General features: G+C 64.8%; 4 protein-coding genes and 2 non-coding genes across 7 annotated transcripts; 3 read left to right on the top strand and 3 right to left on the bottom strand.

Moving 5' to 3' along the window:
* Positions 1-857: 857 nt before the first annotated feature.
* Positions 858-19,514, top strand: LOC148592868 (transportin-3-like; the record flags this gene model as incomplete). Its single annotated transcript, XM_088533350.1, has 15 exons — positions 858-1,004; positions 1,384-1,491; positions 2,490-2,581; positions 4,614-4,753; positions 6,812-7,003; positions 8,305-8,396; positions 8,867-8,943; positions 9,196-9,256; positions 9,755-9,895; positions 12,502-12,618; positions 14,615-14,709; positions 14,795-14,951; positions 15,037-15,204; positions 17,389-17,501; positions 19,454-19,514. Coding segments are annotated over 15 exons (1,761 nt in total), but the record flags the coding sequence as incomplete, so codon positions are not given.
* A 1,192-nt stretch (positions 19,515-20,706) lies between these two features.
* On the bottom strand, positions 20,707-27,946 carry LOC148592869 (interferon regulatory factor 5-like). Its single transcript, XM_088533348.1, has 9 exons — positions 27,773-27,946; positions 27,517-27,691; positions 26,725-26,777; positions 26,599-26,629; positions 26,406-26,527; positions 26,272-26,341; positions 24,156-24,545; positions 23,030-23,148; positions 20,707-20,940 (listed from the first exon to the last, which is right to left on the bottom strand). Exons 1-9 carry the CDS (start codon positions 27,944-27,946, stop codon positions 20,707-20,709), a joined length of 1,368 nt encoding a protein of 455 aa, XP_088389474.1.
* Positions 27,947-36,779: 8,833 nt separating this feature from the next.
* Positions 36,780-50,582, top strand: LOC148592870 (calumenin-like). Of its 2 annotated transcripts, none has more exons than XM_088533346.1 (6): positions 36,780-37,012; positions 40,686-40,879; positions 46,080-46,246; positions 47,781-47,841; positions 48,111-48,310; positions 50,478-50,582. In XM_088533346.1, exons 1-6 carry the CDS (start codon positions 36,780-36,782, stop codon positions 50,580-50,582), a joined length of 960 nt encoding a protein of 319 aa, XP_088389472.1. The 2 variants fall into 2 exon arrangements, with proteins under 2 accessions (XP_088389472.1, XP_088389471.1); XM_088533345.1 differs by lacking the exon at positions 40,686-40,879 and adding an exon at positions 40,949-41,142.
* Positions 50,583-54,600: 4,018 nt separating this feature from the next.
* On the bottom strand, positions 54,601-62,688 carry LOC104568961 (ultraviolet-sensitive opsin). Its single transcript, XM_088533347.1, has 5 exons — positions 62,343-62,688; positions 62,104-62,272; positions 58,202-58,379; positions 57,895-58,122; positions 54,601-54,730 (listed from the first exon to the last, which is right to left on the bottom strand). Exons 1-5 carry the CDS (start codon positions 62,686-62,688, stop codon positions 54,608-54,610), a joined length of 1,044 nt encoding a protein of 347 aa, XP_088389473.1. The 3' UTR covers positions 54,601-54,607.
* A 232-nt stretch (positions 62,689-62,920) lies between these two features.
* On the bottom strand, positions 62,921-62,992 carry TRNAP-AGG (transfer RNA proline (anticodon AGG)). Its single transcript has one exon. It is a non-coding gene; the product is annotated as a tRNA-Pro (tRNA).
* A 2,627-nt stretch (positions 62,993-65,619) lies between these two features.
* Positions 65,620-65,691, top strand: TRNAP-AGG (transfer RNA proline (anticodon AGG)). The gene has a single exon. It is a non-coding gene; the product is annotated as a tRNA-Pro (tRNA).
* Positions 65,692-68,076: the final 2,385 nt, after the last annotated feature.

Here is a 68,076-nt window from a genome sequence, read left to right on the forward strand (position 1 = left end):
TCTCCTCACAGGACAGATGTTCCTATGAACATCGGGCTCCGTGGGTGCGCGGAGGCGCCCGGAGCGGCGCAGGAAGCGGGAGGTGCCGCTGCGGGTTCCCGCTGCCGCTTCCCCTTTCTCGTCCCCGTCACGGGGACGGGCGCAGGCCCCGCGGTGGCGCCGGCTCCGCTCTGAGCTCGGGCCCCTCCAACCACAGCAAATCATAGAATCATAGAATTATAGAATGCTGAAGGTTGGAAGGGACCTCTAGGGATCACCCAGTCCAACCCCTCTGCACACGCAGGGTCACCTAGAGCACGTGGCACAGGGCTGCGTCCAAGCGGGTTTGAAGATCTCCAGAGAAGGAGACTCCACAACCTCTCTGGGCAGCCTGTTCCAGTGCTCTGGCACCTTCACTGTTAATAATTTTTTCCTTAAGTTCCTCTGGAACTTTTGGTGCTTCAGTTTGTGGTCATTACCTCTAGTTCTGTTGGTGGCCACCACTGAAAAGAGACCAGCACCATCCTCTGAAGCAGAGCAGGGTTTAGCCGAGCAGCGAAGGCTCCTCCGGGGCAGCCCCTCGGGGCTTGTTGGCCACCAAAATGGTGCAGACGAGCGCGGGGTTCGGGTCAGGCTTAGGGGACAACAGCTTGGCCATTTGATGTGGAATGAGGTGACGTTGGCTCTGAAGCAAAAGCTTCAGGGCTGCTTTTGCAGACAGGGCCCATGGCAGCTTTTCAAGCTTAATGCATTGAGTTTAAATCCTTCGATAGGTGATGGGGAGCAAAGGTGGGGGAACGGGTGCCCGAGGGTGCTGGTACCGGTGGGACGGAGGGCTCTGCTGCTCCCAGGGCGCTGATTCCTCTCCCTCCAAACAGGTGGTGGAAATTTCCTTCAACTTCTGGTACCGCCTGGGCGAGCACCTGTACAAGACGGACGACGCCGTCATCCACAGCATCTTCAAGGCCTACATCCAGCGGCTGCTGCACGCGCTGGCCCGGCACTGCCAGCTCGACGCCGACCACGTAAGGCCGGTTGGAACCCCGGGCAGCTCCGTGTCCACGTGAGGAAGGAATTCCTTGGTGTGAGGGTGCCAGAGCCCTGGCACAGGCTGCCCAGAGAGGCTGTGGAGGCTCCTTCTCTGGAGATGTCCAACCCACCTGGATGCCACCCTGTGCCCCGTGCTCTGGGTGTCCCTGCTGGAGCAGGGGCTGCACTGGGTGATCCCTGGAGGTCCCTGCCACCCTCAACCATTCCGGGATTCTGTTTGCTTCCTTCCTGTTCCTGGGAGGGAGGGCAGGAAGGATGGATCTCCCGGGAATCGGGGGTGTTTTTCCTGTGGGTAAATGGGAGCGTGGGGGGTTCCCTGCGGCGCCGTCGGCAGCTTCCCCTGTGCTGCTCCAGGAGGGTGTCCCGGAGGAGACCGATGACTTCGGGGAGTTCCGCATGCGGGTCTCGGACCTGGTCAAGGACCTCATCTTCCTGGTGGGCTCGGTGGAGTGCTTTGCTCAGGTGGGTGCGCGGGAGCGTCGCGCTGCCAGCGGGGTGGCCCCGGCCCTGCCACGTGTCCCCAAGAGGAAGCGCCCGGCCCTGCCCTGGCCCTGCCATGTGTCCCCAAGAGGAAGTGTCTGGCCCTGCCCTGTGTCCCCAAGGGGGAAGCTCATGCGAGGCTGGAGCCCGGGGCCTCCTGAGGAGGCCAGCGAGCGGGTGGCGCTGGCTTGGGGTGGAGCTGGTGCCTGCAGGCCGCGTTTGCAGCTTCCTTAGCCAGCGATTCCCTTCCTCACGGCCTCCTTAGCCAGCGATTCCCTTCCTTGCAGCTTCCTTAGCCAGCGATTCCCTTCCTTGCAGCTTCCTTATCCACGATTCTCTTCCTGGGGGCCACCTTAGCGAGTGATTCCCTTCCTGGCAGCCTCCATAGCGGGCTGGTCCCTTCCCAGTGGCCTCCTTAGTGATTCCCGTCCGGGTGGCCTCCTTAGCAATTCCCATCCCGGCGGCCTCCTTAGTGGTTCCCTTCCCGGTGGCCTCCTTAGTGATTCCCATCCCGGCGGCCTCCTTAGCCGTTCTCGTCCCGCGGCCTCCTTAGCGATCCCCTCCCCAGCGGCCTCCTTAGCAGTTCCCGTCCCGGCGGCCTCCTTAGAGATTCCCATCCCGGCGGCCTCCTTAGCAGTTCCCATCCTGGCGGCCTCCTTAGAGATTCCCATCCCGGCAGCCTCCTTAGCTGTTCCCGTCCCGGCGGCCTCCTTAGTGGTTCCCATCCCGGCGGCCTCCTTAGCAGTTCCCATCCTGGCGGCCTCCTTAGAGATTCCCATCCCGGCAGCCTCCTCAGCCGTTCCCGTCCCGGCGGCCTCCTTAGTGGTTCCCATCCCGGCAGCCTCCTTAGTGGTTCCCTTCCCGGTGGCCTCCTTAGTGATTCCCATCCCGGCGGCCTCCTCAGCCATTCCCTTCCCGGCAGCCTCCTTAGCCCTTCCCGTCCCGGCAGCCTCCGTAGCGGTTCCCGTCCCTCCTTGCAGCTCTACGCCACCCTGAAGGACGGGAACCCTCCCTGGGAGGTGACGGAGGCCGTCCTCTTCATCATGGCCTCCATCGCCAAGAGCGTGGACCAGTGAGTGCGCTGCGGCCCCGGGATTCTCCCGGGAAGCCGCCGCCGTGGGCGGAAAGCGGGATGCACCGGTGGGAAAGGGAGGTTCTGCTGCTGCCCGGCTCCGGTGCCGCCCGCGAGCGGAGCGGGATTCGCTGTGCGGAACCCACGGCTCCTGGTGGGAATGGGAGCGAGTCCCGCACTGGGAACGGGAATGGGAGCTGCTCCCTGCAGCGGGAACGGGAACGGGAGCTGCTCCCTGCAGTGGGAACGGGAACGGGAGCTGCTCCCTGCAGTGGGAATGGGAACGGGAGCTGCTCCCTGCAGTGGGAATGGGAATGGGGGCTGCTCCCTGCAGCGGGAATGGGAACGGGAGCTGCTCCCTGCAGCGGGAATGGGAACGGGAGCTGCTCCCTGCAGCGGGAATGGGAACGGGAGCTGCTCCCTGCAGCGGGAATGGGAACGGGGGCTGCTCCCTGCAGCGGGAACGGGAACGGGAGCTGCTCCCTGCAGCGGGAACGGGAACGGGAGCTGCTCCCTGCAGTGGGAATGGGAACGGGGGCTGCTCCCTGCAGCGGGAACGGGAACGGGAGCTGCTCCCTGCAGTGGGAATGGGAACGGGAGCTGCTCCCTGCAGTGGGAATGGGAACGGGAGCTGCTCCCTGCAGTGGGAATGGGAACGGGGGCTGCTCCCTGCAGTGGGAACGGGAACGGGAGCTGCTCCCTGCAGTGGGAATGGGAACGGGAGCTGCTCCCTGCAGCGGGAAACGGGAACGGGGGCTGCTCCCTGCAGTGGGAATGGGAATGGGAATGGGGGCTGCCTACCCCACTGGAAAACAGGAACAGGGGCTGCTTTCCACTCTGGGAATGGGAATGGGAGCTGCCCTCCACACTGGGAACAGGAATGGGAGCTGCCCCTGCCACTGGAAATAGGAATGGGGGCTGCCCCCAACACTGGGAACGAGAATGGGAGCTACCCCCACACTGGGATTGGGAATGGGAGCTGCCTCCTGCTCTGGGAATGGGAATGGGAGCTGCTCCCTGTGCCAGGAATGGGATCGGGAGCTGCCCTCTGCACTGGGAATGGGATTGGGAGCTGCCCCCTGTGCTGGGAATGGGATTGGGAGCTGCCCTCCGCACTGGGAATGGGATTGGGAACTGCTGCCTGTGCTGGGAATGGGATCAGGAGCTGCCCCCCGTGCTGGGAATGGGATCGGGAGCTGCCCCCCGTGCCAGGAATGGGATCGGGAGCTGCCCCCGGTGCTGGGAATGGGATTGGGAGCTGCCCTCCGCACTGGGAATGGGATTGGGAGCTGCCCTCCGCACTGGGAATGGGGTTGCGGGCTGCTGCCTGTGCTGGGAATGGGATCAGGAGCTGCCCCCCGTGCCAGGAATGGGATCGGGAGCTGCCCCCGGTGCTGGGAATGGGATCGGGAACTGCCCCCTGTGCTGGGAATGGGATCGGGAGCTGCCCCCGGTGCTGGGAATGGGATCGGGAGCTGCCCCCTGTGCTGGGAATGGGATCGGGAGCTGCCCCCGGTGCTGGGAATGGGATCGGGAACTGCCCCCGGTGCTGGGAATGGGATCGGGAGCTGCCCCCTGTGCTGGGAATGGGATCGGGAGCTGCCCCCCGTGCTGGGAATGGGATCGGGAGCTGCCCCCCGTGCTGGGAACGGGATCGGGAGCTGCCCCCTGTGCTGGGAACGGGATCGGGAGCTGCCCCCTGTGCTGGGAATGGGATCGGGAGCTGCCCTCCATGCTGGGAACGGGATCGGGAGCTGCCCCCTGTGCTGGGAACGGGCTCCCCCGCTGGCTGCAGCCGCGGGAGCCCCCGCCAGCCGGGCTTGCCCGTGTCCCGGTTCTGGTGCCGCTGGCGCTTCCGGAGGTGTCGGGATCCCTCCGGCCGCATCCCGGCTCGGAGGAGCCTCCCTCGGCCCGGCCCGTGCGGGCCGCGGGGCTGCCAACCCCAAAGGGCTCCGGCGGCCGCTCCGAGGCCCCGTTCCGGGGAGCCCTTCCCGGGAGCGCCGCGGGGCTGACGCGGGCGCCGTTCCCGCAGGGAGAACAACCCGACGCTGGTGGAGGTGCTGGAGGGGGTGGTGCGGCTGCCCGAGACGGTGCACACGGCGGTGCGCTACACCAGCATCGAGCTGGTGGGCGAGATGAGCGAGGTGGTGGACCGCAACCCGCGCTTCCTGGGTGAGCGCGCGGCGCCGCGGATCCGCCGGCATCCCGGAGCGCTCCCGCTGCATCCGTGTGTCCCGGAGCGCTCCCGCTCCATCCGCGTGTCCCGGTCCGCCCTGCATCCCTGCGTTGTGGCGCGCTCCGGATCCACCCGGCATCCCGGAGCGCTCCCGCTCCATCCATGTGTCCGCGCGGCGCCGCGCGGCGCTGCGGATCCGCCGGCATCCCGGCGCGCTCCCGCTGCATCCGTGTGTCCCGGTCCGCCTTGCATCCCTGCGTCGTGGCGCGCTCCGGATCCACCCGGCATCCTGGAGCGCTCCCGCTCCATCCCTGCATCCCGGCGCGCTCCCGCTGTGTCCGCGTGTCCTGCTCCGCCCTGCATCCCTGCATCCCGGCGCGCTGCGGATCCGCCGGCATCCCGGCGCGCTCCCGCTCCATCCGTGTGTCCCGGTCTGCCCTTCATCCCTGCGGCCCGGCGCGCTCCCGCTCCGCCCGGTGTCCTGGCGCGCTCCCGCTCCATCCGCGTGTCCCGGTCCGCCCTGCATCCCTGCGTCCCGGCGCGCTCCCGGTCCATCCGTGTGTCCCAGCGCACTCCCGGTCCATCCGCGTGTCCCGGTCTGCCCTGCATCCCTGCATCCCGGCGCGCTCCCGCGTTCCAGCACACTCCTGGTCCATCCGCATGTCCCACTCCATCCTGCGTCCCTGCGGCCCAGCGTGCTCCTGATCCGTCCCGGTCTGCCCCATGTCCCCGCGTCCCAGTGCGCTCCTGGTCCATCCGCGTGTCCCCACATCCCAGCATGCTCCTGATCCGCCCCGTGTCCCGACATGCTCCCAGTCCGCCCGCATCCTGGTCCGCCCCATGTCCCCGCGTCCCGGCGCGCTCCCAGTCTGTCCCCGCATCCCCGCGTGCTCCCGGTCCGCCCTGCATCCATGCCTCCCAGCACGCTCCCAGTCCACCCCATGTCCCCATGTCCCCACATGCTCCCGTGTCCCCATGTCCCGGCACGCTCCCGGTCCACCCTGTGTCCCCATGTCCCCACATGCTCCCGTGTCCCCATGTCCCGGCACGCTCCCGGTCCACCCCGTGCCCCCATGTCCCCACACGCTCCCGTGTCCCCACGTCCCCATGCACTCTTGGTCCACCCCGTGTCCCCATGTCCCCACACGCTCCTGTGTCCCCATGTCCCCACACACTCCTGTATCCCCGCATCCCGGTGTTCTCCCAGTCCACCCTGTGTCCCCATGTCCCCACACGCTCCCATATCCCCGCATCCTGGTGTGCTCCTGGTCCACCCTGTGTCCCCATGTCCCCACATGCTCCTGGTCCTCCCCATGTCCCCACACGCTCCCGTGTCCCCACATCCCGGTGTTCTCCTGGTCAACCCTGTGTCCCCATGTCCCCACACGCTCCCGTGTCCCCGTGTCCCCATGCACTCCTGGTCCACCCCGTGTCCCCATGTCCCCACATGCTCCCGTGTCCCCATGTCCCCACACGCTCCCGTATCCCCGCATCCCGGTGTTCTCCCGGTCCACCCCATGTCCCCACATGCTCCCGGTCCACCCCGTGTCCCCATGTCCCTGCACGCTCTCGTGTCCCCATGTCCCCACACGCTCCTGTATCCCTGCATCCCGGTGTTCTCCCAGTCCACCCTGTGTCCCCATGTCCCCACACGCTCCCGTGTCCCCTCATCCTGGCGCACTCCCCATTCACCCCGTGTCCCGGCACGCTCCCGGTCCACCCTATGTCCCCATGTCCCCACACGCTCCCAGTCCATCCTATGTCCCCACATGCTCCCGATCTACCCCGTGTCCCCATGTCCCCACATGCTCCCGTGTCCCTGCATCCTGGTGTGCTCCCGGTCCACCCTGTGTCCCCATGTCCCCACACGCTCCCGTATCCCCGCATCCTGGTGTGCTCCCGGTCCACCCTGTGTCCCCATGTCCCCACATGTTCCCGGTCCACCCCGTGTCCCCACGTCCCCACACGCTCCCGTGTCCCCGCATCCCGGCGCGCTCCCCATTCGCCCCGCGTCCCGGCGCGTCCCAGCGCCATCGCCCCGCGTGTCCCCGCAGACCCGGTGCTGGGCTACCTCATGAAGGGGCTGTGTGACCGGCGGCTGGCGTCGGCCGCGGCCAAGGCCATCCACAACATCTGCTCCGTGTGCCGGGACCACATGGCGCAGCACTTCCACGGGCTGCTCGACATCGCGCGCTCCCTCGACTCCTTCGCGCTGTCCCCGGAGGCGGCCGTGGGGCTGCTCAAAGGTGGGGCTGGGGGGGCCGCCTGGGGACCCCCGGGCACGGGGGGACCTGGCCCTGGGCATGAGGGGACACTCGGGCACATGGGGATCTGCCCTGGGTGCGTGGGGACACTTGGGCATGGGGGGACCTGCCCCTGGGTGCGTGGGGACACTTGGGAACGTGGGGACCTGGCCCTGGGCACGTGGGGATGCTTGGGAACGTGGGGACCTGTCCCTGGGCATGAGGGGACACTCGGGAATGTGGGGACCTGCCCCTGGGTGCATGGGGACACTTGGGCATGGGGGGACCTGCCCCTGGGCACATGGGGACCTTTGGGCACGGGGGGACCTGCCCCTGGGTGCATGGGGACCTGTCCGTGGGCACGGGGGGGACCTGCCCCTGGGTGCGTGGGGACACTCGGGAATGTGGGGACCTGCCCCTGGGTGCATGGGGACCTGTCCGTGGGCATGGGGGGACCCTCGGACATGTGGGGACCTGTCCCTGGGCACATGGGGACACTCGGGAATGTGGGGACCTGTCCCTGGGTGCATGGGGACCTGTCCGTGGGCATGGGGGGACCCTCGGACACGTGGGGACCTGTCCCTGGGCACATGGGGACACTCGGGAATGTGGGGACCTGCCCCTTGGCGCGTGGGGACACTCGGGAATGTGGGCACCTGTCCCTGGACACATGGGGACACTCAGGAATGTGGGGACCTGTCCCTGGGCACGCGGGGACCCTCGGGAATGTGGGGATCTGCCCTTGGGCACGTGGGGACACTCGGGCATGTGGGGACACTTGGGCACGGGGGGACCTGCCCCTGGGCATGAGGGGACCCTCGGGAATGTGGGGACCTGCCCCTGGGTGTGTGGGGACCCTCGGACACAGAGGGACCTGCCCCTGGGTGCGTGGGGACACTCAAGCATATGGGGTCCTGCTCCTGGGTGCATGGGGACATTTGGGCACGGGAGGACCTGCCCCTGGGCGTGTGGGGACACTTGGGCGCATGAGGACCTGCCCCTGGGTGCGTGGGGACACTCGGATGCACATGGGGTCCTGGCCCTGGGCGCAGGGGGTCCTGCCCCTCTGCACATGGGGACCTGCCCCATGGCGCGTGGGGACCCTCGGGCACATGGGGACCTGCCCCTCGCACGTCCCCGCATCCTCCCCCTGCTCCCGGCGCCACCGCCGTCCCTCCCTCCCGTCCCCCCGGGATCCAGGGTGGGATTTACCGGGAGGGCCAGGGCTGTCCCGGGCCGGCGCCGCTCGGGGCCGCGTCCCACGTGTCCCCCGTGTCCCCTGTGTCCCCCGTGTCCCCCGGCAGGGACGGCGCTGGTCCTGGCCCGCCTGCCCTTGGAGAAGATCGCGGAGTGTCTGAGCGAGCTCTGCGCCGTGCAGGTGCTGGCGCTCAAGAAGGTGCGTCCGGGGCCGCCTCCGCGTCATCCCGCCGCATCCGGGAGAATTCCCAGCGTTTGGGGCCCGTCCCGCACGGGGAGAGCACGGGGGTGACACGGGGGTGACACGGGGGTGACACAGGGGTGACACGGGGGTGACACGGGCCGCGTGTCCCTCCTCGGCTGAGGGGCTCCCTGTCCCGGCGCGGACACGTAGCGGATTTGGGAAGCGGGAAGGGCCCCTGGAATGCGGGGAGCCGGAATGGGAGAGCCACCCCGGGGTCCCCGCTGTCCCCTGCCTGTCCCCGCGGCTCCGCCAAGGGCCGCGTTGCGGAGCCCCGGAGCCGCCTCCGTTGGGAACCGGGGCGAAGGGAGGGCCCGAATCCCAGCGGGAGGGTTATCCCGGGAGAAGGGCTGCGTTCTGTAGGAATAACACGGGAATGGGGCCGGGAATGGGGCGGCCCGTGCTGAGCGGCCGCCCCCGTCCCGCAGCTGCTGTCGCAGGAGCCCAGCAACGGGCTCTCCTCGGACCCCACGGTGCCGCTCGACCGTCTCGCCGTCATCTTCAGGTACCGGGGACCTGGGGACGGGGACGTCCCGCTCGTCCCCCCGCGGCTCCGGAGCGCGGGAAGGGCCGTCCCCAACCGGTGACGGTCACGAGTCACTTTCATGAGGCCACCGGGACCGGCCGCCCTTGCGCAAACGGGGACGTTCCCCGCGAGACCCTTTCGGGGCCCTTTTTGGTGTTCGGAACAGGGGCTTGAAACCCCCCAAAAGGAGCAGCGGGAGCCCCAAACCCTTCAGCTTTTGCCTCCCCGCAGACACACGAACCCCATCGTGGAGAACGGCCAGATCCACCCGTGCCAAAAAGTCATCCAGGAGGTGAGGGAGGCGCCGCGGCGGCCGCGGTGGCCGGGGTGGCCAGGGTGGCCGCGGTGGCCGGGGTGGCTGCGGTGGCCGGGGTGACCGCGGTGGCCTTGGTGGCTGCGGTGGCCGCGGTGGCTGGGGTGGCCTTAGTGGCCGCGGTGGCCGCAGTGGCCTTGGTGGTCGCGGTGCCCGGGGTGGTCGCGGTGCCCGGGATGGCCACGGTGGCTGTGGTGGCCATGGTGGCCGTGGTGGCCGCGGTGGCTGCGGTGGCTGCGGTGGCCGTGGTGCCCGTGGTGGCCGGGGTGGCCTTGGTGGTCACGGTGGCCGGGATGGCCGTGGTGGCCGGGGTGGCCTTGGTGGCCGCGGTGGCCAGGGTGGCTGTGGTGGCCGCGGTGGCCGTGGTGGCCGCGGTGGCTGCGGTGGTTGGGGTGGCTGTGGTGGCCGCAGTGGCCGCGGTGGCCTTGGTGGCCGTGGTGGCCTTGGTGGCCGGCGCTCAGCGCTGTCCCCGCGCAGATCTGGCCCGTGCTCTCGGAGACGCTCAACAAGCACAGCGCCGACAACCGCATCGTGGAGCGCTGCTGCCGCTGCCTGCGCTTCGCCGTGCGCTGCGTGGGGAAGGGCTCCGCCGCGCTGCTGCAGCCGCTCGTCACGCAGGTGGGGACGGGGACGTGGGGACGGCCGAGCGGCGGGGACGGGGGGACACGGGGACATGGGGACATGGGGACGGCCGAGCGGCGGGGACGGGGGGACACGGGGACAGGGGGACACGGGGACGGCTGAGCGGCGGGGACGGGGGGACACGAGGACATGGGGATGGCCGAGCGGCGGGGACGGGGGGACACAGGGACATGGGGACATGGGGACGGCCGAGCGCCGGGGACGGGGGGACACGGGGACATGGGGACATGGGGACGGCCGAGCGGCGGGGACGGGGGGACACAGGGACGGCTGAGCGGCGGGGACGGGGGGACACGAGGACATGGGGATGGCCGAGCGGCGGGGACAGGGGTCAGGGGGACAGCTGAGCGGCGGGGACATGGGGACATTAGGGACACGGGGACGGCTGAGCGGCAGGGACGCGGGGATGGGGGGACGGCCGAGTGGCAGGGACATGGGGACATGGGGACAGCCGAGCGGCGGGGACACGGGGACACAGGGACATGGGGACATGGGGACGGCCGAGCGGCGGGGACGGGGGTCAGGGGGACGGCTGAGCGGCGGGGACACGGGGACATTAGGGACACGGGGACGGCTGAGCGGCGGGGACGCGGGGATGGGGGGACGGCCGAGTGGCAGGGACATGGGGACATGGGGACAGCCGAGCGGCGGGGACGGGGGGACACAGGGACGCGGGATCGGGGGGACGCGGGGACAGGGGGACATGGGAACGGCTGAGCAGCGGGAACGGGGGGACAGGGGGACACAGGGACATGGGGATGGCTGAGTGGCGGGAACGGGGGGACATGGGGACAGCCAAACGGTGGGGACATGGGGACAGCCGAGCGGTGGGGACATGAGGACAGGGGGACACAGGGACATGGGGATGGCTGAGCAGCGGGAACGGGGGGACATGGGGATGGGGGGACGGCTGAGCTGCGGGGACATGGGGACAGGGGGACGCAGGGACACGGGGACATGGGAACGGCCGAGCAGCAGGGACATGGGGAAAGGGGGACACGGGGACGGCCGAGCAGCGGGAACGGGGGGACAGGGAGACGCAGGGACATGGGGACGGCCAAGCGGTGGGGACATGGGGACGGGGGGACACGGGGACAGCCGAGCGGTGGGGACAGGAGGACACAGGGATGGTCAAGCGGTGGGGAGCGGTGGGGATGGGGGGATGCGGGGATGAGGGGACACGAGGATGGCTGAGCAGTGGGGACATGGGGACGAGGGGACATGGGGACATGGGAACGGCTGAGCGGCGGGGACATGGGGACGGGGGGACGCAGGGACACGGGGACATGGGAACGGCTGAGCGGCGGGGACATGGGGACGGGGGGACCCAGGGATGGCCGAGCAGCGGGGATGGGGGGACACGGGGATGCGAGGACACAGGGACAGCCGAGTGGTGGGGACATGGGGACGGGGGGACATGGGGACATGGGGATGGCCAAGTGGCAGGGACATGGGGACGGGGGGACACAGGGACACGGGGACATGGGAATGGCTGAGCGGCGGGGACATGGGGACACGGGGACACGGGGACGTGGGAACGGCTGAGCGGCGGGGACATGGGGACGGCCAGGCGGTGGGGACGGGGGGACACGGGCACAGCCGACTGGCGGGGACATGGGGACGGGGGGACGTGGGGACATGGGGACATGGGGTTAGGGAGACACGAGGATGGCCGAGCGGCGGGGATGGGGGGATGTGGGACATGGGGACGGCCGAGCGGCGGGGACATGGGGATGGGGGACGTGGGGACACGGGGACGGGGAGACGAGGGGACACGAGGACATGGGGCCACCGCGAGGGGAGGGACGGGGGGACGAGGGCGGTGGTGGCAGCAGGGAGCAGATCCTGGGCGAAGTGTCCTGTGGTGGCAGGGGGTGGGTGGCAGGGGCTGACAATGGCAGGGGGTGGCAGTGGCAGCGGGTGGCAATGGCAGGGGGTGGCAGAGCATGGAGAGGTGGGTGGCAATGGCAGCGGGTGGTGGTGGCACAGGGTGGCAGTGGGTGGCAGTGGCACAGGGTGGCAATGGCAGGGGTGGCGGTGGCAGGGGGTGGCAGTGGGTGGCGGTGGCACAGGGTGGCAATGGCAGCGGGTGGTGGTGGCACAGGGTGGCAGTGGGTGGCGGTGGCACAGGGTGGCAATGGCAGGGGTGGCGGTGGCAGGGGGTGGCAGTGGGTGGTGGTGGCACAGGGTGGCAATGGCAGCGGGTGGTGGTGGCACAGGGTGGCAGTGGGTGGCGGTGGCACAGGGTGGCAATGGCAGGGGTGGCAGGCAGTGGCAGGCGGTGGCAGTGGCAGGGGGTGACAGTGGCAGGGGGTGGTGGTGGCAGGGGGTGGTAATGGCAGCAGGTAGCAATGGCAGAGGGTGGCAGGGGGTGGCAGAGGGTGGCAGTGGCAGGAGGTGGCAGAGGGTGGCAGGGGGTGGCAGAGGGTGGCAGGGGGTGGCAGTGGCAGGGGGTGGCGGTGGCTTCGTCCCTCCATCCCCTGCCCCTAGCGCTCGCGGCAGCACCGGGCAGAGCCCTGGGCTGGTGTCCCCGCGTCCCCCCGTCCCTGAGCGTGTCCCCGTGTCCCCGTGTCCCCGCGCAGATGGTGAGCGTGTACCGGGCGCACCAGCACTCCTGCTTCCTGTACCTGGGCAGCATCCTGGTGGACGAGTACGGCATGGAGGAGGGCTGCCGGCAGGGCCTGCTCGACATGCTGCAGGTGACGGGGACCGCGCCGGGGACGCGGCCGCCGGGGAGCGCTCGGTGACGGGGCACCGCGTGCGAGCGAGGGCCACCCCGTGTCCCCTTGTGTCCCCCCGTGTCCCCTCTTGTCTCCCTGTGTTCCCCCGTGTCCCCTTGTGTTCCTGTGTCCCCTTGTGTCCCCCCGTGTTCCCCCGTGTCCCCTTGTGTTCCTGTGTCCCCTTGTGTCCCCTCGTGTTCCCCTGTGTCCCCCTCGTGTCCCTGTGTCCCCCCTGTCCCCTTGTGTCCCCCCGTGTCCCACTGTGTTCCTCCGTGTCCCCTTGTGTCCCCCCGTGTCCCCTCGTGTCCCCTCGTGTCCCCCCGTATTCCCCCGTGTCCCCTTGTGTCCCCCCGTGTCCCCTTGTGTCCCTGTGTCCCCCCATGTCCCCTTGTGTCCCTGTGTCCCCCCGTGTCCCCTCGTGTCCCCCCGTGTCCCCTTGTGTCCCCCTGTGTTCCCCCGTGTCCCCTTGTGTCCCCCCGTGTCCCCTTGTGTCCCTGTGTCCCCCCATGTCCCCTTGTGCCCCTGTGTCCCCTCGTGTCCCCCCGTGTTCCCCCGTGTCCCCTTGTGTTCCTGTGTCCCCTTGTGTCCCCCCATGTTCCCCTGTGTCCCCCTCGTGTCCCTGTGTCCCCCCGTCCCCTTGTGTCCCCCCCGTCCCCTTGTGTCCCCCCCTGTTCTCTCGTGTCTCCCCCCCATTCTCTCGTGTCCCCCCCCCATTCTCTCGTGTCCCCCCCGTCCCCTTGTGTCCCCCCCCGTTCTCTTGTGTCCCCCCCCGTTCTCTTGTGTCCCCCCCGTCCCCTTGTGTCCCCTCCTGTTCTCTTGTGTCCCCTCGTGTCCCCCCGTGTCCCCTCATGTCCTGTCGGGGCCTCCCGTGTCCCCTCGTGTCCCCCCGTATCCCCTCGTGTCCCTGTGTCCCCCGGTGTCTCCTCGTGTCCTGTTGGGGCCTCCCGTGTCCCCCCATGTCCCTGTGTCCCCCCGTGTCCTGTCAGGGCCTCCCGCTCAGCCTCCCCTCCGCATGGGGCCATGGCAGTGACAGACACTGTGTCCCTGTCCCCCTCCATGTCCCCTTGTGTCCTGTTGGGGCCTCCCGTGTCCCCTCATGTCCCCGTGTCCCCCCGTGTCCCCTCGTGTCCTGTCAGGGCCTCCCGTGTCCCCTCATGTCCCCGCGTCCCCCTGTGTCCCCTCGTGTCCCCTTGTGTCCCTCTGCGTCCCCCCCCATGTCCCCTCGTGTCCTGTCAGGCCTCGTGCGGGGCCGTGGCAGTGACGGGCGCTGTGTCCCCGCGTCCCCCCGTGTCCCCTTGTGTCCTGTCGGGGCCTCCCGTGTCCCCTCATGTCCCCATGTCCCCCTGTGTCCTGTCGGGGCCTCCCACTCGGCGTCTCCTCCGCATGGGGCTACGGTGGTGACGGGCGCCGTGTCCCCGCGTCCCCCCGTGTCCCCGCATGTCCCCCCGTCCCCCCGTGTCCCCTCGTGTCCTGTCGGGGCCTCCCGTGTCCCCTCGTGTCCCCCCGTATCCCCTCGTGTCCCCGCGTCCCCCCGTGTCCCCTCGTGTCCTGTCGGGGCCTCGCGCGGGGCCGTGGCAGTGACGGGCGCCGTGTCCCCGCGTCCCCCCGTGTCCCCTCATGTCCCCGCGTCCCCCCCCGTGTCCCCTCGTGTCCTGTCAGGCCTCGCGCGGGGCCGTGGCGGTGACGGGCGCCGTGTCCCCTCATGTCCCCCTGTGTCCCCTCATGTCCCCGCGTCCCCCCGTGTCCCCTCGTGTCCTGTCAGGCCTCGCGCGGGGCCGTGGCGGTGACGGGCCCCGTGTCCCCGCGTCCCCCCGTGTCCCCTCATGTCCCCCCGTCCCCCCGTGTCCCCTCATGTCCCCGCGTCCCCCTGTGTCCCCTCATGTCCCCGCGTCCCCCCGTGTCCCCTCGTGTCCTGTCAGGCCTCGCGCGGGGCCGTGGCGGTGACGGGCGCCGTGTCCCCGCATCCCCGTTCCAGGCGCTCTGCATCCCGACCTTCCAGCTGCTGGAGCAGCCCAGCGGCCTCCAGAACCACCCGGACACCGTGGACGACCTGTTCCGCCTGGCCACCAGGTGCCCTTTCCGGACCGTCGCTCCGGGCGGGCGCCGCGTTCCCGCGTCGCGGAGCCGCCGCCGCAGCGTCCGTGCCGCCCCGCAGGTTCATCCAGCGCAGCCCCGTGACGCTCCTGCGCAGCCAGGTCATGATCCCCATCCTGCAATGGGCCATCGCGGCCACCACGCTGGACCACCGCGACGCCAACTGCAGCGTCATGAAGTTCCTGCGCGACCTCATCCACACCGGGGTGGCCAACGACGTGAGTGGGCGCGCGCGGGGTCCCCGTCCCCTGCGTCGCGCGCGGGTCCCTGTCCCCTGCGGCCGCTCACGCGCTGTCCCCGCAGCACGAGGAGGACTTTGAGGTGCGCAAGGAGCTCATCGCGCAGGTGATGGAGCGGCTGGGCCAGCAGCTCGTGAGCCAGCTCCTGCACACGTGCTGCTTCTGCCTGCCGCCCTACACGCTGCCCGACGTGGCCGAGGTGCTCTGGGAGATCATGCAGATCGACCGGGCGGTGAGCGCCGCCCGCGGGGACGCGGGACACGGCCGGGGACACGGCCGGGGACATGAGACATGGCCGGGGACACGGGACACGGGACACGGCTGGGGACACGGCTGGGGACACGGCTGGGGACATGAGACACGGCTGGGGACATGAGACACGGCTGGGGACACGGCCGGGACACGGGACACGGCTGGGGACACGGGACACGGGACACGGCCGGGGACATGAGACATGGCTGGAGATACAAGACACGGCTGGGGACATGGGACACGGCCGGGGACATGGGGCACGGCCGGGGACATGAGACATGGCTGGGGACACGGGACACGGCCGGGGACACGGCTGGGGACACGGGACACGGCTGGGGATACAAGACATGGCTGGGGACACAGGACACGGCTGGGGACACGGGACACGGCCGGGGACATGAGACACGGCCGGGGACACGGCTGGGGACACGGGACACAGCCGGGGACATGGGACATGGCTGGGGACATGAGACACGGCCAGGGATACGAGACACGGCTGGGGACACAGGACACGGGACACGGCTGGGGACATGAGACACGGCCGGGGATACGAGACACGGCTGGGGACACGGGACACGGGACATGGCTAGGGACACGGGACACGGCCGGGGACATGAGACACGGCCGGGGATACGAGACACGGCTGGGGACACGGGACACGGGACATGGCTAGGGACACGGGACACGGCCGGGGACATGAGACATGGCTGGGGATACAAGACACGGCTGGGGACACGGGACACGGCCGGGGACATGGGACACGGCCGGGGACATGGGACACGGCTGGGGATACAGGATACAGCTGGGGACACAAGACACGGCGGGGACACGGGACACGGCCAGGGACATGAGACACGGCTGGGGACGTGGGACACGGCCAGGGACACGGGACATGGCTGGGGACACAGGACACGGCTGGGGACACAAGACACAGCCAGGGACATGAGACACAGCTGGGGACACAGGACATGGCTGGGAACACAGGACATGGCTGGGGATACAAGACACGGCGGGGACACGGGACACAGCTGGGGACATGGCCCCATGGGACATGGCTGGGAACACAGCCTGGGACATGGGATACGGCCCTGTGGGACATGGCCGGGGACACGGGACACGGCTGGGGATACAGGACACAGCCGGAGACATGGGACACATCCCCATGGGACATGGCTGGGGACATAGGACACAGCCCCGTGGATGTGGCTGGGGGATGTGGCTGGGGACATAGGACACAGCTGGGGATACAGGACACATCCCCACGGGACATGGCTGGGGACACAGGATGCGGATGGGGACACAACCCCGCAAGACACGGCCAGGGACATGGCGCTGTGGGACTTGGCTGGGGACATGGGACTTGGACCCATGGGACATGGACAAGGGACACGTCCCCATGGGACACGGCTGGGGACACGGGGTCGGGGCTGGGGACACGGGGTCAGGGCTGGGGACACGGGGTCGGGGTTGGGGACACGTCGCTGTGGGACACGGCTGGGGACACGGGACACGGGGTCGGGGTTGGGGACATGGGACACGTCCCCATGGGACATGGCTGGGGACACAGGACACTGGGTCGGGGCTGGGGACACGGGGTCAGGGCTGGGGACACGTCCCCGTGGGCCCCGGCTGGGGACACAGGACACGGGGTCAGGGCCGGGGACACGGGGTCGGGGTTGGGGCCATGGGACACGTCCCCGTGGGCCCCGGCTGGGGACACGGGACACGGGGTCGGGGTTGGGGACACGGGGTCAGGGCTGGGGACACGGGACACGGGGTTGGGGACACGGGACACGGGGTCGGGGTTGGGGACACGGGGTCAGGGCTGGGGACACGGGACACGGGGTCAGGGTTGGGGACACGGGGTTGGGGTCAGGCCACGGGGTTGGGGACACGGGGTCGGGGCTGGGGACACGGGACACGGGGTCGGGGACACGGGACACGGGGTCGGGCCACGGGGTCGGGCTTGGGGACACGGGGTCGGGGCTGGGGACACGGGACACGGGGTCGGGGACACGGGGTCGGGCCACGGGGTCGGGCTTGGGGCCACGGGGTCGGGGCTGGGGACACGGGGTCGGGGCTGGGGACACGGGACACGGGGTTGGGGACACGGGACACGGCGTTGGGGACACGGGCCACGTCCCCGCTCACGCGGTCCCCGCAGACCTTCTGCCGCTGGCTCGAGAACTCGCTCAAGGCTCTGCCCAAGGAGACCACGGGCGGCGCCATCCAGGTGACACACAAGCAGCTCACGGACTTCCACAAGCAGGTCACCAGGTGAGGGGGACGGGGACACGGGGACACGGGGATGGGGACACGGGGATGGGGACACAGGATGAGGACACAGGGATGGGGACACGGGCGGGGACGGGGCCACAGGCACGCGTGGGGATGGGGACATGGGGACGGGGACACGTGCAGGGACAGGGCCATGGACACACGTGGGGACGGGGCCATGGGGCCACGGATACGTGTGGGGACAGGGATGTGGGTCCCCGCGTGGGGATGGGGACACAGAGATAGGGACATGGAGATGGGGCCACGTGTGGGGACACAGGGCCATGGACATGCATGGGGACGGGGGCACAAGGATGGGGACACGTGCGGGGATGGGGACACGCAGATGGGACAGGGCCATGGACACCCACGGGGACAGGGGGCCATGGACATGAGCAGGGACGGGGACAAGAAGAATAGGGCCACGTGTGGGGATGGGGGCACGAGGACAGGGACACGCGTGAGCGGGGGGACACAAGGACAGGGCCATGAGGATGGGGACGGGGACTTGGGTCTGGGGACACGCATGGAATAGGGCCACGAGGACGGGGACACGGCTCTGGGGACACGCGTGGAGGGGACACGAGGATGGGGACGGGGACATGGGTTTGGGGACATGCGCAGGAATAGGGCCACGAGGACGGGGACACATGTGGGGACGGGACACAAGGATGGGATGGGACATGGGTCTGGGGACACGCGCAGGAATAGGGCCATGAGGATGGGGACACGTGCAGGGCCGGGGCCACATGTGGGGACGGGACACAAGGACAGGGACACGGGTCCGGGGACACACGTGGAGGGGACATGGGTCTGGGGACATGCGTGGGGATGGGGACACAAGGACAGGGACATGCGTGAGAGGGGGGACACAACGACAGGGACACGAGGATGGGGATGGGGACATGGGTCTGGGGACACGCGCGGGGATGGGGACACGAGGAGGGGGACACGAGGACAGGGACACAGGTCCGGGGACACGCGTGGAGGGGACATGAGGATGGGGATGGGGACATGGGTCTGGGCCACACGTGGGGATGGGGACACAAGGACAGGACACGCGCGAGCGGGGGGACACAAGGACAGGGACACGAGGATGGGGATGGGGACACGGGTCTGGGACACGCGTGGGGATGGAGCACGAGGACAGGGCCACAAGGATGGGGATGGGGACATGGGTCTGGGGACACGTGCGGAGGGGACACGAGGATGGGGACGGGGACATGGGTTTGGAGACACACGGGGGGATGGGGACACAAGGACAGGGCCACAAGGATGGGGATGGGGACACGGGTCTGGGACGCATGTGGGGATGGGGGTACGAGGACAGGGACACGGGTCCAGGGACACGTTGGAGAGGGGGGACACAAGGACAGGGCCACGAGGATGGGGATGGGGACATGGGTCTGGGGACACGCATGGGGATGGGGGCATGAGGACAGGGCCACGAGGATGGGGACGGGGACATGGGTCTGGGGACACGTGTGGGGATGGGGACACAAGGACAGGGACATGCGTGAGCGGGGGGACACAAGGACAGGGCCATGGGGATGGGGACATGGGTCTGGGAACACATGTGGGGATGGGGACACAAGGACAGGGCCACAAGGATGGGGATGGGGACACGGGTCTGGGGACGCATGTGGGGATGGGGACACAAGGACAGGGCCACGAGGATGGGGATGGGGACACGGGTCTGGGGACGCATGTGGGGATGGGGACACAAGGACAGGGACACGTGCCGGGGGGACACAGGGCCAGGGACATGAAGATAGGGATGGTGACATGGGTCTGGGGACATGCGCAGGAATAGGGCCACGAGGACGGGGCCACGTGCGGGGCTGGGGACACAGGGCCACACGCGGGGACACAGGGCCACGTGTGGGGACACAGGGCCCCGCGCGCCGTCCCCACGTCCCCGTCCCCACGTCCCCGTCCCCACGTCCCCGCAGCGCCGAGGAGTGCAAGCAGGTCTGCTGGGCGCTGCGCGACTTCACCCGCCTCTTCCGGTAGCGCCCGCCGCCCGCGCAGGTAAGAGCAGAGCCGGGGCGGCGGGGCGCAAAAACACCCAAAAAACCCAAAAAAAGGAGCCGACGGACGGACGGAAACGCGCTTGCCTGGCAGCAAAACACGAGCGCAAACGAAGTAGAAAACTTTCTGTGAAATGAAACAAAATAAAAGTTACTCAAGGAACGAGCGCGTGGCGCATTCGGCCGGGACACACTCTCTAGGAGGTGCGTGTATATATTGATGTATTTGGAGTTATTTTAGCCTTTTTTGGGGTTTTTTTCCTCGTTTTCAGTGGGCTGCGTTGGCTGTGGCGGTGCCGGGACGCGGAGGCTGCAGCGGGAGGCCGGGCTGGGGCTGCGGCCGCTTTGGGGACAATAAAGCCCCAAATGGCCCCAGTGCAGGGGACGGTGGCCACGGGGGGTCCTGGTGCCCCATGGGGGGTCCTGGTGCCACACGGGGGGTCTTGGTGCCACACAGGGGGTCTTGGTGCCCCATGGGGTGTCCTGGTGCCACACGGGGGGTCTTGGCGCCCCGTGGGGGGTCTTGGTGCCCCATGGGGTATCTTGGTGCCCCATGTGGGGTGCTGGTGCCCCCCGGGGTGGGTCTTGGTGCCCCATGGGGTGTCTTGGCACCCCCCGTGGGTCCTGGTGCCCCATGGAGGGTCCTGGATCCCCATGGGGTGTCTTGGTGCTCCGGGGGAGGAGGTCCTGGTGCCCCACATGGCATCTTGGTGTCCCCCGTGGGGTCTTGGTGACCTCTGTGGAATCTTGGCACCCCATGGTGGGTCTTGGTGCCCCCCATGTGGGTCCTGGTGCCCCCCAGGGGGTCCTGGTGCCCCGTGGGGGGTCCTGGTGCCCCGTGGGGGGTCCTGGCTCCCCATGGAGGGTCCTGGCGCCCCATGTGGGTCCTAGCACCCCATGGGGTGTCTTGGTGCCCCATGGTGGGGTTCCTGGCACCCCATGGAGGGTCGTGGCTCCCCATGTGAGGTCCTGGTGCCCCATGGAGGGTCCTGGTGCCCCACGTGGGGTCCTGGCGCCCCAGGTGGGTCCTGGCACCCCATGGGGTGTCTTGGTGCCCCATGGGGGGGTCCTGGCTCCCCCCAGGGGGGTCCTGGTGCCCCACGGGGTGTCTTGGTGCCCCCCAGGGGGTCCTGGTGCCCCACGTGGGGTCCCCAAGCGGCGGCGCCGGGGCCGCGTCAGCCCTGGGAGCAGCCCCAGGGTGCGGGGGGCTCCCCCGGGCGCTGCGGGCGCTGCGGTTGCTGCGGTTGCTGCGGTTGCTGCAGTTGCTGCAGCTGCTGCAGCTCGGCCAGCTGCTCCAGCAGGCGGTCGTGCAGGTCGGGCGGCGAGATGAGCAGGGGGACGCTGTCCCCCGACCACGCCAGCGCCCCCGAGAACATCTCGAGGAGCAGCCGCGCCGCCACCGGCACCACCTGCGCGAGCGGGGACAGGGGGGACGGTCACGGGGGGACAGGGGGGACGGCCCCGGGGTCACCTGTGTGCGCAGGGACAGCGGGGACAGTGGGGACGGCCCCGGGGTCACCTGTGTGCGCGGGGACAGTGGGGACAGCGGGGACGGTCACGGGGGGACAGCGGGGACGGCCCCGGGGTCACGGGGGGACAGGGGGGACGGCTCCAGGGTCACCTGTGTGCGCGTGGGGACAGCGGGGACGGCCCCGGGGTCACCTGTGTGCATGGGGACAGCCCGGAGCCGTGCCTGCCCGTGTCCCCATGTGTCACCTGCACTGTGTCCCCATGTGTCGCCTGCACCGTGATCGGGGCCACCCTGGGGCCATCCCTGGTGTCCCCATGTGTCACCTGCACCGTGTCCCCATGTGTCGCCTGCACCGTGATCGGGGCCACCCTGGGGCCATCCCTGGTGTCCCCATGTGTCACCTGCACCATGTCCCCATGTGTCACCTGCACCGCAGCCCCATGTGTCGCCTGCACCATGATCGGGGCCACCCTGGAGCCATCCCTGGGTGTCCCCACGTCACCTGCACCATGATCAGGGCTAAGGCCACCCTGGGTGCATCCCCATGTGTCCTCACGTCACCTGCGCCGTGATCAGGGCTAAGGCCACCCTGGGGCCATCCCTGGGTGTCCCCACATGTCACCTGCACTATCCCCATGTGTCACCTGCACCGTGATCAGCACCGGGGCTGTGCTGGGGTCGTCCCCATGTGTCACCTGCACTGTGATCCGTGCCAGGGCCACCCCAGGGCTGTCCCTGTATGTCCCCCCATGTCACCTGCACCGTGATTAACCCTGGGGCCGCCCCTGTGTGTCCCCACGTGTCCCCCATGCTGTCTCCGCATGTCCCCACATGCCCCCTGCGCCATCCCCGTGTGTCCCCATGTCCCCCCCGTCCCCTCGTGTCACCTGCACCGCGATCAACCCTGGGGCCGTCCCTGCATGTCCCTATGTCTCCCCTGTGCCATCCCCGTGTGTCCCCACATGCCCCCCGCACCATCCCCTTGTGTCACCTGGACCATGATCAACCCCGGGGCTGGCCCTGCGTGTCCCCGCGTGTCCCCTGCGCCATCCTCGAGTGTCCCCCTGTGTCCCCTGCGCCATCCCCGAGCGTCCCCCTGTGTCCCCCGCGTCACCTGCACCGTGATCAGCACCGGGGCTGTGCCAGGGTCATCCCTATGTGTCCCCATGTGTCACCTGCACCCTGATCAACCCCAGCGCCATCCCCGAGTGTCCCCCCGTGTCTCCCGCGCTGTCCCCGTGTGTCCCCCGTGTCACCTGCACCGTGATCAAGCCCGGGGCTGGCCCTGCGTGTCCCCATGTGTCCCCTGCGCCATCCCCGCGTGTCCCCCCGTGTCCCCCGCGCTGTCCCCACGTGTCCCCCCCATGTGTCCCCCGTGTCACCTGCACTGTGATCAACCCCGGGGCCGCCCCTGTGTGTCCCCCTGTGTCCCCCACGCTGTCCCCGCGTGTCCCCCGTGTCACCAGCACCGTGATCAACCCCGGGGCTGGCCCTGCGTGTCCCCATGTGTCCCCTGTGCCATCCCCGAGTGTCCCCCCGTGTCTCCCGCGCTGTCCCCACGTGTCCCCCGTGTCACCTGCACCGTGATCAACCCCGGGGCTGGCCCTGCGTGTCCCCATGTGTCCCCTGAGCCATCCCCGAGTGTCCCCCCATGTCCCCCGCGCTGTCCCCGCGTGTCCCCCGCGCTGTCCCCACGTGTCCCCCATGTCACCTGCACCGTGATCAACCCCGGGGCTGGCTCTGTGTATCCCCATGTGTCCCCTGCGCCATCCCCGCGTGTCCCCACGTGTCCCCTGTGTCACCTGCACCGTGATCAACCCCGGGGCTGGCCCTGCGTGTCCCCCGCGCTGTCCCCGCGTGTCCCCCGTGTCACCTGCACCGTGATCAACCCCGGGGCTGGCCCTGCGTGTCCCCATGTGTCCCCCCGTGTCCCCTGCGCTGTCCCCGCGTGTCCCCCGCGCTGTCCCCCGTGTCCCCCGCGCTGTTCCCCCGTGTCCCCCGTGTCCCCCCGCGTGTCCCCGTGTCACCTGCACCGTGATGAGCTTCTTCTCCTTGGGCTTGTGGTCGGGCCACTCCTCCCCGAAGCAGAGCAGGATCTCGAAGGGCGGCGGGGTGGCCGTGAGCCCCTTCTGGAAGCGGATGAGGCCTGCGGGGCGCCGCGGTGAGGGGCACCGGGGCACCCAGAGGACCCGCGGCACCCGTAGGACCCGCAGCACCCACGGCACCCGCGCCCTGGTGCCACCCATGGCACCCACAGCACCCATAGGACCTGCAGCACCCACGCCCTGGTGCCACCCACAGCACCCATAGGACCTGCAGCACCCGCGGCACCCACGGCACCCCCAGCACCTGTGCCCCGGTGCCACCCACGGCACCCACGGCCCTGTGGCACCCGAGGCCCCAAGGCACCCATGTCCCAGTGCCACCTGCGGCACCCACAGCACCTGCAGCACCCACGGCACCTGCGCCCAGGTGGCACCCGCAGTCCCCGCAGCCCCTGCAGCCCTGCAGCACCCATGGCCCTGGTGCTGCCTGCAGCCCTGCAGCACCCACAGCACCTGCAGCACCTGCAGCACCTGTGCCCAGGTGGCACCTGCAGCACCCGCAGTCCCCGCAGCCCTGCAGCACCCACAGCACCCGCAGCACCCACAGCACCTGTGCCTAGGTGGCACCTGCAGCACCCGCAGCACCCGCAGCCCCTGCAGCGCCCACGGCACCTGCGCCCAGGTGGCACCCGCAGTCCCCGCAGCCCCTGCAGCCCTGCAGCACCCATGGCCCTGGTGCTGCCTGCAGCCCTGCAGCACCCACAGCACCTGCAGCACCTGCAGCACCTGTGCCCAGGTGGCACCTGCAGCACCCGCAGTCCCCGCAGCCCTGCAGCACCCACAGCACCCGCAGCACCCGCAGCACCCACGGCACCTGTGCCCAGGTGGCACCTGCAGCACCCGCAGCACCCGCAGCCCCTGCAGCACCCACAGCCCCACAGCCCCTGCAGCACCCGCAGCCCCTGCAGCCCTGCAGCACCCACAGCCCTGCAGCACCCACAGCCCCGCAGCACCCACAGCCCTGCAGCACCTGCAGCACCCGCAGCCCCTGCAGCCCCGCAGCACCCGCAGCACCCGCAGCCCCCGCAGCACCCGCGGCCCCGCTCACCGTCCAGGAAGTCCTCGAGGCTGAAGAGGCGCGTGCGGGCGCCGCGGGGCAGCGCGTTGGGCCCGGGGCGCGCGGCGGCGCAGGGCCCGCTCCAGAACACCTTGCAGCGGCACAGGCGCAGCGCCAGCAGGTCGCGGCCGCGCAGCTCCAGCAGCAGCCCGCGCTCCAGCGCGCCCAGCAGCCGCCGCGTGTACACGCGCTGCCGCTCGCTGCCCGCCGCCTCGGCGCCCGGGAACGGCACCTGCGCCAGCGCCGCGGGGCCCAGCAGCGCCGCGGGCGCCGCCGCGGGCGCCGGGCCGCCGTGGAACAGGCGGCAGCCCAGCGGGTGGCTCACGGTGAGCGCGCCCACGCGCCGCCCGCGGTACTGGAACTGCAGCTCCAGGTCGGTCACTGCGGGGCACCCGTGGGTGGCACGGATGGACATGGGGCTGAGGGTACCCAGACTGGCTCCCTGGGGTGCCCATGGGTGGCACGGAGGGACATGGGGCTGAGGGTACCCAGACTGGCTCCCTGGGGTGCCCATGGGTGGCACGGATGGACAAGGGGCTGAGGGTACCCAGACCAGCCCCCCGGGGTGCCCGTGGGTGTCATGGATGGGCACGGGGATGGTGGGGCCCGCAGCGGCTCCCCGGGGTGCCCATGGGTGTCACGGATGGACATGGGGATGACAGGGCTCACACCGGCCCCCCGGGGTGTCCCATGGGTGTCACTGACAGGCACGGAGCCAAGGGTACCCAGACTGGCCCTCCGGGGTGCCCGTGGGTGTCACGGATGGACAAGGGGCTGAGGGTACCCAGACTGGCTCCCTGGGGTGCCCATGGGTGGCACGGAGGGACATGGGGATGGGGGGGACCGCGGCGGCCCCCCGGGGTGCCCATGGGTGTCACGGATGAGCACGGGGCTGAGGGCACCCAGACCAGCCCCCCGGGGTGCCCGTGGGTGTCACGGATGGACATGGGGACGGCGGGGACCGCGGCGGCCCCCCGGGGTGCCCATGGGTGTCACAGACAGACACAGGGCTCATGGCACCTGTGCTGGCCCCCCGGGGTGCCCATGGGTGTCACTGACAGGCACAGGGCTGAGGGCACCCAGACCAGCCCCCCGGGGTGCCCATGGGTGTCATGGATTGACAAGGGGCTGAGGGTACCCAGACCGGCTCCCCCAAGGTGCCCATGGGTGTCACGGACGGGCACGGGGATGGTGGGGCCCACAGCGGCTCCCCGGGGTGCCCATGGGTGTCACTGATGGACATGGGGCTGGTGGCACCCACACCAGCTCCCCAGGGTGTCACTGATGGACACAGGGCTGGTGGCACCCGCGGCGGCCCCCCGGGGTGCCCATGGGTGTCACAGACGGACACAGGGCTCATGGCACCTGCGCTGGCTCTCCGGGGTGTCCCATGGGTGTCATGGATGGACATGGGACTGAGGGCACCCAGACCGGCCCCCTGGGGTGCCCACAGGTGTCATGGATGGACACGGGGATGGTGGGGCCCAGACTGGCCCCCCAGGTTGCCCATGGGTGTCACGGACAGACATGGGGCTGGTGACACCCGCGCCGGCTCCCCAGAGTGCCCATGGGTGTCACTGATGGACACGGGGCTGGTGGCACCCGCGGCGGCCCCCCCGGGGTGCCCATGGGTGTCACAGACGGACACAGGGCTCATGGCACCTGCGCTGGCTCCCTGGGGTGTCCCATGGGTGTCACTGACGGGCACGGGGCTGAGGGCACCCAGACCAGCCCCCCGGGGTGCCCACGGGTGTCACGAACGGCCCTGGGGCTGGTGCCACCCGCACTGGCTCCCTGGGGTCCTCAAGGGTGTCACTGACGGACACGGGGTTGGTGGCACCCGCGCCAGCCCCCAGGGTGTCCCATGGGCGTCACTGACGGACACGGGGCTGGTGGCACCCGGCTGGCTCCCTGGGGTGTCACCGCTGGGGCTGGTTCAACTGTCCCCATGGCCACCCGGCCCCACACCCAGCCACTAAAGGGCCACCCAGCCCAGTGACCCACTGCCCCACGGCCACCCCAGCCCCACGGCCGCCCCACACGGCCCAAGGTCACCCCAGCCCCACGGCTGCCCCACGGCCGCCCCACGGCCCCGTCCCCCACTCACGCGGCAGCAGCTGGGGGGTCAGCAGCAGGTTGGGGCCGGCCGGGGGGGGCCCCAGGGCTCCGGGGGGCTCCTGCGCCGCGGGGGGGGGCCCCGTGAAGGCCCCCCCCGTCCCCCCCGTCCCCCTGGGGCCACACGGGCTGCGCCGGCTCCGGCGCCTCCGCATCCAGCGGCTCCAACGGCAGCTCCGGATCCAGCGGCTCCGGCGGCTCCGGATCCAGCGGCAGCAGCCCCGGATCCAGCGGCTCCAGCGGCTCCTCTGCGGGACGGGCGTCAGGGGGAGCCGGTGGCCGCGGGGGGACCCTGCGTCCCCCGTGTCCCCGCGCTCACCCGCGATGCTCAGCGCCGTCAGCTGCTGCAGCTGCGGGACGGCAGGGGACGTCAGGGGACAGCAGGGGACGTCAGGGGACGGCGGTGCCACCGCGCGGGGCCGCGGACACCCCCCGCCCCGGGTACCTGGCTCACGTCGTCGTCCCCGGTGTCACCGCAGTCGTCCTCGGCCTGGGCATCTGCAGGGGACACGGGGGTGCCATGGGGCGCGGGGGCCTCGGGGGGTGTGGGGGACACAGGGGACACGGGGGACACAGGGGACACAGGGGACACAGGGGTTCCATGGGGCGCGGGGGCCCTCGGGGGTGTGGGGGACACAGGGGACACAGGGGACATAGGGGACACAGGGGACACGGGGGACACAGGGGTTCCATGGGGCGCGGGGGCCTCGGGGGGTGTGGGGGACACAGGGGACACGGGGGACACAGGGGACACGGGGGACACAGGGGTGCCATGGGGCGTGGGGACCTCGAGGGGCGTGGGGGACATAGGGGACACGGGTGACATAGGGGACACGCGGTGGGTACCTATCCTGCACAGCTTGTACACCCGGTACGGGCACAGCGGCACGGGGACACGGTTGGGGACACGGTTGGGGACTCGGCTGGGGACACGGTTGGTGCCACGCGGTGGGTACCTGTCCCGTCGCTCCCGCACAGCTTGTAGACGCGGTACGGGCGCAGCACGGGGACACGGTTGGGGACACGTTTGGGGACACGGTTGCGTACCTGTCCCGCACAGCTCGTAGACGCGGTACGGGTGCAGCGGCGCGGGGACACGTTTGGGGACTCGGTTGGGGACACGGTTGGTGCCACGCGGTGGGTACCTGTCCCGTCGCTCCCCGCACAGCTCGTAGACCCGGTACAGGCGCAGCACGGGGACACGGTTGGGGACACGTTTGGGGACACGGTTGGGTACCTGTCCCGCACAGCTCATAGATCCGGTACGGGCGCAGCGGCGCGGCGCGGGTGCCGTCGAAGCGCAGGCGGAAGTCGCGGCTCTTGTTGAGGGCGCAGCGCAGCGTCGCCTTCCACTTGGCCGGGTCGGGCTCGTCGCGGCCCGCGCGGAACTTGCCGGTCTCCTGCGCCCAGGCCTGCGCGGGACGGGGCGGGGGGGTCACGCGGGGACGTCCCTGTCCCCGTCCCCGTCCCCGTCCCCTCGGTGTCGCCGTCACCTGGAAGATGGTGTCGCCGGCGGGGTGGCGCGCGGCGTCGCGCGTGGCGTGGCGCCAGGGGATGCAGAAGAGGCGGCGCTGCGGGTCCAGCCAGCGCAGCCCCGGGTAGCGCCCGCTGTCCACCTGCGCCACGAGCCAGGGCCGCAGCCGCACGCGCCGCGGCGGCGCGCTCATCCCGGTACCGCAACCAGAACCGGGACCGGAGCCGGTACCGGAGCGGGGCCCGACACGGAGCGCGGCGGCACCAGGAGGAACCGACCCGCGCGCGGAGCGGGAAGCGCCGGGGCCCCCGCCCGCCGCATTAGCATCCGCTTTGCATACATTTGCATGCGGCGCCCCACGCGGCGCGGGGAATCCCCGCCAGGCCACGCCCCCCGCCCACGCCTTCCCTCCGCGCGCGCGCGCCCCGCCCCTCGAGGCTGCGATTGGCCGCCGCTCGCCCCGCCCCTGCCTCGCGATTGGCCCGCGCGCCCCCTCGCGCCATTGGCTGGCGGCGGGCAACGCCCCCTCGCCGCGCGTCGCCTGGCAACGCCGGGGGCGCTAACGCGGGCGGCGCAATTAACAGGCCGGGATTAATTGGGGTTAATTGAGGGGCAGCCCCTGCCCTCCGCGGGGTCACCCTTTGGAACGAGGAAAATGGGAGCGCTGGGTAAAATATGGGTGTAAAAGTGTGAAAATAAAGCAAAATTAAGTGTTCAAAACGTGGAAAAAATTATGTAAATATCCCAGGGACTGAGAATGCAGTTGCCTCATTTAACATCTTTGAAAGGGCTCTGAAAAAATACCAGGATTATAAAAAACGTGGGAAATGGGTGGATAGCTGGAGAAAATGCCCCGGGAAAGGCGGGTAGAGCCCAGGGATGAGGGACAGCCGGATGAAACGGAGCCGGCGGTCCGGAATTCCGGGAGACCTTGGAGTTAAACGCTCCATCCTCTCCCGGAGGAGTTGGTGCCCTGGTGGCTTTAGGGGCTCCGGGTGTGTGACTTGTTTTACTTAGTTTTCCAAGGAAAACGCGGTCAGAGGAGAGAGCAGAGGAGCCGCTGCCGACAATTCCACTCGAGGGGTCCCTATGGAAGACACGTCCATCCCGCCAGGCCATTCGGGAAGAGGGAATTCCGGGAAGCCGCTGGCTCCTCACGGGCCTCTGCTCAAGGCGCCTTTTCCCATTGGCGATCCCGAGGCGCTGCCAGCAGGGAGCTCCTTGCTCCCATTTTCTGCTTCCTCGGCCTCTCTTCCCGCCCACGTGCGGCATTCCCGGCTCTCCCGATTCCGGAGGGGGGGCGGGGGCGCCTCGATGCTTCTCAACTCACCAACTTTTCCTTGTGGGGAACAAAAAGGAATCAAAGCAAAACCTCATTTTCTCACATACAAAGCTCGAAAACACAAACCTTAGGGGGTTAGGAGCACGAAGACGCTCCCCCAAACCATCTCTCATTAAAAAAAAACAAACAAAAAAACCCAAACCTCTTGTTTTTAAGCTCCATCCGTGAGCTGATACGGGTCTGGCTCCACGCCACTTATCTCCAGCGTTATCGAAATAGCTCCAAATAGGCAGTTACGTCGGAGTAATCGTCACTGCGGGGATTAAAAACACAGAGTGACACATTGGTCTCCCAAGGAAGCTTCGCGCTGTGTCTGCGCACGCGTTTTGTTATTTTTTTTTCTTTCAGCTGCTGATTTAAGAGCCAGGACGAGGTTTAAAAGGACAGCTGGCCGGGGCGGCTTTGCAAGTGTTTAGGGTTCCGCCAAGGGAAGGCATCAGCTTACTGTAAATAGGGAGTGCGAACATCTGCCAGAGATAGCGCAGCGCCCGGCGCGAAACGCGCGCGGGGGGCCGCGCTCGCCTGCCCTAATTTAGGCATTTGCTTCAGGACGGGATGAATCATGCCCTGGAAGTGGCCGTTTCTTTCCAGTGACTATAAAGGGAGGCCAGGCGGCTCGCGCCGTCCCAGGGGCCGCGTGTGTCACCGCGGAGCGACACGGAGGGCACATACGGAAGCGGGACAACCCCGCTGCGCCCTGTGGCGTTTTTGCTCTAAACCCTGGATAATTTTACCTTTTTTTTTGCGCCGTTTTTGTCCCGCTGACAAAGGGAGCTCCGCGCTCCTCGGGGTTATTTTTGGACAACGCGCTCACGGCCGGCCCCGCGCCGGGACAGGGATTTTCGGGCGAGCACCTGACGCGGCGATGACATGGCATCGCGGTGACACAAGCGACGCCGATATCCCGGTGACGCAGGCGGCCCTGCCGTGAGCACAGGGGAACGCGGAGCTCGAACCCCGTGACCCAGAGGATCCCACAGGCCACTGCTGTTCTTAAAAACACACATTTAGCCCGTAAAAATGAGGTTATATGACGTCATTGGACAGCAGGAAGAGCTGTCCCCTCTCCCCACAGGGGCCAACATGGCGCCGCCCCCGCCTGCCTTTTCCCGCCCTTTCCAACCGCCGCCCACGTGACCGATTCGCTCCCTCCCCCCCCCGGCCTTTTCGCCGCGCGTGCGCACTGAGAGGGCGGCCGTGTGGGCGTGGCCTCCGGGCGGCGCGCTGCTGAGGACGTGGCGCTTTCCAGCCAATCAGCGCGCGCCTCCCTGGCGGGAGGGGCGGGGCGGGGGGCCGGGGGCGGGGCCTCGGAGAGCGGCGGGGCGCGGTGGGCGGGCGCGCGGCGGACGGGCGGCCGCAACGACCAATGGGAGCGGCTGGCGGGGGCGGAGCCGCGCTCCCATTGGCCGGCGGGAGGGAGGCGGCGAGCGCGGGGCGGGGGTGCGTGCAGCGTGGCGCGGCGGCGACTTCCGCTCGGCGAGAGGCTGGAGGAGGCGGCAGCGGCGGCCCCGGTAACGGCGGGAACGGCCGGGGCTGCAGGGGAGCGGGGGGGGGCACTTCCGGTGGGGCTGTTATTGGGGGCGGGGGGCTCCGGTGGGGCTGTTATTGGGGGGGGGGGGAGGGGGGAACGTGGGGCCCCGGGGGTGGGGGGCGGGGAGCGCCCGGTGCCCCCGTTGTCCCCCCGCCCCGGTACCCCCCCCCACCTGTTGCCATGGAGATGGATGCAGACCCGGGAGGGGGGGGGGGAGTTCTCCCACCCCCCCCTTGCCCCGGTTCCCCGCGAGGTCGCGGCCCCTTTAAACCGCCCCCGGGAGCGCCGCGTTTCGCGCGAAATCCCGCCGTTTTCGCGCCAAATCCCGCCGTTTTCGCGCCAAATCCCGCCGTTTTCGCGCCAAATCCCGCCGTTTTCCCCTCGCCGAGCCCCGGGGCCCCCCCGCGCTGCTCCCGCCTCCTGTCCGGGTCCCCCGAGCTGCCCCGGTGGCCCCCGCGGTGCCGGGACCCGGGCGGTGACAACGTCCCCCGGGGCAGGTGACACCGCGGTGGCCTCTGGGTCACTGCCCGTGTCCCCGTGTCACCGCGGCCTCCGTCCTGCTCCGAGCGTGACCCAGAATTCCCGGATATTTGGGCTACGGAGCAGGTTGGTCCATGGGAACCACAGGGGGATTTAATGCCCCAAAACCCTGGAAAATAGCCCCAAATCCGCACTGGAAGAGGCCGGGCCGAACGTCGCTCCCAAAGAGCTTTTCCAGCCCATTCCAGGAATATCGCTCCCAAAATAACCCGGAGCGGTTAAATGACAAAGTTCCCGGGATGAGCGGAGCTTCCCGGCGTTCCCGTTTTTGCAGAGGCTCCCGGGAGCGTTTGGGCCGGAATCGGGAGCGCGCGGAACGCCGGGATGGCGACGTGTCCGGGTCAGGCTGCTCCTCGTTGTCCCCCTCGTTTGGGGGAAAACTGCGGCGTTTTGAGCAAAACGGGGCTTTTTTTCCCCCCCCGAGGAATTCCTTGGAATCCTCGGAAGCGGGATATTAACTAGGAAAACCGCAAAGGAGCAGCCGGGGGTGGGATTCCCCCCATGCCGGTGCCGCCGTCCCGACTCCTCGCGCCCTCCCGTTTCCCTGTTTTCCGCCTCGGGAATGTTCCCAATGGGAATTCCCAGGAATCCTTGGAGCTTTTGGATGTTCCATGTTTGTGCTGCCGGGTGATTCCCTCTCCCTGGGCTGCTATTCCTGCGGGTTTTCCATGTTCCTCTCCTTTCCCGATGCTCCCCCTACCCCCATATTCCCCCCATATTCCTCCCATATTCCTCCCATATTCCCCCCATATTCCCCCCATATTCCCCCCATATTCCCCCCCATATTCCCCCCATATCCCCCCATATCCATGGATTTGCTCTCAATGTGCTCCATGCCGTTGCCCTCCCAGATCCCGCTTCACCAAGGAAGCCGATTCCAGGGAATTCCAGGGAATAGGAGCATCCCGGGCGCTCCTTTCCCTCCTGCTCCGACTTCCAAGGAAGTCCCTTCCCAATGGGCAATTCCAGGGCCTCTTCTCCCTATCCCTGGCCCTTCATCCCGTCGCGCTGCTTCCCGCCCCGCTCTGGAATTCCCGGCGGGAAGGCGGGAATGGAGCCCATTGCAGCTCTTCCTGGCTGCATGGATGAAGTGTAGGTGCAAAAACATTCCAACCTGGGATCAAATCCATGCATTTTTCCTTGTTGGGATGTCCTCTTCCCGCCTCGGAGTCGCTCGCTTTGCGCTATGGATTGTCCTGGCTTCCTCCTTCCCCCGTGCAGGCTTCCCAGAAATGGGAATTCTCCCGGGATATCCCATGGCACAGGCAGGCTGGAGCAGGGAGCGGCTGCAGACGGGATTGGGAACCCGCTCCCAAAGGCAGGAAAATGGAGCGGGATCTGCAAGGAAAACGGAGCCAAGGGCGGGATGCGGGATGCAGGGATTGGAAAAGTGCAAAATGCGGGATACGGGATTGGATAAAGTGCAAAATGCGGGATGCGGGATTGGATAAGGTGCAAAATGCGGGATGCGGGATCGGAGAAGCGCAAAATGCGGGATCGGATGAGCGCAAAGTGCGGGATGCGGGATCGGATAAGCGCAAAATGCGGGATGCGGGATCGGATAGGCGCAAAATGCGGGATGCAGGGATTGGGTGAGCGCAAAATGCGGGATTGGATAAGCGCAAAGTGCGGGATGCAGGGATGGATAAAGTGCAAAATGTGGGATGCGGGATTGGATAAGGTGCAAAATGCGGGATGCAGGGATTGGATAAGGTGCAAAATGCGGGATGCAGGGATTGGGTGAGCGCAAAATGCGGGATTGGATAAGCGCAAAGTGCGGGATGCAGGGATGGATAAAGTGCAAAATGTGGGATGCAGGGATTGGGTAAGTGCAAAATGTGGGATGCAGGATTGGATAAGGTGCAAAATGCGGGATGCGGGATCGGATAGGCGCAAAATGCGGGATCGGATAGGCGCAAAATGCGGGATGCGGGATCGGATAGGCGCAAAATGCGGGATGCAGGGATGGAATAAGTGCAAAATGCGGGATGCGGGGATCGGATAAGGTGCAAAATGTGGGATGTGGGATTGGATAAGCTCAAAATGCGGGATGCGGGATTGGATAAAGTGCAAAACGCGGGATGCGGGATTGGATAAAGTGCAAAACGCGGGATGTGGGGATTGGATAAGCGCAAAGTGCGGGATCGGATAAGTGCAAAGTGCGGGATGCGGGATCGGATAGGTGCAAAATGTGGGATGCGGGATAGGATAGGTGCAAAATGTGGGATGCAGAGATTGGATAAGTGCAAAATGCGGGATGCGGGATTGGATAAAGTGCAAAACGCGGGATGCGGGGATCGGAGAAGCGCAAAATGCGGGATGCGGGATTGGATAAGCGCAAAATGCGGGATGCGGGATTGGATGAGCGCAAAATGCGGGATACGGGATCGGATAGGTGCAAAATGCGGGATACGGGATTGGATAAGTGCAAAGTGCGGGATGCGGGATTGGATAGGCGCAAAATGCGGGATGCGGGATTGGATAGGCGCAAAATGCGGGATGCGGGATTGGATAGGCGCAAAATGCGGGATGCGGGATTGGATAGGCGCAAAATGCGGGATGCGGGATTGGATAGGCGCAAAACGCGGGATGTGGGGATTGGATAAGCGCAAAGTGCGGGATGCGGGATTGGATAAGCGCAAAGTGCGGGATGCGGGATAGGATAGGTGCAAAATGTGGGATGCGGGGATTGGATAAGTGCAAAATGCGGGATGCAGGGATCGGATAAGGCGCAAAGTGTGGGATGCGGGATTGGATAAGCGCAAAATGCGGGATCGGAGAAGCGCAAAATGCGGGATACAGGGATTGGATAAAGTGCAAAACGCGGGATGCGGGATTGGATAAGGTGCAAAGTGCGGGATGCGGGATTGGATAAGGTGCAAAATGCGGGATGCGGGATTGAATAAGCGCAAAATGCGGGATGCGGGGATTGGATAAGCGCAAAATGCGGGATGCGGGATTGGGTAAGCGCAAAATGCGGGATGCGGGATTGGATAGGCGCAAAATGTGGGATGCGGGATTGGATAAGTGCAAAATGCGGGATGTGGGGATTGGATAAGCGCACAATGCGGAATGCGGGATTGGATCGCGCGCCGGATCCGCGCCGCCTTCCCGGGATCCCACGCGCTTCCCGCCTCCAGGAACGCCGGCCCGAGCGCTTCCCTCTCCACGTCATTCCCATTCCTTGCCCTTCCAAGCTCCCGCGCGCGCCCTGCGCTGCCTTCTATGTTAAAAGCTCCTCATTCCCGGAGTCATCCCGCCTTCCCCGAAGGAATTCCGGCTGCTCCGACCATCGGCTTCCAGTTTCCCAGGGGATTGCGGAGCCTGGGGCCTTCCCGGGATAAATCTGCCGAAAAGGGGGAATTTGGAGAGGGGCTTTTAACAGCCCGGGGGATTTCGGAGCTGCTTCCGTGGCTTTTTTTATCCCTTCGGAAGGGAATCCGGGAATGCGAGCGCAGCTGGCGGGGGCCCCCCTGCTCCGTGTTAAAAAGAGGCCGAAGCCCTTAAAATTCCCGATAAAAATAACCCGCTGCTGCTTCGTGTCCCGCGGAATTCCTCTGGGTTGGAATGTGGGAGCGGCTCTGCCTCCCGGCGGGATGGGGGGAGGTTTTTTTCCCTCTTTTCCCGTGTTATCCCGGGGGATTCCTCCTTGTTTTCCCGTGTAAAAGGGCGGATGGGCTGGAGAGGTTTGGGCTGGTGTCCGGCTGCGCTGTAACGAGCGGGATCTTCCCGCATCCCGCGGATCCCCATGTGCATCCCGCGGATCCGGGCATTCCCAGACTCCTAATGCTCTCCCCCCGGATCCCCATGTGCATCCCGTGTCTCCCGCAATTCCCACCCTCCTAACGCTGTTCCCTCCATCCCCAGCTCCCTGGGATCCCCATGCACATCCTGCGGCTCCGGCCATTCCCAGGCTCCTAAAGCTCTCCCCTCCATTCCCAGCTACCCCCGGATCCCCACGTGCATCCCATGTCTCCCCCCATTCCCAGGCTCCTAACGCTCTTCCCGCTCTCCGCAGCTCCCGGGATCATGCTCCTCCCACAGCTCCTGCCATTCCCAGGCTCCTAAAGCTCTCCCCTCCATCCCCATGCTCATCCCGCATCTCCCACCATTCCCAGCCTCCTAACGCTCTCTTCCCGCTCTCCGCAGCTCCCCGGGATCCCCACGCACATCCTGCGGCTCCCCGGGATCCCTATGCGCGTCCCGCGGCTTCCCAGGATCCCCATGCTCATCCCGCGTCTCCCACCATTCCCACCCTCCTAACGCTGTCCCTTCCCTCCGCAGCTCCCGGGATCCCCACAGTCATCCTGCAGCTCCCGCCATTCCCACCCTCCTAACTGCCTCTTCCCGCTCTCTCCGCAGCTCCCGGGATCCCCATGTTCCTCCCATGTCTCCCACCATTCCCACCCTCCTAACGCTCTCCCTTCCCTCCACAGCTCCCCGGGATCCCCATGCTCCATCCCGCGGCTCCCCGGGATCCCCATGCACATCCCGCGTCTCCCGCCATTCCCACCCTCCTAGCACTCTTCCCTTCCCTCCGCAGCTCCCCGGGATCCCCACGCGCATCCCGCGGCTCCCCCCATTCCCACTCTCCTAACGCTCTTCCCGCTCTATCCTCAGCTCCCTGGGATCCCTGTGCTCATCCTGCGGCTCCCCCCATTCCCACTCTCCTAACGCTCTTCCCTTCCCTCCGCAGCTCCCGGGATCCCGATGCTCATCCCGCAGCTCCCACCATTCCCACCCTCCTAACGCTCTTCCCTTCCCTCCGCAGCTCCCGGGATCCCCATGCGTATCCCGCGGCTCCGGCCGTTCCCAGACTCCTAACGCTCTCCCCCCGGATCCCCATGCTCATCCCACATCTCCCGCCATTCCCACCCTCCTAACGCTGTTCCCTTCCCTCCGCAGCTCCCGGGATCATGCTCCTCCCGCGGCTCCCGCCGTTCCCATCCTCCTAACGCCCTCTTCCAGCTCTATCCACAGCTCCTTGGGATCCCCATGCGCATCCCACGTCTCCCGCCATTCCCAGGCTCCTAACGCTCTTCCCTTCCCTCCGCAGCTCCCGGGATCATGCTCCTCCCGCGGCTCCTGCTGTGCGTGTCCGTGTCCGTGTGCGCGTTCCCGCCGGGAGGCTCCGCGAAGCCCACGGAGCGCAAGGAGCGGGCTCCCCCCATTCCCACCCTCCTAACGCTGTTCCCTTCCCTCCGCAGCTCCCGGGATCCCCATGCTCATCCTGCCGCTCCCCGGGATCCCCACGCTCATCCCGCGTCTCCCACCATTCCCACCCTCCTAACGTTCTCCCTTCCCTCTGCAGCTCCCTGGGATCCCCACGCGCATCCCGCGGCTCCCCCCATTCCCACTCTCCTAACGCTCTTCCCGCTCTATCCTCAGCTCCCTGGGATCCCTGTGCTCATCCTGCGGCTCCCCCCATTCCCTCTCTCCTAACGCTCTCCCTTCCCTCCACAGCTCCCCGGGATCCCCATGCTCCATCCCGCGGCTTCCTGGGATCCCCATGCTCCATCCCGCGGCTCCCTGGGATCCCCATGCTCCATCCCGCGGCTCCCCCCATTCCCAGGCTCCTAACGCTCTTCCCTTCCCTCCGCAGCTCCCGGGATCATGCTCCTCCCGCGGCTCCTGCTGTGCGTGTCCGTGTCCGTGTGCGCGTTCCCGCCGGGATCCTCCGCGAAGCCCACGGAGCGCAAGGAGCGGGTGCACCAGGAGGCGCCGCTGAGCGCGCGGGCGCACGACGACGCCAAGAGCTTCGACTACGACCACGACGCCTTCCTGGGCGCCGACGAGGCCAAGAGCTTCGAGCAGCTCACGCCGGAGGAGAGCAAGGAGCGCCTGGGGTGAGCGATTCCCATTCCGAAACCGCCGCGGGAACTTCGGGAAAAAATTCCGGGGTGCCGGAGCGCTGGAACGGGCTGCCCGGAGAGGTTGTGGAGTCTCCTTCTCTGGAGATCTCCAAACCCGCTTGGACGCAGTCCTGTGCCACGTGCTCTAGGTGACCCTGCGTGTGCAGGGCTTGGACTGGGTGATCCCTAGAGATCCCTTCCAACCTTCAGCATTCCATGATTCTATGATTCCCGGGAATCCCCCTTCCCGCGGGATTCACGCGTTGCTGAGCACCACAACCGCCCCTTGCTCCCATTCCTTTGCGGCTCTTGGAGAGGGATATGTGGGAATGTGGGTGGGCATCGCCCTGCTGAGCAAATCCGGCTGGATGGAGCCTGGAAGGGCCCTGGGATTGCTCGGATCCCACTCCCATTCTATTCCTCAGCCCGGTTTGGAAGGAGATGGGAATTTCTGAGGATGGGGAATGTTCCACTGCTTCCTGCTGGGAATGGCAGGGACAGGGAACATCCTGCTGCTTCCTCCCGGAACGGCGAGGACAGGGAACGTCCCGCTGCTTCCTGCCGGGAACGGCGAGGACAGGGAACGTCCCGCCGCTTCCTGCCGGGAACGGCAAGGATGGGGAATGTCCTGCCGCTTCCTCCAGGAACAGCAGGGACAGGGAACATCCCACTGCTTCCTGCTGGGAATGGCGAGGACAGGGAACATCCTGCTGCTTCCTCCCGGAACAGCAAGGACAGGGAACGTCCCGCTGCTTCCTGCCGGGAATGGCGAGGACAGGGAACGTCCCGCTGCTTCCTGCCGGGAACGACGAGGACAGGGAATGTCCCGCTGATTCCTGCCGGGAATGGCGAGGACAGGGAACGTCCCGCTGCTTCCTGCCGGGAACACTGAGGACAGGGAACGTCCCGCTGCTTCCTGCCGGGAACGGCGAGGATGGGGAATGTCCTGCTGCTTCCTGCCGGGAACAACGAGGACAGGGAATGTCCTGCTGCTTCCTGCTGGGAATGGCGAGGACAGGGAACGTCCCGCGGCTTCCTGCCGGGAACACTGAGGACAGGGAACGTCCCGCTGCTTCCTGCTGGGAATGGCGAGGACAGGGAATGTCCTGCTGCTTCCTGCTGGGAATGGCGAGGACAGGGCCCTCCACTGCGCCCGGCTCCGCGATTCCCGCTGCCGGGAATTTCCAGCCGCCGGAGCGGTATTCCCTTTGGGAATTCCCTTTGCGGCGCCTGCTTCGGGACACCCTCCCATTGGAGAGGGCTCCGAGCCCTCCTTCCCAAAGGCAGATTCCAGCTCCGTAACTCCTATTCCCCCTGGAATTGCAAATGGAGGCTGATTCCCTGCCCTGGGAGGGAGCAAATCCCAAGGATTCCTCCTGATCCAGCCCCTCTGCTCCCTTGGACACGAGCGAGGGAAGCAGCCGCTCCAAACCCGCTGCTTTTCCTGGGAAAAATCCCCCAAATCCGTCCCGGCGCCGCGTTCCGGCCGCTCCGTCACGGCTCTGCCTCCTAATCCCATTGTTCTGCCGCGTTTTCTGCTGGAAAAGCTGCCCGGGAAGCGGCGCCGCCTCAGACTTTCCATGGGGCGTCCCATAAAACCCGTTTTTGGTAAATTCCCACAATTACCTCAGCCTTTCCGCAGTCCGTATCCCTGCTCCAAGGGCAGAGCCTCGTTTTCCACGGATTTTTCCCTCCAGGGAAGCGTTTGCTGCCCCAGGATCCCGTTTTTGTGCCGATCCCGCCGTTTTCTGGCACGACGGGATTCCCGGCGCCGGCCGCTTCCCGTCGAAGGCCGCGGGATTTGGGGAATCCGCTGCCTCGGGATAAGGGAAGAGCGGGAGGGAAAAGGCCCCGTGTTCCCGGGATCGTCCTTGGCACATCCTTGTGTTTGGAAGCAAATCCCTTGTGAAACCACAAAGCCTCGAAGCGCAATTTAATGCTGTTTAATCTATTTAACTATTTAATCTATTTAGCTCAATTTAGCTCTATTTAACTAGCTCTATTTAACTAGCTCTATTTAACTAGCTCTATTTAACTAGCTCTAATTAACTATTTAACTCTTTAACTAACTACTTAGCACTGTTTAGCTCTAACTCTATTTAGCTCTGTTTAATCTATTTAGCTCTATTTAACTAGCTCTATTTAACTAGCTCTATTTAACTAGCTCTATTTAACTAGCTCTATTTAACTAGCTCTAATTAACTATTTAATTAACTCTTTAACTAACTATTTAGCACTGTTTAGCTCTAACTCTATTTAGCTCTGTTTAATCTATTTAGCTTTATTTAACTAGCTCTATTTAACTAGCTCTAATTAACTATTTAATTAACTCTTTAACTAACTATTTTGCACTGTTTAGCTCTAACTCTATTTAGCTCTGTTTAATCTATTTAGCTCTATTTAACTAGCTCTATTTAACTAGCTCTATTTAACTAACTATTTAATTAACTCTTTAACTATTTAATTAACTCTTTAACTATTTAATTAACTCTTTAACTATTTAGCTCTGTTTAGCTCTGTTTAACTCTATTTAGCTCTATTTAATCTATTCAGCTCTATTTAACTAGCTCTATTTAGCTCTATTTAACTCTATTTAGCTCTATTTAATCTATTTAGCTCTATTTAGCTATTTAACTAGCTCTAATTCTACTTAACTAGCTCTACTTAACTAGCTCTATTATTTAACTGCATTTAACTCTAGCTCTGTTTAGCTCTGTTTAATCTATTTAGCTCCGTTTAATCTATTTAGCTCTACTTAACTAGATTTATCATTTAACTATTTAACTCTATTTAACTAGCTCTATTTAGCTAGCTCTAACTAGCTCTCTTTAGCTCTATTTAACTGTATTTAACTCTGTTTAACTCTATTTAATCTATTTAGTTCTATTTAGCTAAATATTTAACTAGCTCTAACTCTACTTAACTAGCTCTATTATTTAGCTCTCTTTAACTAGCTCTCTTTAACTAGCTCTCTTTAACTAGCTCTTTTTAACTAGCTCTCTTTAACTCTCTTTAACTCATTTAACCCCACTCAGGTTGCAGGTTGGGATGGTCGTTGCCGTCTCTTCCGTGCGGGATCCGGCACGGAAAACTCCGGAGCGTTCCCGCTCCAGGGGGTGGCTCTGGCATTCCCGAACGCGGGAGCCGCTTTGGGATCACGGAAACCAAACAGGGAAGGAAAACCCCAAACCGGGGGCTCCGGCCACGGCCGCATCCCGAGCGCTCCCGGGAACGCCGGGATGGAGGGAGAAGCCGTTCCCGCTTCCCGGCCGGCCCCTCGGAGCGCTCCGCATTCCAGGGGCTTTTCCTGGCAGCTGCTGCTAAAAATACCCGGATCGGCGGCCGCCGGGATGCGGGCGGCTTTTCCATGCGCGCTGCAGCTGCGATTCCCGCATTTCCCGCATCCGCAGCCTCCGCTTGTCCCGCTCCCGCTTTGCAGCGGGAAAGCCGCCACGGGGGGTTTTTGGGGCAAAACCAGCCGGAAAAAGGATTCCCGAAGGATGCAGCTGGGTGAAAACGCCGCTTTCTGCACCCAAAGCAGCGCGCGACGGCCACCGAAGGTGGCACCAAGTGGCACCTCGGTGACGGTGCCACCAAAGCGGCCCCGGTGCCGCCGCGGCGCCCCGTTCCCCTTAACTTGTCCCGGATTTCTCTGCATTCCCTACAGAAAGATTGTAAGTAAAATAGATGAAGACAAAGACGGGTTTGTCACTGTGGACGAGCTCAAAGCCTGGATAAAATTTGCCCAAAAGCGCTGGATATTCGAGGATGTCGAGCGCCAGTGGAAAGGGCACGACCTCAATGAGGACGGCCTCATTTCTTGGGACGAGTATAAAAATGCCACCTACGGCTACATCCTAGGTAGGTCCCCGCTCTTGGGACGATCCCGTTGCGGAGCCGCCGCGTGAAACCTGCTGTTTTGTCTCGCAGAATGATTGTAGCTAAGATAGACACGGATAAGGATGGGTTTGTGACGGAGGGGGAGCTCAAAGCCTGGATTAAGAAGGCCCAGAAGAAATACGTGTATGACAGTGTTGAGCGGCAGTGGCAGGACTTTGACCTGAACCGAGACGGCCTGGTGTCCTGGGATGAGTACAGAAACGTGACATATGGCACTTACCTCGGTAAGGGCGACGGAGGCACGGAGCGGGAGAGCCGGAGGGAGCCCGGAACGGCGGGTGCGCCCCCGGATTCCTGCCCTCGGGCACGGCTGGGGAGCCAAAAATGGCAAATCCGCCTCAAATTCCTGCTCTTGGGCACAGCTGGGGAGCCAAAAACCAAATCCACCCCCAAATCCTGCTCTTGGGCAAGTCTGGGGAGCCAAAAACCCAAATCCGCCCCAAATTCCTGCTCTTGGGCAGTTTTGAGGAGCCAAAAATGGCAAATCTGACCCAAATTCCTGCTCTTGGGCAGGTTTGGGGAGCCAAAAATGGCAAATCTGACCCAAATTCCTGCTCTTGGGCAGGTTTGGGGAGCCAAAAAGGGCAAATCTGACCCAAATTCCTGCTCTTGGGCATGGCTGGGGAGCCAAAACCCCAAAATCGCCTCAAATTCCTGCTCTTGGGCATGGCTGGGGAGCCAAAAAGGGCAAATTCGCCCCAAATTCCTGATCTTGGGCACGTCTGGGGAGCCAAAAATGGCAAATCTCACCCAAATTCCTGCTCTTGGGCAGGTTTGGGGAGCCAAAAAGGGCAAATCTGCCCCAAATTCCTGCCCTTGGGCACAGCTGGGGAGCCAAAAATGCCCAATCCGCCCCCGATTTCTGCCCTCGGGCACGTCTGGGGAGCCAAAAATGGCAAATCCGCCTCAAATTCCTGCTCTTGGGCACAGCTGGGGAGCCAAAAACCAAATCCACCCCCAAATCCTGCTCTTGGGCAAGTCTGGGGAGCCAAAAACCCAAATCCGCCCCAAATTCCTGCTCTTGGGCAGTTTTGAGGAGCCAAAAATGGCAAATCTGACCCAAATTCCTGCTCTTGGGCAGGTTTGGGGAGCCAAAAAGGGCAAATCTGACCCAAATTCCTGCTCTTGGGCATGGCTGGGGAGCCAAAACCCCAAAATCGCCTCAAATTCCTGCTCTTGGGCATGGCTGGGGAGCCAAAAAGGGCAAATTCGCCCCAAATTCCTGATCTTGGGCACGTCTGGGGAGCCAAAAATGGCAAATCTCACCCAAATTCCTGCTCTTGGGCAGGTTTGGGGAGCCAAAAAGGGCAAATCTGCCCCAAATTCCTGCCCTTGGGCACAGCTGGGGAGCCAAAAATGCCCAATCCGCCCCCGATTTCTGCCCTCGGGCACGTCTGGGGAGCCAAAAATGGCAAATCCGCCTCAAATTCCTGCTCTTGGGCACAGCTGGGGGGCCAAAAACCAAATCCACCCCCAAATCCTGCTCTTGGGCAAGTCTGGGGAGCCAAAAACCCAAATCCGCCCCAAATTCCTGCTCTTGGGCAGTTTTGGGGAGGCAAAAATGGCAAATCGGCCCCCGATTCCTGCCCTCGGGCACGGCTGGGGAGCCAAAAAGGGCAAATCCGCCCCAAATTCCTGCTCTTGGGCAGGTCTGGGGAGCCAAAAACGGCAAATCCGCCCCCGATTCCTGTCTTCAGGCACGTCTGGGAAGCCAAAACCCCCCAAATCCGCCTCAAATTCCTGCCCTTGAGCCCATTTTTTGGTGAGCCAAAACCCCCCAAACCTGCCCCCAAAACCACCCCCAGTTTCTACCCTCGAGGACGTTGTTTGGGGAGCCAAAAGCCCCAAATCCCCCTCAAATTCCTCCCTCGGGCACATTATTTGGTGCCTGTTTCGCCCTGCACCCCCGTTGACTTCCTCCTCCTCCTCCTCCTCGTCCTTGTCCCCAGTTTGGTGGCACCATCGAAGGGCACCCATAACTCTGCTTTTTTCATTGGTTTTGGGGCCGAATCCTGCAATTTGGGCAGTCATTTACGGGGCCAACGCCTACGGGGCCCCCTCTTGTTCCCTGCTTTTAAGTGCTTTAAGCCCGGATTTCGGGAGCCGCAAAAACAGCGGCGATCCCTAGGAATTCCCGAGCCTGTGCACGCTGCGAATCCCAGCTTTAGACCCCCAAAATGGGCCTTTTTGGGCAAAAAAAGCGGGAGCCTGCGGAGAGGGAGCTGCTCGAAACCCCCGTGCGGAGCCGCGGATCCCCCCGGGGGTTAAATCCCTGGCAAAGCCCGTCCCATCCCGCTGGCAGCTGTTCCGGCCTCCTGGAACGCCGACATATATGGTAGGATGAGCTCCATCCCCAAAGCATGAAATAAAACGGAATTTGCTAAATATTTCCAAAGATAGTCAGCTGCTCCGCGGGATGTATGGAGCGCGGCCGGCTGCTCCGGAGCTTTTGGAACGGGCGCTTAAAGCCCCCGGTTTTCCTGCTCCTCGGGGCTCCGATGGGATCGGAGGGATTCCAAAGGGAATGTTTAGGGAGCCCCAAGAACTCCCGATCTCGGGAAAAAGTGGAATCTCTGCTTAAAATTGGGGATTAAGGAGGGGAGAAGGGCTCATCCCGGAGGCGTTTGGGAAGATTTATGGCCTGCAGGTGCAGGATGTCGTAAAAGGGTAAAAATCCCGAGGGGAAAAGCGAAATCCGCTGGGAATGTCCCCAAAGCCCCGTTGCAGCGCCCGGAGCGCCCCGGCACATCCCGGGAAACCCGTTCTCTTCCCGGCCCCGGAGAGGCCCCCGCGGAGCTTGTCCGGTGTCCAAGGAACGGGCAGATCCCGTAATCCAGCCGGGAACGTCCCGGGAACGCGGCCACTTGTCACCGCGATGCCACGTTCCTCCTTTGTCACCTTGATGCCACGCTCCCCTTTTGTCACCCCAATGCAACGCTCCCCATTTGTCACCTTGATGTCACATTCCTTCTTTGTCACCCCAATACAACGCTCTGCTTTGTCACCCCAATGCCACACTCCCTTTTGTCACCCCGATGCCACATGCCCCCTTTGTCACCGCAGTGCCACACTCCGCTTTGTCACCTCAATGCAACCCTGCCTTTTGTCACCCCAATGCCACATTCCCCCTTTGTCACCCCAATACAACACTCCCCCTTTTGTCACCCCAATGCCACATTCCCCCTTTTGTCACCCCAATGCAACGCTCCCCCTTTGTCACCCTGATGCCACATTCGTCCTTTGTCACCCTAATGCCACGCTCCCCTTTGTCACCCCAGCACAACACTCCCCTTTTTGTCACCCCAATGCAACGCTGCCCGTTGTCACCCCAATGCAACACTCCCCTTTTGTCACCCTGATACAACAGTCCCCTTTGTCACCCCAATGCCACACTCCCCCTTTGTCACCTTGATGCCACGCTCCTCTTTGTCACCCCGATGTAACGTTCCCCTTTGTCACCCTGATGTCACATTCCCCTTTGTCACCCCAATGCAACACTCCCCCTTTTGTCACCCCAATGCAACGCTCCCCATTTGTCACCTTGATGTCACATTCCCCCTTTGTCACCCCAATACAACGCTCTGCTTTGTCACCCCGATGCCACGCTCCCTTTTGTCACCCCGATGCCACATGCCCCCTTTGTCACCGCAGTGCCACACTCCGCTTTGTCACCTCAATGCAACCCTGCCTTTTGTCACCCCAATGCAACACTCCCCCTTTGTCACCTTGATGTCACATTCCTCCTTTGTCACCCCAATGCAACACTCCCCTTTTGTCACCCTGATACAACAGTCCCCTTTGTCACCCCAATTCAACACTCCCCCTTTGTCACCTTGATGCCATGCTCCTCTTTGTCCATGCTCCTCTTTGTCACCCCGATGCCACATTCGTCCTTTGTCACCCCAATGCAACACTCCCCCTTTTGTCACCCCAATGCAATGCTCCCCATTTGTCACCTTGATGTCACATTCCTCCTTTGTCACCCCGATGTCACACTCCCCTTTGTCACCCTGATGCCACATTCCTCCTTTGTCACCCCAATTCAACACTCCCCCTTTGTCACCTTGATGCCACGTTCCCCTTTGTCACCCCGATGCCACATTCCCCCTTTCCCCCGGCCCCGCGCTGCTCCCAATCCCTTTTCCCTCGGAATTCCGGCGTGCACAGGCTCAATCCCTCCGCGGCTCCCGCCCCTCCTATCCGCAGGGAGCCAGCACTGGGATAACGGATAGCGAGAGCCCCTCCTCGGAGCGAAAATCCCTTAAAATCACCCCAAAATCAGGACCCGACCCCGCCGTTCCGCTCCTCAGTGCCACCGGCTCCATTGTCACTGCTCTGTCCTCAAACCAGAATCCCAAATCCCGGCATTGTCCGATCCCGGGGGCTCCCGGCTTCGCTTCCCTGCCGCTTCCCAAAGCCCTTCCCTTCATCCATGCGGATTCCCGAGTTATTTCCCGGAGTGAAACTCATCCCGGCATCTCCTTGGTGCCAGCAAGTAAATCCCGACACTTTTGTGTCCGTAACTGCAAACTTTTGGGAGAAAACTTGGGAAAAAAAGGAGCGAACCCTCCCGCAGCCCAGCAGGGACTGTTCCAGCAACAGCCATTCCCGGGAAAACCGGGTGTTTTGGGAAGAAACGCGGCTCTTTCCATGTTCGGCACCGGCGCCAACAGGAGCCGCGTTGGGGCCCGGGGTTTTCCGGATCAATCCCCTTTGGAGGTGCCGAAATCCCGCCCGGAAAGGTGCTAAAATCCCGGTGATCCGGCGGGATGAACTCGGCTTTTAAAGGCAAAGGTTCAGCGGGAGCAACGGGATTAACCGGGATGTCAAATCCCCTTGTTGGCCGGTATTAATCGGCCTTGATCCCTGTTCCGGGCACGGATGGGATCGTCCAGATCCCGGTTTTCCACCGGGTCTGACTGTTGCTGCAACCTGTGCGTGTCCAGGGTGTTCCCCAAAGCTCCGGGTGACAAAAGAGCCACAAAGCAGCCGGATCCGCTTACGCATTCCCGTCCCGGAATAGCGCTCCGGGCCCCGGAGCGGCGTTCCAGGGGCCGGGAATGCCGCGAGCCCCCCCCCCGAAACGCGGCGGCAACAACAGGCGGCAACAACAGGCGGCGGCCGGTTGTGCGGCTGACGCGGCGGCTCCGTGTGTGCGCAGACGATCCCGATCCCGACGACGGATTCAACTACCGGCAGATGATGGTGCGGGACGAGCGGCGCTTCCGGCGCGCCGACGCGGACGGGGACCTGGCGGCCACCAAGGAGGAGTTCACGGCCTTCCTGCACCCCGAGGAGTACGAGCACATGAAGGACATCGTGGTGCAGGTGCCACGCGGGGGGCCCGGGGTCCCCCGGTGTCCCCAGGTGGTCCCGAGTGGCCCCAAGTGTCCCCCAGTGGCCCCGAGTGTCCCTGAGTGGCCCCAAGTGCCCCCAGTGGCCCCGAGTGTCCCCCAGTGGCCCCGAGTGTCCCCCAGTGTCTCCGAGTGTCCCCCAGTGTCCCCGAGTGGCCCCAAGTGCCCCCAGTGGCCCCAAGTGTCCCCGAGTGTCCCCCAGTGTCTCCGAGTGTCCCCCAGTGGCCCTGAGTGGCCCTGAGTGTCCCCCAGTGGCCCCGAGTGTCCCCCAGTGGCCCCGAGTGGCCCCAAGTGCCCCCAGTGGCCCCCAGTGGCCCTGAGTGTCCCTGAGTGGTCCCAAGTGTCCCTGAGAAGCCCCAAGTGGCCCTGACTGGCCCCGAGTGTCCCCGAGTGGCCCCGAGTGGCCCCCAGTGTCCCCCAGTGGCTTCGAGTGGCCCCGAGTGGCCCTCAGTGTCCCCAAGTGTCCCCCAAGTGTCCCCAAGTGGCCCCGAGTGTCTCTGAGTGGCCCTAAGTGGCCCCAAGTGGCCCTGACTGGCCCCCAGTGTCCCCGAGTGTCTCCCAGTGTCCCCGTGTGGCCCCAAGTGGCCCAAAGTGTCCCCCAGTGGCCCTGATTGGCCTCGAGTGTCCCCCAGTGGCCCCGAGTGGCCCTGAGTGTCCCCAAGTGGCTCTGAGTGTCCCCGAGTGGCTCCAAGTGTCCCCAAGTGGCCCCCACTGTCCCCGAGTGTCCCTGAGTGGTCCCAAGTGGCCCTGAGTGGCCCGAGTGTCCCCAAGTGGCCCTGAGTGGCTCTGAGTGGCCCCCAGTGTCCCCGAGTGGCTCCAAGTGGCCCCAAGTGGCCCCCAGTGGCCCCGAGTGTCCTCGAGTGTCCCCAAGTGGCCCCCAGTGTCCCTGAGTGTCCCTGAGTGGTCCCAAGTGGCCCCCAGTGTCCCCCAGTGGCCCTGAGTGTCCCTGAATGTCCCTGAGTGTCCCCAAGTTTCCCTGAGTGGTCCCCAGTGTCCCCAAGTGGCCCCGAGTGTCCCTGAGTGGCCCCAAGTGTCCCCCAGTGTCCCCGAGTGGCCCCCATTGGCCCCAAGTGTCCCCAAGTAACCCTGAGTGTCCCCAGGTGGCCCCACTCCCGGCACTGTGGGCACCTCCGGGTGCTCCCGTGTGTTCCCTTGGGAATGGGTCATGCCAAGAGGGCACTCATGGATGCTCCCATATATTCCCATGGGAATACGCAGTGCCAGGAGGACACTCATGGATACTCCCGCCTGTTCCCATGGGAATGGGCCATCCCAGGAGGACACCCGTGGATACTCCCGCCTGTTCCCTTGGGAATGGGCGATGCCAAGAGGGCACTCATGGATACTCCCGCCTGTTCCCATGGGAATAGGCCATGCCAGGAGGCTGCGGGCGCTTCCCGGGCGCATTCCCTGCATCCCGGCGCTCCGGGCCGCCCTTCCCGGTGCCGGGGGCCTCTCCTTGCGGAGCCGCCGCTCCGATCCCGGCTCACGCATCCCGATCCTTGCAGGAGACCATGGAGGACATCGACAAGAACGGGGACGGCTTCATTGACCTGGAGGAGTACATCGGTGAGCCGGGAATGCCGGGAACGCCGGGAATGCCGCCGTCCCGACGGACGGGAGCGTCCGCTCCGGATCCGCCGGGATCCCCGTGGGAACAGCCCTCATCTCCCGCGGGAAGCCGGGATGAGGGCTCCGGAACGCGGAGCGCAGGGGGGATCCCAAGGGAAGGGAGGAGGCTCCGAGCGGTGGATCCCAATCCCGATCCCAAAGGGAAGGTACAGCCGGTGCCGGGCGGCTGTTGGAGCTACAGGCGGCGCCGGGTGTCCCCGCTCCAGGTGACATGTACAGCCACGACGGCGACACGGACGAGCCCGAGTGGGTGAAGACGGAGCGGGAGCAGTTTGTGGAATTCCGGGATAAGAACCGGGACGGCAAAATGGACCAGGAGGAGACCAAGGACTGGATCCTGCCCACGGATTACGACCACGCCGAGGCCGAGGCCCGGCACCTGGTCTACGAGTCCGACCAGGACAAGGTGCGGGAGCGGGATCCGGGATCGGGATCGGGATCGGGATGCGGGATGCGGGATTGGGATGTGCAGTGCGGGATGTGGGATGCGGGATGCGGGATGTGGGGTGTGGGATGTGGGGTGCGGGATGCGGGATACGGGATGCAGGATACGGGATGCGGGATACGAGGTGCGGAGTGCGGGATGTGGGATGTGGGATGTGGGATGTGGGATGCGGGATGTGGGATGTGGGATGTGGATGCGGGATGCGGGATGTGGGATGTGGATGTGGGATGGGGGATGCGGGATGTGGGATGTGGGAATGCGGGATGGGGGATGTGAGATGTGGGATGTGGGATACGGGATGCAGGATGATGTGGGATGCGGATGCAGGATAGGGGATGCGGGATGCGGATGCGGGGTGCGGGGTACAGGAATGTGGGATGTGGGATGTGGGATGGAGGATGCGGAATGAGGGATGTGGGATGAGGGATGCGGGATGTGGGATGTGGGATATGGGATGCGGGATGTGGGATGCAGGATGCGGGATATGGGATGCGGGATATGGGATGCGGGATATGGGATACGGGATGCGGGATGTGGGATGCGGGATGCGGGATGTGGGATGCGGGATGCGGGATGTGGGATGCGGGATGTGGGGTACAGGAATGCGGGATGTGGGATACGGATGCGGGACGCGGGATACAGGATGCGGGACACGGGATGCGGGACGCGGGATGTGGGATGGAGGATGTGGGACACGGGACACACGGATCCCATGGAGCCGCCGGGAGCGCCGCATTCCCGCCTCCCTTGGCCCCCCGCGGGGCTGGTTCCCTCGGGAAGGGGAATCTCTCCCTGGGATCTCCCCATCCCTACGGAGCAGCCGCAGGGTCTGCGGGGCGGCCCGGCCCCATCCCGACCCCATCCCGGCCCCATCCCGACCCCATCCCGGCCCCATCCCGGCCCCATCCCGACCCCATCCCGGCCCCATCCCGGCCCCATCCCGGCCCCATCCCGACCCCATCCCGACCCCATCCCGGCTCCATCCCGACCCCATCCCGACCCCATCCCGATCCCGTCCCAGCCCCATCCCGGCCCCATCCCGGCTCCATCCCGGCCCCATCCCGACCCCATCCCGGCTCCATCCCGACCCCATCCCGGCTCCATCCCGACCCCAGCCCAGCTCCATCCCGGCCCCATCCCGGCCCCATCCCGGCCCCATCCCGGCTCCATCCCGGCCCCATCCCGGCCCCATCCCGCCCATCCCGGTTCCATCCCGGCCCCATCCCGGCTCCATCCCGACCCCATCCCCACCCCATCCCGGCTCCATCCCGACCCCGTCCCGGCTCCATCCCGGCTCCATCCCGACCCCATCCCGGCTCCATCCTGCTCACATTCCCGCTCACATTCCCGCTCACATTCCTGCTCCCACTCCCATTCCCGTTCCCATTCCTGCTCCTGTTCCCACTCCTGTTCCCGTTCCCTCTCCTATTCTCCCATTCCCATTCCCGCTCCGTTCCCTCTCCCATTCTCCCATTCCCATTGCTGTTCCCATTCCTACTCCCACTCCCATTCCCGCTCCTGTTCCCATTCCCATTCTCCCTTTCCCGTTCTCATTCCCATTCCCGTCCCTGCTCCCATTCTCCCGTTCCCGCTCCCATTCCCATTCTTCCATTCCCATTCTCCCATTCCCGCTCCTGTTCCCGCTCCCATTCCCGCTCCCATTCCCATTCCCATTCTCCCATTCCCATTCTCCCATTCCCCTTCCCATTCTCCCATTCCCCTTCCCATTCTCCCATTCCCATTCCCGCTCCCATTCCCCTTCCCGCTCCCCTTCCCGTTCCCATTCTCCCATTCCCATTCCCCCATTCCCATTCTCCCATTCCCCTTCCCATTCTCCCATTCCCATTCCCATTCTCCCATTCCCATTCTCCCATTCCCATTCCCGCTCCCATTCCCCTTCCCGCTCCCATTCCCATTCCCATTCTCTCATTCCCATTCCCATTCTCCCATTCCCATTCTCCCATTCCCATTCCCATTCCCGCTCCCATTCCCCTTCCCGCTCCCCTTCCCGTTCCCATTCTCCCATTCCCATTCCCATTCTCCCATTCCCTTTCCCGTTCCCATTCCCATTCTCCCACTCCCTTTCCCGTTCCCATTCCCGTTCCCATTCCCATTCCCGTTCCCGCAGGACGGCCGCCTCACGCGGGACGAGATCGTCTCCAAACACGACCTGTTCGTGGGCAGCCAGGCCACGGATTTCGGGGAGGCCCTGGCCCGGCACGACGAGTTCTAGGAGCCTCCGGAGCCTCCGGAGCCTCCGGAGCACCCGGGGCGCTCCCGGCGATCCCGGCGATCCCGCTCCGATCCCGCGGGAAGGGAGCGATGCGAGGCCGGGAAGGAGCCCCCGCGCGGCCTCCCGGCCTCCCCTTCCCTTTGGAATTCCGCTTGGCTCCGCGGATTCGAGAGCAAAAAGCCGGAGAACAAGAGGGCCGGCTCCGGAGCGCGTTCCCGGCTCCGGAGCACGTTCCCAGTGCCGCCTCCGGAGCGCGTTCCCGGTGCCAGCTCCGGAGCGCATTCCCGGTGCCAGCTCCGGAGCGCATTCCCGGCGCCGGTTCCGGAGCGTGTTCCCGGTGCCAGCTCCGGAGCGCATTCCCGGTGCCGGTTCCGGAGCGCGTTCCCGGCCCTGGCTCCAGAGCACGTTCCCAGCTCCGGAGCACATTCCCGGCGCCGGCTCCGGACCGCATTCCCAGTGCCGGCTCCAGAGTGCGTTCCTGGTTCCGGAGCGCATTCCCAGCTCCGGAGCGCGTTCCCGGCGCCTCCGGATGGGGCGGCATCCCGGGCTCCGTGGGGGGATTTGCGGCCGCGCGGACTTCCCGGGAAAGCGCCTCCGTGTTCCCTATGTATCCTGTTATTCCATGTATTCCCAACGCGGCGCGCCGGCTCCGGGCGCTCTTCCCGCCTCGGAGGCGCCGCATTCCCGGGATACGGCCGGGAAGAGCCGCAGCGGCCCCCATCCCGGCGCTCCGGATCCGGGGATTGTCCCCACGGAGCCGCCGTCCCCCGGAGCCTCCCGGGGGCCTTTCCCGGTTTTCCTGTGTTTTATCCGATTCCGGCCGCGTGTGAGCGGGGAGCGGGAAGGGGCTCCCAATAAATCGGTTACACCGAGAGCCGGGTTGTGTCCATGGAGCCGCATCCCGATGGGAGCCGCATCCCGTCCGGAACCGCATCCCGTCCGGAGCCGCATTCCCATCCGGAACCGCATCCCGTCCGGAGCCGCATCCCGTCCGGAACCGCATCCCGCCGCTCCGGCCCGTCCGTGTCCCCATGTCCCTGTGTCCCTGTCCCCATCCTTATCCATGTCCCTGTCCCTGTCCCTTGCTTGTCCCTGGATCCGTGTTGGGGATGGGAAGGATTGGAGGAACCTCCCAGGTGGGCGGAGGGTGAATGGGAAGTGTGTGGGAAGCACATGGGAAGCACATGGGATGCACATGGGAAGTGCATGGGAAGCACATGGGAAGTGCATGGGAAGTACATGGGATGCACATGGGAAGCACATGGGAAGTGTATGGGAAGCACATGGGATGCACATGGGAAGTGCATGAGAAGTGTATGGGAAGTGCATGGGAAGCACATGGGAAGTGCATGGGAAGTGCATGGGAAGCGCATGGGAAGCGCATGGGAAACACATGAGAAGTGTATGGGAAGCACATGGGATGCACGGGGGGCCCATGGGAGGCGCATGGGAAGCGTGTGGGAAGTGCATGGGAAGTGGGAGGGATGTGGAAGGGAAGTGCATGGGACGCACATGGGAAGTGTATGGGAAGCACATGGGAAATGTGCAGGAAGTGCATGGGAAGTGCGCGGGAAGTGCACAGGGAGCTCATGGGAAGCGCATGGGAATCCATGGGAAGTGCATGGGAAGCACATGGGATGCACATGGGAAGTGCATGGGAAGTGCATGGGAAGCACATGGGATGCACATGGGAAGCGCATGGGAAGTGCATGGGAAACACATGAGAAGTGTATGGGAAGCACATGGGATGCATGGAGGGGCACATGGGAAATGTGGGAAGTGCGTGGGAAGTGCACAGAGACCATGCGGGAAGCACATGGGAAACACATGGGAAGCATGTGGGAAACACATGGGAAGCACGTGGGAAGCATGTGGGAAGCACATGGGAAGCACATGGGAAACACATGGGAAGCACGTGGGAAGCACGTGGGAAACACATGGGAAGCACGTGGGAAGCACGCTGGGAGCGCACAGGGAGCTCATGGGAAGCTCATGGGAGCTGCATGGGAAGCACATGGGAATGCATGGGAAGCACATGGGAAATGTGCAGGAAGTGCACGGGAAGTGCACGGGAAGTGCACAGGGAGCTCATGGGAAGCACATGGGAATGCATGGGAAGGACACGGGAGCACATGGGAAGCGCATGGGAAGGACATGGGAAGGACACAGGAGCTCATGGGAAGCGCATGGGAATGCATGGGAAGGACACGGGAAGGACACGGGAAGGACACGGGAAGGACACGGGAAGGCCACGGGAAGGCCACGGGAGCTCATGGGAATGCACGGGAAGGCCACGGGAAGGACACGGGAAGGACACGGGAAGGACACGGGAGCGCACGGAGCGCGGTCGCCCCGCGGAGCCGCCGGAGCCGTCGCTCCATCGGGAAGTGCCGGGAGCGGAGCCAAGGGGGGGGCTGGGAACGGCCGGGCGGTCCCGGCCTTGGTGCCCCCGGGTCCAGCCCTGCCCCACAGCTCAACCCCAGCCCTGCCCCATAGACGGGGCATGGCCCCCAGCCCCATAGATGGGGCTCAGACCCCCCAGCCCCATAGATGGGTGCTCAGCACCCCCAGCCCCACAGCTGGGGCTCAGTCTCCCCAGCCCCATAGATGGGTGCTCAGCACCTCCAGCCCCACAGCCGGGGCTCAGCCCCCCCAGCCCCATATGTGGTGCTCAGCACCTTCCAGCCCCATAGACAGAGGCTCAGCCCCACAGCCGGGACTCGGCCCCCCCAGCCCCATAGCTCGGTGCTCAGCACCTCCAGCCCCACAGCCGGGGCTCAGCCCCTCCAGCCCCATAGACAGGGGCTCAACCCCCCCAGCCCCATAGCTGGGTGCTCATCCCCCCCCAGCCCCATAGCTGGGTGCTCAGCCCCATAGCTGGGTGCTCATCCCCCCTCCAGCCCCATAGCTTGGTGCTCACCCCCCCCAGCCCCATAGCTGGGTGCTCAGCCCCCCTCCAGCCCCATAGACAGGGACTCAGCCCCCCCAGCCCCATAGCTGGGTGCTCACTCCCCCCAGCCCCATAGCTGGGTGCTCAGCCCCATAGCTGGGTGCTCATCCCCCCCCAGCCCCATAGACAGGGGCTCATCTCCCCCAGCCCCACAGCCGGTGCTCACCCCCCCAGCCCCATAGCTGGGTACTCAGCCCCATAGCTGGGTGCTCATCCCCCCCCCAGCCCCATAGCTCGGTGCTCACTCCCCCCAGCCCCATAGCTGGGTGCTCATCCCCCCTCCAGCCCCATAGACAGGGGCTCAGCCCCCCCAGCCCCATAGCTGGGTGCTCATCCCCCCTCCAGCCCCATAGACAGGGGCTCAGCCCTCCCAGCCCCATAGCTGGGTGCTCATCCCCCCTCCAGCCCCATAGACAGGGGCTCAGCCCCCCCAGCCCCATAGCTGGGTGCTCAGCCCCCCCAGCCCCATAGACAGGGCCTCAGCCCCCCCAGCCCCATAGCTGGGTGCTCAGCCCCATAGCTGGGTGCTCATCCCCCCTCCAGCCCCATAGACAGGGGCTCAGTCCCCCCAGCCCCATAGCTGGGTGCTCAGCCCCATAGCTGGGTGCTCATCCCCCCCCCCAGCCCCATAGACAGGGGCTCAGCCCCCCCAGCCCCATAGCTGGGTGCTCAGCCCCATAGCTGGGTGCTCATCCCCCCTCCAGCCCCATAGACAGGGGCTCAGTCCCCCCAGCCCCATAGCTCAGTGCTCACCCCCCCGAGCCCCATAGCTGGGTGCTCATCCCCCCCCCAGCCCCATAGACAGGGGCTCATCTCCCCCAGCCCCACAACCGGGGCTCAGTCCCCCCAGCCCCATAGCTCGGTGCTCACCCCCCCCAGCCCCATAGCTGGGTGCTCAGCCCCATAGCTGGGTGCTCATCCCCCCAGCCCCACAGCCAGGCGCCCGGCCCCACGGCGCTGCCCCACGGCGCTGCCCCACGAGCCGGCTCTGCGTTGCCTCCGCGGCGGCGCTTTATTTCCTCCCTACGTCTAGGCCGCCCTACGGCCCCGCGGGGCCCCGGCGTCCGGGGCGGGCTCAGCCGGGGCTCACCTGGCTGGAGGACACGGACGACACCTCCGTCCTCTGCGCCGAGCTCGACGCGTCCGACTCGTCCGTCATGGGCTTCCCGCACACGGTCTCCAGGATGCAGGCGCGGAACTGCGGGCCCCGGCGTCCGGGTCAGCCCCGCGCGGTCCCCACGTGTCCCCGGGTGTTCCTGGTCCCCAATGGATCCTGATCCCGGGTGTCCCCGTGTGGCCCTGGTCCCCAGTGGATCCCGGTCCCTGCTGTCCCCACGTGTCCCCGGGTGTCCCTGGTCCCCAATGGATCCCGGTCCCTGCTGTCCCCACGTGTCCCCATGTGTCCCTGGTCCCCAGTGTATCCTGCTCCTGGGTGTCCCTTGTCCCCGGATTGTCCTGCTCCCAGGTGTCCCCGGGTGTTCCTGGTCCCCAATGTGCCCCACTCCCTGGTGTCCCTGGTCCCTGAAGTGCCCTGATCCCGGGTGTCCCCATGTGTCCCTGTTCCCGGTGGATCCCGCTCCCTGGTGTCCCTGGTCCCCGGATTGCCCTGATCCCGGGTGTCCCCGTGTGGCCCTGGTCCCCAATGTGTCCCGCTCCTGGGTGTCCCCGGTGCCCAAAGCGTCCTGCCCCTGGGCGTCCCCATGTGTCCCTGGTCCCCAGTGGATCCCGGTCCCTGCTGTCCCCGGGTGTCCCTGGTCCCCAATGTGTCCTGCTCCCGGGTGTCCCCGGTGCCCAAAGCATCCTGCCCCCGGGTGTCCCCCTGTGTCCCTGGTCCCCAGTGTGTCCCACTCCTGGGTGTCCCTGGTCCCCGGATTGCCCTGATCCCGGGTGTCCCCGTGTGTCCCTGTTCCCGGTGGATCCCACTCCTGGGTGTCCCCGTGTGTCCCTGGTCCCCAATGTGTCCTGCTCCCGGGTGTCCCTGGTGCCCAAAGCGTCCTGCTCCCGGATGTCCCTGTGTGTTCCTGGTCCCCAGTGGATTCCGCTCCCGGGTGTCCCCGGTCCCCGAAGTGCCCTGATCCTGGGTGTCCCCGTGTGTCCCTGTTCCCAGTGGATCCCGCTCCCGGGTGTCCCCATGTGTCCCTGGTCCCCAATGTGTCCCTCTCCCAGGTGTCCCCGGTGCCCAAAGCGTCCTGCTCCTGGGTGTCCCTGTGTGTCTCTGGTCCCTGGTGTCCCTGGTCCCCAGTGGATCCCGCTCCCTTAGTGTCCCCAGGTGTCCCCGGTGCCCAAAGCGTCCTGCTCCTGGGTGTCCCTGTGTGTCTCTGGTCCCTGGTGTCCCTGGTCCCCAGGTGTCCCCAGTCTCCAAAGCGTTCTGCTCCTGGATGTCCCCATGTGTCCCTTGTCCCTTGGTGTCCCCAGTCTCCAAAGCGTCCTGCTCCGGGGTGTCCCTTGGTGTCTCTGGGTGTCCCAAAGCAGCTTGATCCCTGGTGCTGAGGGATGTCCCTGGGTCTCCCGTGTCACCGGAGCAGCCTGATCCCTGGGTGTCCCCGAGCATCCCCGGACGTCCCCAGGGCTCCTGTGTCCCCATGTGTCCCCGCTCCCTCAGTTCTTGTGTGTCCCTGTGTGTCCCTGGTCCCCAGAGCATCCCTGGACACCCCTGGGGACGTTGGGGTGTCCTCGGCCCCGGGGCCTCCTTGGTCACGGGTGTCCCCAGGGATCCTGGTCCTTGGGTGGCTCCAGTCCTCGTGTGTCCCCAGAGCTCTCTGCTCTCCAGTCTCCACGTGTCCCCGCATGTCCTTGGTCCCCAATCCCTGCATGTCCCCACGTGTCCTGATCCCCCATTCCTGAATCCCCCGAGGTGTCCCTGGTCCCCAGTGTCTCCATGCATCACTGGACTCTGCTCCCTTAGTGTCCCTTGATGTCCTGCTCTCCAGTCTCCAAATGTCCCCACGTGTCCCTGATCCCCCCTCCCCAGTCTTATGTCCCCCCAGATGTCCCTGGTGCCCAATTGTCTCCATGCATTGCTGGACTCTGGTCTCTTGGTGTCCCCAGACGTCCTGCTCTCCAGTCCCCAGATGTCCCCACGTGTCCCTGATCCCCCATTCCTGCATCCCCCCATATGTCCCTGGTCCCCAGTGTCTCCATGGATCGCTGGACTCCAGTCCCTTAGAGTCCCTTGATGTCCTGCTCTCCAGTCTCCAGATGTCCCCAGGTGTCCCTGATCCCCCAGAGATGTCCCTGGTCCCCAGTGTCTCCATGGATCAACTGGACTCCAGCGATGTCCCCATGTGTCCCTGATCCCCCAGTCTTATGTGCCCCGATGTCCCTGGTCCCCAGTATCTCCATGGATCGCTGGACTCCAGTCCCTTCGTGTCCCCAGACGTCCTGCTCGCCAGTCCCCAATGTCCCCATGTGTCCCTGATCCCCCAGTCTTATGTCTCCCGAGATGTCCCTGGTCCCCAGTATCTCCATGCATCGCTGGACACCGTTCCCTTGGTGTCCCCAAACATCCTGCTCACCAGTCCCCCAGATGTCCCCATGTGTCCCTGATCCCCCATTCCTGCATCCCCCCATATGTCCCTGGTCTCCAAGTGTCTCCATGGATCGCTTGACTCCAGTCCCTTGGCGTCCCCAGATGTCCCCATGTGTCCCTGATCCCCCAGTCTTATGTCCCCTGAGATGTCCCTGGTCTCCAAGTGTCTCCATGGGTCTCTTGACTCCGGTCCCTTGGTGTCCCCAGATGTCCTGCTCTCCAGTCTCCAAATGTCCCCATGTGTCCCTGATCCCCCAGAGATGTTCCTGGTCCCCGGTGTCTCCATGGATCGCTGGACTCCAGTCCCTTGGTGTCCCCAAACGTCCTGCTCACCAGTCTCCAATGTCCCCCATGTGTCCTTGATCCCTCATTCCTGAATCTCCCCATATGTCCCTGGTCCCCAAGTGTCTCCATGCACCGCTGGACTCCAGTCCCTTGGTGTCCCCAAACGTCCTGCTCACCAGTCTCCAATGTCCCCATGTGTCCTTGATCCCTCATTCCTGAACCCCCCATATGTCCCTGGTCCCCAGTGTCTCCATGGATCACTGGACTCCAGCGATGTCCCCATGTGTCCCTGATCCCCCAGTCTTATGTCCCCCCGATGTCCCTGGTCCCCAGTATCTCCATGCACCGCTGGATTCCAGTCCTTTGGTGTCCCCAAACGTCCTGCTCACCAGTCTCCAATGTCCCCAAGTGTCCCTGATCCCCCATTCCTGAATCCCCCTGATGTCCCTGGTCCCCAGTGTCTCCATGCACCGCTGCACCCCAGCGATGTCCCCGGTGTCCCCGGTGTCCCCGGTGTCCCCAGCCGCCCCGCGCGGCGGCGGCGGCACCTGCTTGTTCATGAAGCAGTAGATGATGGGGTTGTAGACGCAGGAGCTCTTGGAGAAGAAGGCGGGGATGGTGACGAGGCGCAGGTCGAGGCCGTGCGCGCGGTTGTTCACCATGTACATGGCGAGCGCCGCGTAGGGCACGTAGCACACGCAGAAGGAGCCCACCATGACCACCACCATGCGCGACACCTCCCGCTCCGCCTTCTGCGTCGTGGCCGACTCCTGCTGCTGCGGCGGCCACCTGCGGGGACGCCGGGCGTTGTCACCCCGCGTGTCCCCCGCGCGTCACCCCGCGCGCGTCCCCCGCGCCGCTACTCACGGCCCGCAGGGCGCTCAGCAGCTGCGAGTAGGAGAAGACGATGAGCGAGAGGGGCACGATGAAGCAGAAGATGAAGAGGAACCAGGTGTAGTACTCGCTCTTGTACTTGGTGCCCACCGTGTACCAGTCAGGGCCGCACGAGCACTGCAGGCCCTCGGGGATGTACCTGCATGGGGCATGCGTGGCGCTTAGGGGTGGCCTGCATGGCGCCCTGCATTGCACCCTGCATGGCACCCTGCATGGCACCCTGCATTGCAGCCCAGTTTGCATCTTGCATTGCATCCTGCATGGCACCCTGCATGGCACCCTGCATTGCACCCTGCATTGCACCCCAGTTTGCATCCGGCATTGCACCCTGCATTGCATCTTGCATTGCACCCTGCATGGCACCCCTGCATTGCACCCCTGCATTGCAGCCCAGTTTGCATCTTGCATTGCATCCTGCATGGCACCCTGCACTGCATCTTGCATTGCACCCTGCATTGCACCCCAGTTTGCATCCTGCATAGCACCGTGCATTGCACCATGCATTGCACCCCAGTTTGCATCCTGCATTGCACTGTGCATTGCACACTGCATTGCACACTGCATTACACTCTGCATTGCATCTCAGTTTGCATCCTGCATTGCACCCTGCATTGCACCCTGCATTACACTCTGCATTGCACCCCAGTTTGCACCCTGCATTGCACCCTGCATTGCACCCTGCATTGCACCCCAGTTTGCATCCTGCATTGCACTGTGCATTGCACTCTGCATTGCACACTGCATTACACTCTGCATTGCATCTCAGTTTGCATCCCACATGGCACCCTGCATCGCACCCCAGAGTGCATCCTTCATTGCACCCCTCATTGCACCCTGCATTGCATCCCACATTGCCCCTTGCTTTGCACTCTACATCACATCCTGCATTGCACCCCAGTTTGCACCCTGCATTGCACTCTGCATTGCATCTCAGTTTGTATCCTGCACTGCACCCTGTGTTGCACCTCGGTTTGCAGCCTGCATGGTATCCTGCCTTGCACCCTGCTTGGTACTGCTGGGGTTGCCCCATATCCTGCACGGCACCTTGTGTGACACTGCTGGGGTGGCACAGTGCCTTGCATGGAACCCTGCAGGGGTTGCATCCCTGCACCACACTGCAGGGGCTGCATGGCACCCTGATGGGCACCCTGCACGGCTCCTTGCATGGTACTTTGCATTGCACCCTGCTTGGCACTGCTGAGGCTGCATCATGCCCTGCATTGTACCCTGCATGGCACCCAGCATCACATCCTACATTGCAGCCTACACGGCACCCTGCATGGCACTGCTGGGCCTGCACAGTGCACTGCATTGCAACTAGATTGCACCCTGCAATACACTCTGCACTGCACCCTGTACAGCACTGCTGGTGTTGCATAGCACCCTGCACTGCACCCTGCACTGTACCCTGTGTCACACCTTGCATCGCAACCTGTGCTGCATCCTGCATTGCACCCTGCATCACACCCTGCAATGCAGCCTACATTGTACCCTGCACTGCACCCTGCATTGCACCCCACATTGCACCCTGCATCACACCGTGCATTGCACCCTGCACTGCACGCTACATCACACCCTGCATTGCACCTTACATTGCGCCCTGCACTGCACCCTACACCACACGTTGCATTGCGCCCTGCATTGCACCTTACATTGCACCTAGCATTGCACCCCACATTGCACCCTGCACTGCACCCTATTTTGCACCTTACATTGCACCTAGCATTGCATCCTACATTGCACCCTGCACTGCACCCTGCAACACACCCTGCATTGCACTCTACATTTCACCTTGCAGTGTACCCTACACTAAACGTTGCATTGCGCCCTACATTGCACCTTACATTGCACCCTGCACTGCACCCTATTTTGCACCCTACATTGCACTTAGCATTGCACCCTACATTGCACCTAGCATTGCCCCCTATATTGCGTCCTGCACTGCACCCTATTTTGCACCTAGCATTGCACCCTACATTGCACCTAGCATTGCACCCTATATTGCGCCCTGCACTGTACCCCATTTTGCACCTAGCATTGCACCCTACATTGCACCCTGCACTGCACCCTATTTTGCACCTAGCATTGCACGCTACATTTCACCCAGCATTGCACCCTACATTGCGCCCTGCACCACACGTTGCATTGCGCCCCACATTGCACCTTACATTGCACCTAGCATTGCACCCCGCATTGCACCTTGCACCGCACCCTCTATTGCACCCTGCACTGCACCCTATTTTGCACCTTACATTGCACCTAGCATTGCATCCTATATTGCACCCTACATTGCGCCCTGCACTGCACCCTACATTGCACCTAGCATTGCACCCTACATTGCACCCTACATCGTGCCCTGCACTGCACTCTCTATTGCACCTTACATTTCACCTTGCACTGCACCCTACACCACACGTTGCACTGTGCCCTGCATTGCACCTAGCATTGCACCCCACATTGCGCCCTACACTGCACCCTGCACCGCACCCTCTATTGCACCCTATTTTGCACCTCGCATTACACCCTGCACTGCACCCTATTTTGCACCTTGCATTGCACCCTGCACTGCACCCTACACCACGTGTTGCATTGCGCCCCGCATTGCACCTTGCACCCTCTATTGCACCCTATTTTGCACCTCGCATTACACCCTGCACTGCACCCTATTTTGCACCTTGCATTGCACCCTGCACTGCACCCTACACCACATGTTGCATTGCGCCCCGCATTGCACCTTGCACCCTCTATTGCACCCTATTTTGCACCTTGCATTACACCCTGCACTGCACCCTATTTTGCACCTTGCATTGCACCCTGCACTGCACCCTACACCACATGTTGCATTGCGCCCCGCATTGCACCTTGCACCCTCTATTGCACCCTATTTTGCACCTCGCATTACACCCTGCACTGCACCCTATTTTGCACCTTGCATTGCACCCTGCACTGCACCCTACACCACATGTTGCATTGCGCCCCGCATTGCACCCTATTTTGCACCTAGCATTGCACCCCACATTGCGCCCTGCACCGCACCCTCTATTGCACCCTATTTTGCACCTTGCATTGCACCCTGCACTGCACCCTACACCACATGTTGCATTGCGCCCCGCATTGCACCCTATTTTGCACCTAGCATTGCACCCCACATTGCGCCCTGCACCGCACCCTCTATTGCACCCTATTTTGCACCTTGCATTGCACCCTGCACTGCACCCTACACCACACGTTGCATTGCGCCCTGCATTGCACCTTGCACCCTCTATTGCACCCTATTTTGCACCTCGCATTACACCCTGCACTGCACCCTATTTTGCACCTTGCATTGCACCCTGCACTGCACCCTACACCACCCGTTGCATTGCGCCCCGCATTGCACCTTGCACCCTCTATTGCACCCTATTTTGCACCTCGCATTACACCCTGCACTGCACCCTATTTTGCACCTTGCATTGCACCCTGCACTGCACCCTGCACCACCCGTTGCATTGCGCCCCGCGTTGCACCTTGCACCCTCTATTGCACCCTATTTTGCACCTCGCATTACACCCTGCACTGCACCCTACTTTGCACCTTGCATTGCACCCTGCACTGCACCCTACACCACACGTTGCATTGCGCCCCACATTGCACCCTATTTTGCACCTAGCATTGCACCCCACATTGCGCCCTGCACCGCACCCTCTATTGCACCCTATTTTGCACCTTGCATTACACCCTGCACTGCACCCTATTTTGCACCTTGCATTGCACCCTGCACTGCACCCTACACCACACGTTGCATTGCGCCCCGCATTGCACCTTGCACCCTCTATTGCACCCTATTTTCCACCTCGCCTCGCACCCTCCGCGGCGCCACCGACCTGCTCCATCCGAAGAAGGGCGGCACGGAGACGCCGACGCCGATGACCCAGGTGGCGGCCACCACGCCGAGCGCGTGCTTGGCGTTGAAGCGGAAGTTGCCGAAGGGCTTGCAGATGACGATGTAGCGCTCGAAGGCCAGGAAGGCCAGCGACCAGCCCGTCACCAGCCCTGCGGAGGGGACAGCGCGGTGGCCCCGGTCCCCGCGCCCGCGCGGGCCGCCCCGCCGCGCGTCACCTACCCGCCGTGGAGCCCATGAAGCCCTCGAGGGCGCAGAGGTGCCGCCCGAAGATGAAGTAGCCCTGCGAGCTGGCGATGAAGACCATGAAGACGCAGAAGACGCAGAAGATGAAGCCGCCCAGGCTGATGTTGACCAGGATGTAGTTGAGCGGCTGCCGCAGCTTCTTGTACTTGACGGTGACCACCAGCACGATGGCGTTGAGCGGCGTGCCCACGAAGAACACGACGCCCATGAAGGCCGTCTGCAGGTAGAAGGCCCAGGGCGGCGCGATGTGGTACTGGGGCCCGTCCCAGGGCCCCACCGAGGACACGTTCTCGAACAGGTAGAAGTCCTCGTCCCCCGACATGGTGGCGGCGGCGGCGGCGCCCGCCGCGGTCCCCCCCTTCATATAGGGCCGCCAAGCCGCTTAGCGGGGATCAGGCTTCGTCCGGGGCAAACGCGGGGATTAGGGGGGCTAAGACCCTTCCTCCTGCCCCTAAGCCCCGCTCAGGGCCTAATCGCCGCCCTAAGCCGATTGCCGGGGATTGGGGGGGCTCCGGCCTTGGGGACGCGGCGGTGGCACCGCCAAAAAAGTAATGGGGCTCGTCCGGGATTTGAACCCGGGACCTCTCGCACCCTAAGCGAGAATCATACCCCTAGACCAACGAGCCGCGTGGGGGTGTTCCTCTGTGACCCCCCCCACGGACGTGTCACCCCGTGTCACCCCCCCCAGGAGTGGGGGTGACACCCCGGGGTGTCCCCGCGCAAGGGGACCGGCTCTGCAATGCATTGCAGGGGGTACATTGCTGATGGTGACTGCAAGTGAGTGCAATGCTGCATGCACTGCATTGCAGATGGGTGCATTGCAGGGGGATGCATTGCAGGGGGTACATTGCTGATGGTGACTGCAAGTGAGTGCAATGCTGCATGCACTGCATTGCAGGGGGATGCATTGCAGGGGGTACATTGCTGAGGGTGACTGCAAGTGAGTGCAATGCTGCATGCACTGCATTGCAGGGGGATGCATTGCAGGGGGTGCATTGCTTAGAGTGATTGCAGACAGGTGCAATGCTGCAGGCACTGCATTGCAGATGGGTGCATTGCTGGGAGTGCATTGCAGGGGGTGCATTGCTGAGGGTGACTGCAGGTGAGTGCAATGCTGCATGCACTGCATTGCAGATGGGTGCATTGCTGGGGGTGCATTGCTAGGGATGCATTGCTGAGGGTGACTGCAGACAGGTGCAATGCTGCACGCACTGCATTGCAGGGGGATGCATTGCAGGGGGATGCATTGCAGGGGGTGCATTGCTAAGGGTGACTGCAGGTGAGTGCAATGCTGCATGCACTGCATTGCAGATGGATGCATTGCTGGGGGTGCATTTCTGAGGGGTGCACTGCTCACTGCATTGCTAGGGTGCATTGCCAAGGGGTGCATTTCTAGTGTGTGTTGCTGGGGGCTGCATTACTGGGGTGATAGCAGATAGGTGCATTGCTGGGGTGCCATGCTGTACTTTGCATTGCAATGATTGCAGTGACTGCAGATGGGTGCAGTTGGGTGTCTTGCTAGGGGCACATCACTGTGTTGCATTGCTGGGGGTGATTGCAGATGGATGCAATACTGCATGCATTGGTGGGGGTGCATTGTTGGGTGGGGACATTGCTGGGTGATGCAATGCTGGGGGTGCACTTCTGCGCACTGCAGGGCTGGGTGCATTGCTGAAAGCTGCAGCAGGGCGCAGTTGCAGAGGGTGCAATACTGGTGGGTGGTTGCAGAGGGTGCAATCCTTGGGGGTGGTTGCAGAGGGGTGCAATGCTGGCTGCATTGCTGGGGGTGCTGCTGAGGGGGAAATTGTGCAGGTACCTTCCTGAGGGGTATGCTGGGGATCTGATTGATTGGGGGTCTGATTGCAGAGGGGTTTGCTATAGGGAGGTGCATTTCTGGGTGCATTGCTGGGGAGTGCATTTCGGAGTGCCTTGCTGGGGCATTAGCAGGGATTGCATCGCTGGGGGTGATTGCAGACGGGTGCAGAGCTCGGTGCATTGCTGCAGGGACTTTGCTGTGCAGGGATGGAGAACACTGCCAGATGCATTGCCGAGGTGCTCTGCAGGGGAGCGATTGCACCGGGGTGCAGTGCTGCATGCACTGGGGGGAGGTGTTTCTGGGAGGGGGAAATTTGCAGGGGGTGCATTACGGGGTGGGGGGGTTGATTGCAGTGAGTTGCATTGCTGGGGGGTGCCTTGCAGGAGGTGCATTACAGTGGGGGGAGTTGTTTGCAGGGGGTGCATTTTGAGGGGGTTGCTTGCAGGGGGTGCATTGCTGGGGGTGCCTTGCAGGGTTTGCATTGCTGGGGGGGGGGTGTTTGCAGGGATTGCATTTCGGGGGGGTTGTTTGCAGGGGGTTGCATTGCTGGGGGGGTTGTTTGCAGGGATTGCATTTCGGGGGGGTTGTTTGCAGGGATTGCATTGCTGGGGGGGCTGTTTGCAGGGGGTGCATTGCTGGGGTTGTTTGCAGGGGCTGCATTGCTGGGGGGTTGTTTGCAGGGGCTGCACTGCTGGGGTTGTTTGCAGGGTTTGCATTGCTGGGGGTTGTTTGCAGGGACTGCATTGCTGGGGTTGTTTGCAGGGGGTTGCATGGCTGGGGGTGTTGTTTGCAGGGGTTGCATTGCTGGGGTTGTTTGCAGGGGCTGCATTGCTGGGGGGTTGTTTGCAGGGGGTGCATTGCTGGGGTTGTTTGCAGGGGGTGCATTGCTGGGGGGGGTTGTTTGCAGGGGGTTGCATTGCTGGGGGTGTTTGCAGGGTTTGCATTGCTGGGGGGGTTGTTTGCAGGGACTGCATTGCTGGGGTTGTTTGTAGGGGGTTGCATTGCTGTGGTTGTTTGCAGGGTTTGCATTGCTGGGGGGTTGTTTGCAGGGTTTGCATTGCTGGGGGTGTTTGCAGGGGCTGCATTGCTGGGGTTGTTTGTAGGGGGTTGCATTGCTGCGGTTGTTTGCAGGGTTTGCATTGCTGGGGGGTTGTTTGCAGGGTTTGCATTGCTGTGGTTGTTTGCAGGGTTTGCATTGCTGGGGGTGTTTGCAGGGGGTTGCATTGCTGGGGACGCCTTGCAGGCGGCATTCCCGGCGGCGGGGGCACCGCTGCAGCCGGCGGCACTGCAGGACGTGTCACAACGTGCAGCGCCGCACGGGGGGCAGGACGGGCCGTGGCCGGGGACACTGCAGGCCCGGGAAGCAGGAGGGTCACAGGGGGGTCCCCACGTCCCCGCGGCTGCAGGACACGGGGCGCCCGGGCACCCTCTCCGCGCGGCTCGTTGGTCTAGGGGTATGATTCTCGCTTAGGGTGCGAGAGGTCCCAGGTTCAAATCCCGGACGAGCCCGCTTTTTGGTTCGTTATATATTTTTTTAATATCCCTTTTTTGCCCCAGGGTGCAGAGGCTGGGGACGGCAGCACCTTTATGCCACGTCCCCGCGCCACGTCCCCATGCCACGTCACCATTCCACATCCCCACGCAATGTCCCCGCACCACGTCCCCATTCCACATCCCGACACCACGTCCCCATGTGATGTTCCCCCTCCACGTCCCCATGCCACATTCCCGCACCACGTCCCCGTGCAATGTCCCCGCACCACGTCCCCATGCAGTGTCCCCGCACCATGTCCCCACGCAATGTCCCCGCACCATGTCCCCATACCACGTCCCCATTCCACATCCCGACACCACGTCCCCATATGATGTTCCCCCTCCACGTCCCCATGCCACATTCCCACACCACGTCCCCATGCAGTGTCCCCGCGCCACATCCCCACGCTATGTCCCCAAGCCATGTCCCTATACCACGTCCCTGCGCCACGTCCCCATGCAACGTCCCTGTACCACATCCCTATGCTGTGTCCCTGCACCACGTCCTCATGCCACATTCCCTGCCGTGTCCCCATGCAATGTCCTCACACCACGTCCCCACTCCACGTCCCCATGCCACTTTCCCATGCCACATCCCTGCACCACGTCCCCATGCCGTGTCCATGCACCACGTCCTCATGCCACATTCCCCGCCACATCCGCATGCCACGTCCCCACGCCACATCCCCATGCCATGTCCCCACTCCATGTCCCCATGCCACGTCCCTATGCCACGTCCCCCCATCAAATGCGCACACCATGTCCCCATGCCAGGTCCCCACTCCATGTCCCCACACCATGTCCCCACACCATGTCCCCACACAAGGTCCCCACTCCACGTCCCCACGCCACATCCCCATGCCACGTCCCCACTCCATGTCCCCACGCCATGTCCCCACTCCATGTCCCCATGCCACGTCCCCATGCCACGTCCCCCCATCAAATCTGCACACCATGTCCCCACGCCATGTCCCCACTCCATGTCCCCACGCCACATCCCCCACGCCATGTCCCCACTCCACGTCCCCACTCCACGTCCCCACGCCATGTCCCCACTCCATGTCCCCATGCCACGTCCCCATGCCACGTCCCCCCATCAAATCCGCACACCATGTCCCCATGCCAGGTCCCCACACCATGTCCCCATGACATGTCCCCCACGCCGTGTCCCCAGACCACGTCCCCATGCCACATCCCCATGCCACGTCTCCCCATCAAATCCGCACACCATGTCCCCACGCCAGGTCCCCACTCCATGTCCCCACTCCACGTCCCCACGCCACATCCCCCACGCCACGTCCCCATGCCACGTCCCCACTCCACGTCCCCGCGCCCCGTCCCCGCGCAGGAAGGACGAGGGGCCCAAGCGGCTTAGGGCGCCCGCCCGGCGCGGGCAGGATTAAGGGCGGCCGCGCTGAGCTGCTTAGGTGCCCGGGGGCTATAAAAGCCCCTGTGCCCCCCGCGCCCACCGGGCTCCGTGACGGACGGGGGACGGGGACACTGCGGCGGGTGGCACGGGGCTGGCACAGGGCTGCTCTGGATGCCCCCAGCACCGGCGGTGTGAGCGTGCAAGCACGAGCGCGTGTGCAATGGGCATCGTGTGTGTGCCCAGGGACCGTGCATGTCCCCGTAGGTGCATGTGTGAGCGTGCATGCACGTGTGCATGTGTCAGCATGCCTAGGCGGCTGCATGCATGCACACGGATGCGTGTGTCCATGCGTGTGCACGGCTGCACACCTCGGTGGTCATGCATGTGCATGTGGATGTGGTGGGCATGGGTGCATGCCCTGCTGCTTGGGTGCATGCACTGGTGCAAGCGCGCAATGCATGTGCCTCTGCATGTGCGCTCTGGTGTGCATGGCTGCATGCCTGGGTGTTTGCGTGCATGCACTGGTGCACGTGCACGCCAGTGTGCACTGCTGCACGAGTGCATGCACTGGTGCACATGCACAATGCACGGCCGGGTGCTCGTGTGCATGCACTGGTGCATGCGCACGCTGCATGACGGGGTGCAGGTCTGGATGCAGGAGCGCACGCGTCGTGGCCATGCGCCTGGCGGGCAGGTGGTTGTGCTGTCCCTGCGTGCCGTGGGGACAACGATGGGGACAACGATGGGGACAGGGATGGGGACAGCGATGGGGACAGGGGGGCTGGGCCAGGACGGGGCTCCCCGGCTCCTCCCGCCGGCGGCGCGGCGCTGCGCTGCCCGCGGCTCCGCTCGGCCCGGTTTGGTTCGGTCCGGTTTGGCTCAGCCCGGCTCTCTTTGACTCAGTTTTCCTTGGCCCGGTTCGGCCCAGTTCGGCCCTGTTCAGCTCCGTTCGCCTTGGCCCGGTTCGTATCGGTTCTGCTCGGCCCGGTCCG

Source organism: Tinamus guttatus, unplaced genomic scaffold (genome assembly GCF_059628265.1).
Source record: "Tinamus guttatus ecotype Peru unplaced genomic scaffold, ASM5962826v1 Tinamus_guttatus_pri_ptg000494l, whole genome shotgun sequence".
In the NCBI taxonomy this organism is placed as follows: Eukaryota; Metazoa; Chordata; class Aves; order Tinamiformes; family Tinamidae; genus Tinamus; species Tinamus guttatus.

What these genes read in the sequence shown, in the direction of transcription:
- LOC104568961 (XM_088533347.1), bottom strand. Translation starts at nt 62,688, where the DNA reads ATGTCGGGGGACGAGGACTTCTACCTGTTCGAGAACGTGTCCTCGGTG. An exon ending in CTTCATGGGCTCCACGGCGG is followed by an intron (nt 62,273 to 62,342) that starts GTAGGTGACGCG and finishes TCCCCTCCGCAG; the next exon opens with GGCTGGTGACGGGCTGGTCG. An exon ending in CCCTTCTTCGGATGGAGCAG is followed by an intron (nt 58,380 to 62,103) that starts GTCGGTGGCGCC and finishes TGCCCCATGCAG; the next exon opens with GTACATCCCCGAGGGCCTGC.
- LOC148592869 (XM_088533348.1), bottom strand. Translation starts at nt 27,946, where the DNA reads ATGAGCGCGCCGCCGCGGCGCGTGCGGCTGCGGCCCTGGCTCGTGGCG. An exon ending in CCGGCGACACCATCTTCCAG is followed by an intron (nt 27,692 to 27,772) that starts GTGACGGCGACA and finishes CGTCCCGCGCAG; the next exon opens with GCCTGGGCGCAGGAGACCGG. An exon ending in CGCCGGAGCCGGCGCAGCCC is followed by an intron (nt 26,342 to 26,405) that starts GTGTGGCCCCAG and finishes CCCGCGGCGCAG; the next exon opens with GAGCCCCCCGGAGCCCTGGG.
- LOC148592870 (XM_088533346.1), top strand. Translation starts at nt 36,780, where the DNA reads ATGCTCCTCCCGCGGCTCCTGCTGTGCGTGTCCGTGTCCGTGTGCGCG. An exon ending in GAGAGCAAGGAGCGCCTGGG is followed by an intron (nt 37,013 to 40,685) that starts GTGAGCGATTCC and finishes CATTCCCTACAG; the next exon opens with AAAGATTGTAAGTAAAATAG. An exon ending in TGACCTGGAGGAGTACATCG is followed by an intron (nt 47,842 to 48,110) that starts GTGAGCCGGGAA and finishes TCCCCGCTCCAG; the next exon opens with GTGACATGTACAGCCACGAC.